At 37.3% G+C, this 72,089-nt stretch overlaps 5 protein-coding genes and 1 pseudogene across 5 annotated transcripts; 4 read left to right on the forward strand and 2 right to left on the reverse strand.

Annotated features, from left to right (window-relative positions):
• The first annotated feature begins 325 nt into the window (after nt 1-325).
• On the forward strand, nt 326-5,535 carry LOC137712609 (protein STRICTOSIDINE SYNTHASE-LIKE 10). The gene is made up of 3 exons (XM_068451715.2): nt 326-688; nt 3,904-4,167; nt 4,809-5,535. Exons 1-3 carry the CDS (start codon nt 393-395, stop codon nt 5,374-5,376), a joined length of 1,128 nt encoding a protein of 375 aa, XP_068307816.2. The 5' UTR covers nt 326-392; the 3' UTR covers nt 5,377-5,535.
• Nucleotides 5,536-7,059: 1,524 nt separating this feature from the next.
• Nucleotides 7,060-15,291, forward strand: LOC137712180 (protein STRICTOSIDINE SYNTHASE-LIKE 2-like; annotated as a pseudogene).
• Nucleotides 15,292-21,976: 6,685 nt separating this feature from the next.
• Nucleotides 21,977-27,426, forward strand: LOC137710078 (uncharacterized). The gene is made up of 6 exons (XM_088683986.1): nt 21,977-22,107; nt 22,240-22,966; nt 23,072-23,161; nt 23,255-23,758; nt 25,783-26,433; nt 26,779-27,426. Exons 1-6 carry the CDS (start codon nt 21,977-21,979, stop codon nt 27,424-27,426), a joined length of 2,751 nt encoding a protein of 916 aa, XP_088540112.1.
• Nucleotides 27,427-36,109: 8,683 nt separating this feature from the next.
• LOC137712896 (uncharacterized) lies at nt 36,110-39,187 on the forward strand. Its single transcript, XM_068452082.2, has 6 exons — nt 36,110-36,579; nt 37,107-37,213; nt 37,802-37,910; nt 37,996-38,157; nt 38,618-38,791; nt 38,958-39,187. The coding sequence occupies exons 1-6, from the start codon at nt 36,244-36,246 to the stop codon at nt 38,985-38,987; spliced, it is 918 nt and encodes a 305-aa protein (XP_068308183.2). The 5' UTR covers nt 36,110-36,243; the 3' UTR covers nt 38,988-39,187.
• Nucleotides 39,188-40,793: 1,606 nt separating this feature from the next.
• On the reverse strand, nt 40,794-45,682 carry LOC137713168 (uncharacterized). Its single transcript, XM_068452434.2, has 16 exons — nt 45,375-45,682; nt 44,777-44,976; nt 44,113-44,198; nt 43,912-44,007; nt 43,707-43,830; nt 42,964-43,025; nt 42,797-42,865; nt 42,634-42,704; nt 42,453-42,549; nt 42,222-42,296; nt 41,994-42,092; nt 41,686-41,829; nt 41,560-41,589; nt 41,412-41,474; nt 41,229-41,306; nt 40,794-41,130 (listed from the first exon to the last, which is right to left on the reverse strand). Exons 1-16 carry the CDS (start codon nt 45,491-45,493, stop codon nt 41,038-41,040), a joined length of 1,506 nt encoding a protein of 501 aa, XP_068308535.2. The 5' UTR covers nt 45,494-45,682; the 3' UTR covers nt 40,794-41,037.
• An 8,423-nt stretch (nt 45,683-54,105) lies between these two features.
• Nucleotides 54,106-55,916, reverse strand: LOC137713907 (uncharacterized). The gene is made up of 2 exons (XM_068453261.2): nt 55,589-55,916; nt 54,106-55,013 (listed from the first exon to the last, which is right to left on the reverse strand). Exons 1-2 carry the CDS (start codon nt 55,736-55,738, stop codon nt 54,378-54,380), a joined length of 786 nt encoding a protein of 261 aa, XP_068309362.2. The 5' UTR covers nt 55,739-55,916; the 3' UTR covers nt 54,106-54,377.
• Between the last annotated feature and the right edge of the window lie 16,173 nt (nt 55,917-72,089).

Raw genomic sequence — 72,089 nt, forward strand, 5'->3', positions numbered from 1 at the left:
AATGCCTACAGTGATGTTGAAAACCTTGGTAGAATTTTTCAATACCCACACAGATTGAATTTGCAACATTGGCAGATGAATGAAAACATTGGCAGTGTTAATATGTGGACTTGGAAATGAAGGAGATTATTTTATAAAATGTGTGTTGTAAATTTCAAACTGTAATAATACGGAGTTGGTCTATAAATAGAACACTGCTACTGCTATCAACCGATATAGAAAATAGAAAGAAATGAAAGATCTATAACATTAGTACCTATTTTTTTTATTTGTCATTTTCTTGTGCTATAATTACAATATAATATTTTACACATACTTCGCTCTCGTTAGTGAAAAAGGTTATGACCTATTTATAAGACTGGTCAAATTGTTTTGTTGTTTACTCGGAAGAGATGAACCCAAAGTTAAGGTTGATTGCAGGGGTACTTGCGGTGGTGGCCGCAGCGTTGGCCGTCAACCCACCTGACTACTGGAAGCTCTTTGGGCTTGGAGTAGCTCCGATTCCGGGCTCCATTGACCTCCTCCACACTGCACAAATCATCCCTGTTCCTGGAGCCTTGGGACCCGAGAGTCTCGCCTTCGACCCCACCGGAGATGGGCCCTACACCGGCGTCGCCGACGGCCGTGTTCTCAAGTGGGATCGGAACAATCGCCGGTGGACTGATTTTGCAGTCACCACTTCCCAAAGGTAACCAAAACTGAACCCAATCTTTATATTATCAAATCATTATTTATTGATTTTTTTTTTTTTTTTTTGCTATATTTAGTTTGCATGTTGCGGGTGTTTGCGCTTTTGCCAGCATGATTTGCATTAGCTGCTTATAATTTTTATTTATTTCTTTGACAGTCAGTTCAATTAATTAGCCGGCCACTCAAGAAATTTGATTGGGTTCCTCCATTTCTTGCCAAAATTTACAAATGTTTGATGATTTAGCAATTTGAGCAAATGGATTGTAAAGATAATTTCAATAGGATTTTACCTAGTTCTTGTGTCATGTGTCGTTATCCTATCGTGCACTGGAATTACAATCGTTGGATCGTGTGAATGATCAAATTCGAGTGCATCGATGGTGGCACACCTAACACCTTGTGGCAAGAAGAACCACACTTGTGAGTTATAAAGAGGAGAACAAATTTGAGAAAATCTTACTTGGCGTTTGTGTGGAAGAAATTTGTGTTCTTTTTGTCTGATGAATTAATGCAAACAGATTTTCTTTAGATTAAGAGGATTCTGGTCTGGTCAATTTTTAACTAGTCACCTAGAAATTATAAATTCAGTTGAAGTAGAGTTCAAGCTTACCATCTAAATGGGATCTACTTGAATGGAAAATGCATGATTGAACTTGCAGAGGACTCGAACCTTAAGGTGGAAGCTAGCTACTTGCTTGTTAAAGGTGCTTGCCCACGGATATTTGTAGATCTCCCAATAGATATTGTGTCACTTTCAATCCTTGGTGTTAATAGCAAATATTAGGTGAGAGAGCGCCTATCTCATAGCTGTTATTGTGCTTTGAAGATTCTTTTCCAGGGTTTAACAAGCCAGCTAGGCACCTAGCGCTTAAAAGCAAGTAGCTTTTATTTGGAAATGGGCTGCAAGTAGTATGAGTTGAAGGGAAGAGCAATAGTAAGTAATAATAAGTAGACCAGAAGACTGTTGGCTGAACAAAAGAAGTATGGCTTGAGAAAGTAAGATCTCCGATCAGTTGTCAGGAAAAGGAGGTCCTATGATATTTTGGAATAAGAATAATGGAGACTAACAGGTAAATGCAAATATGGTCCTTTTATCCAAATACAGGCTTTTGAATTTGTAGCTAGGCAGCTACTGTCTAGCTTCCAGCTTTTCTTCCGGACTTGAAGCCAAGCATAGGCCTTGCTGTTGCTTTAAAGCTTGGACTTAGCCGGGGAACCTCAGTTAAACAAACGAGTAATCTAAAGAGTCATCTAATCCCACCACCCGCCCCGCCCCCCCCCCCCCCCCCCCGGGGGGGGGCAGGTAGGGAGTTGGCAGCATTTCAAGGTAGAAGTTAAACTAGAGATGGTAGTTCCAGTATGAAATAGAAAGGAACAGATTAAAGGCTTTGTCCTACTATAATACAAGGAGTTGCCAACGCTACCTTGTAACCTTGAAGTAAGGATCTGGAAGCTCAGGAGCAAGAGTAAGAGTAACTCATCTAATCCCACCACCTCCCCCCCTCCGGCAGGCAGGTAAGGAGTTGGCAGCATTTCGAGGTAGAAGTTAAACTAGAGATAATAGTTCCAGTATGAAATAGAAAGGATAGATTAAAGGCTTTGTCCTACTATAATACAAGGAGTAGCCAACGCTACCTTATAACCCTGAAGTAAGGATCTGGAAGCTCAGGAGCAAGAGTAAGAGTAACTCTAGTTGTGAACAGTTCTAGTTCTATACAAGACAGATAGTAACTGTAGCTAACAAGTGTTCCCTGAGTGCAATCCTACTTATGCTCTTTCTACTATATTGGCAGAACAGGGGCCAAGTTATATAGGTATGGGCATGAAGCTACAGGTTCTATTTGCAGTTGTGAGACAGAGTTCAGAGGCAACTTGTTATAAAGGTATCTGTGCGTGTTAATAGATCTTCTATGCAGGTAGTAGCATTAATGGGTGACTCACTTTCTTAGGTAAGGTTTAGTTTCTTTATTAGAAGAATAAGCACGGCGTTACCTCTTTGTCGCAACATTCCACCGGTGTAGGCTATTGACTTTCTTGTTAGAAGTAGTTAACGAACATAAATAAGGCTATTTGATGTCTATAATTTAAGATTGGGTGAATGCCCACTCCTTGGGTATGCTTTCAAAAGGGTCTTTTTCATACGTGCCGGTGTTCCTGGTCTGATGGTTTTCGGTTCTCATGGGGGAAGGTGGGATTGGCATATATACAAGTTGAAAGTGTTCCTGGGCATGTGTGCTCACCAGAACTACTAATAACGGGATTTGCCTGCAATACATGTAAGGGGAATGGAACTCTTGTTTGAAAAGTTTAGCTGCGTTACCTAGCTCAGCTTCTTCTATGGCTTTTTGGATTATGGAAGTAGGGTAATGTGCAGACAAAGAAGGCCAAATAGTCTTTCTGCATGCAAAATGATTTAATCCCATGTACTTCTTTGCAACTTGTTCTAGGAGTTCAGAATTTATAGCCTCTGTAGTAATTTCCTGGAGCACATGCTTTAAGGAGCAACTCAACTTCTTCCTCTGGCACGATGTAGCAGAGGATGTCAGGAACATATGAAATTTGTGCTTAACCCCATACTATTTGAGTAAAGAAACCCTGCTCCCTGAAACAAAGTTCAATTCATGGAGCATTTACCTTAAAGCACAATCATGCTGTGAGACCCAGTATCACTTAATACCAATGTTTTAAAAGGTAGAGGCGTGGGCAAGGCGTCTTACGGATAGCCCCGGCCTCCCAGGCGCCCCTGACGAAGCCTAGGTGAGTTTTCGCCCACTCCCACAAAACAGAGGCGACTTTCCTCACGCCCCACCTCCAAGGCTGCCTAGGCGCGCCTTGGGGCGAGTTTTTTAAAACACTGCTTAATACCCAGTTTAGAGTTATACCAACATGGAGTTTTAATCGTGACAGGGTAAAAAAAAGATGAATAATATGGCTGCATGGTTATGCTATGCCAAAAGGTTTGCTTTTAAATATTCTGTTTATTTTATGTTCTTGCTGAGTTTCTGTCAATTTATACATGGCAAGGAGTCACATAGTTATCTGAAGTTCAGCTGAAATGGGGGATAGTTTGCATAATTCATAATGGTTATTGATTGCCCTCCAAACCCTGTTAAATTTAGTTCAGGCATAAAAAACTTGCTGAGAGCATTCAACTCATAGCAATGCTTTTTTACTTTGTTAAGCTTTGATTAATTGAATGCTATTGTTTTCAAGGGAGGAATGTGTTCGCCCCTTCGCACCAGAAATGGAGCATGTCTGTGGAAGGCCTTTAGGATTAAAATTTGATAAGAAAAATGGAGATCTTTATATCGCTGATGCGTATCTTGGCCTTCAAGTAGTAGGTCCTGCTGGAGGGTTGGCATCTCAAGTGGTCAGAGAAGTTGAAGGTCAACCACTTCGCTTCACCAATGACTTGGACATTGATGAGCATAAGGATGTAATTTACTTCACAGATTCAAGCACAATCTTCCAGAGAAGGTAATTTAAGTACAAAGACTTACATTATCTCCTTATGCATATGATATGATGAGGGTCTTACTTTCTGCATCCCCCTCAGTTTTTGTCAAGGAACTATCTGATGGCGGATGTTCAGTGGTATGACATGTCAAAAGTTCAACGGTTTAATCTTCAAATTACCTTTTCAATTTTCATGTGAATAGTGCATTCCAGATGAACTTCTTGTGCTAATTTGGCATCTAAGCTCTTTTGATCAAACCCCAGATCACGTTTAGTCTGCTTCACTTCCATGGTCACACATTATTCCTCCACATGTATCAAAACATGAAAAATCTTGTGTAAACTATAGATGAGTTGTCTGTAGAATGCACCTAGTAGAAAGATCAAAGCAAAAGATATATTTCAGTGTCATGGTACAGTTTAGCATTCTGTATGCGTCGAGTGTCCAATTGATTGGATACTAAGCTAATTGTGCCAGATTGAGAAAAACAAAGTCTTAGCTCTTTTTTTGTTCTCATCGCCATCATTATCCTTTATTTTTTGTAATCAAGATCTGTTTTCATTTCTATTTTTTTACTCCATTGCTAAATGTAGGAATTGTTTTGAATTATTTGTTGAAACAACTTCCGAGTTTAGAATTTTGTGCTTCTGTGAGTTTGCAGGCAGTTCATGTCATCAGTCTTTAACGGAGACAGGACTGGCAGATTACTAAAGTACAACAAATCAAGCAAAGAAGTAACTGTTTTACTACGAGGTCTTGCCTTTGCCAATGGTGTTGCTCTGAGCAAAGACCGCTCTTTTGTGCTAGTAGCTGAAAGCACTACTTGCAGGATCTTGAGGGTTTGGCTTGATGGTCCAAATGCTGGAAATACTGATGTTTTTGCTGAGCTTCCAGGATTCCCAGACAACGTAAGAAGGAACTCGAATGGAGAGTTTTGGGTTGCATTGCATGCAAAGAGTGGATTTGTATCCAAGTTTATTACCTCGAACACATGGGTTGGAAAGTCGATGTTAAAGCTTCCTCTCGGCTTTAAGCGGCTGCATTCCCTACTAGTAGGAGGCAAGGCCCATGCAACTGCCGTGAAGTTGAGCGAGAATGGAGAAGTTTTGCAAGTTTTGGAAGATTGTGAGGGAAAGACTATGAAGTTCATTAGTGAAGTGGAAGAGAAGGATGGGGAGCTCTGGATGGGGTCAGTTTTAATGCCTTTCATAGGCATTTATAAACTATAGAAAGTATGAAGCAAGTAGCTTTTGATGTAATTTCAATAAAACATGTACTTTAACATGCATAGCAGAATCTGTTTGAATCGTTTTCTCTCCTTGTTGTACAAACCTTATCAACATTTCTGTTCCACTAAATAAAAATTACTGTTAGAAATGTTTCAACAATTGTTAGCTTCTGATCATGTCTTTGTCGCTCATTAAAACACTCCACCACAAAGGAATGTAACCAATAAGGGAGACTTGCATGACCAGGTGTATCGCTATTGTTGCGTCCCAAGTCACTATTATTGGGCTATGTGAAGAGTCTTACACAAAACCTTGTCGTATTTGTGATCTTGGAAGCCAAAGTAGGGATGGACCCATTTGTGTTAGTAGTTTGGGCGCCATTATAACGATAAATTTGTTTTATATAAGTTCTGATAACAAAGATATACGTGATAAGAATACTGAAAAACATCAAACCCATGCATTAAAATACCCAAAAAACGGAGCTAAAAAAAATCTTCATAGAAATAGGTGGCAAAGAAGTACTTCAGAAATTTATGGGTTAAAAATGAATAAAAAAATTATGGACTAAAAAATTCCTTATTGGTAAGACTTATTATTATGGTACGACATTAAAATATATGATTTAGATTTATAAATATCTTTCACTTAATAATTAATAGGATTGATTGAGAGGTAACCTAGCAATACATAAAGACTTGTCCATGCTCTTATAGTACACGCCTTATTCTAGTGTTGAACCATATTCAATACCAAGACACTTCAATTGCCGAGAGTAGAAGACGATTCTAAGTTCTTCGACATCAACCTAGTTTTCTTCTATAGATAAGTAATTTACTTTGATTTATTACATATGTAATCTTAATGTCTTGTTGTCGAGCTTTCATGATAATATCTTACACAAATTTGGTTCAAGTGCAAATTTCAATTTTCATTTAAGAAACTATTGTCATGCACATGCATTGTCTGTGGCCGTAATATTAGTGAGGCCGTTGGGCCCTTATATGTAGGGTGGCGATATTCACATATCATTTTTTATCTTCCACACACCCTCTATTAATTTCTATTCTTGGTCATGTTCTAATTATTAAGTACTGAATTCTTAGTTTCAAAACTATTTCATTGTTGGGGAGACTAAATTTCTAAACTAAATTTTGTAAACTAAATGATGTGATTGTTGATGATTGGATTATTAGCTAAGTGTTGATTAACATGCTTACTTTCTAGTATTGACACATCATTTAGTTTGCAAATTTAATTTAAAATTTTAGTTTCCATAGCATTATCCTTTTCCAATTGAAGAGAAGTTAGGTTTTCTCAACATCTTTGTCTTCAGGGAAGTTAAATGCATCTTGCACAATTTTTTTAACACTAAAAAGGTGCATGATTTGAATTAAGTCAAACGATGAACAAATCCTAACAAATTAATATCGAACTCGTCATTCACATAAAGAAGTAAATAGGTAAAACGTCCGTCACCTGCAACTTTTCTTCCCAGTTCCCACACACCACCTGGCTGGCTCCGGCAGTGGGAGCGCACTTTAAGGTACTATTGCGTCCTCGATAAGTCCTGTAAATTAATTACTTACATGCACTACCATTTGACGTGTTTTGTATGTATGCATATAGCATTAGTATTACTGCATCTGCTGCCGCTGCTTAATCTCTCCAGTTTCCACAAGCATGAAGCCAAAGCTGATGTTCTTGGCAGCAACCATAGGCGTTGTGGTGTTGTCAGTCTTGATTTCCCACAACGCCGTCGCGTCGGGTTTCCCTCTATCAGTAATACTAAAAACCGAGCAGCAGCAGCAGTAAATCTTTCAAATGGCCATAATTTTGAAGTTGTTCCCATTGTAGTGGGAAGTAGTAATAGTAGCAATGCTGCTTCTGCTGTTGGTCCTGAAAGCTTCGTCTTCGACGCTCTGAGGTCCCTATACTGGAGTATTGGATGGCCGTATCGTCAAATGGGATCAGCATAAACACCGGTGGATCAATTTCGCTCTAACTTCTCCAAATAGGTACATATCTCCTCTATAATTCTCTGCTTTTTTAATGTTTTTCTCTGTGTTCTTTCTTTGTTTTTTTGTATCCTTAAAAACAAGTTTTTAATAACATGAAATTATTATTTTTATATACACAAATGATATTTAATTAAAGAGATCCAACATAAGACCTCGGGTTCAGGAGTGAATGTTTTAATGAACCCAGATCCCTTCTGGATCTAAAAAAACTGAGTCTAAGGATCAAATGATCCAAACTGTTGAAATTTGATCCAACAGCTACAATTGTTATAACTTTTAGAGGAGCCCCCTTTTTGTAGCCGTTGAATCAAATTTCAACAACTTGGATCATTTGACCCTTAGGGTCAAGTTTTTTAGATCCAAAGAGGATCTGGGTTCTGTTTTCATACCTAGGTTCATGGTTTAGTTTTAGGCGGTGTTTAAAATACCGGTATTGATAAAAATATCGATATGCAAATTTGCGGAAATATTGACGGATATAACGAATATAGATATCAGTTGCTTTTGATGGAAATGATGAAAATTTAAAATGAAACTTTAGGGATTTTCAAATATTAGTTTGGACAAAATATAAGAGTTTCTCGAATATTGAATAGATATGTCAGAAATATCGACGATATATGTTGATTTTAGCCTAAACTTAAAAATTTATCCGATATGAGGTGAAGTTTGGACTTCACCCCAATTTCCATATATTTCTCTGATTTTTTGGATATTTACCTGGAAATATCCACTCCATCACAGAAATATTAAACACTGGTTTTAGGTAAAATTATTAGGGGTGTGATATTCACACAACCCATTTTACTTTTCACACACCCTTCTAATTTTCGGCCGTTAGATCGGATGAATTGAAGAAAATCAACGAATAGAAATTAACAAGGGGTGTGTAAAAAGTAAAATAGGGTGTGTGGATAGAACACCCCAATTATTATTATTTTGAACAAACGATATTCTCTAAGCCTCATAATGGGTTAGCAATAATGTGGTTCAAATTCATCTTTAACAAGAATCGAACATAACCTCTTATTTACAAGTGAAGAGAAAACTATTTGAAATTAAGTTGTAATATTTAATGTTACACAAATAGGGGTGACTGCATGCCCTACCATTGTGAATATGTATGGTGTAATGGACTAATGGAGGAGATAACTGGTTGCCCTAAGAGGCGAAGGTCAGCAGCTCTCACTCCCAAAGCCAGTCAGATGAGTTTGTTGGTTGCATAGTGGCCCGGTGGTCGATCGGACATACTTTTGTTTGTACGGATCCGCTGATGGTAATGGCCAATTGGCAATCGACTGTCAGTGTTGGAGAAATTTGTTTTTGCATCCGTTGCATGAAACGAGTGTACTGCATTTCTTGTATATGCTACAGACATGGAATAATTTAGCAATTTAAAATACTTGTTTTGTGCAACACGTGCAAGAATGTTTTATCCGTGGTATTGGGGCTAGCTAGCTCCTAGCTGCAGCTAGTACTTACCCCTCAGCAACCAAACTTTGTACTAAACCTGATTAAATAAGCCAAAATTTTGAATTCTAGGGTTGACAAATGAATTTCATGGATTGATTTAAAACATCTTCCGATTTTTCTGAGTATTTCTTGTTAGTTTATGTTTTCTCTTTTGCCACGGTGCAAAAATTTGGTGATATAGTAAAACTCTATAATCTGTATAGGAATAACCTCTAAATAGTTATAGAAAGTTTCGGGTCCAACTTGGGTAAGTTATATATAAGAATAAATTTTATATTGTAATAAGTATTATATTTTAGGTCCCGTCTTAAGAAATTTGTCTTCACATAATAATAATTGTCAATAAAGCCTTAATCATAAGAAAAAATGATTGCAATCTTCTATTAGAGTATGAGATTCTTATCATAAGAAGAAAAAATGAGAATATAAAGTAATGGGGATATGAAAATCAGCACTCAACTGTTTGATCAAATGGGTCAACAAATGTATAGAAAACTAACATAGTGTGTAGAAATTGCGCAGTCCTTTCTTCTACTTATTAGTGTGTAAGCAGTTTCTTATATGTAATACCTAGAAACTAAGAGCACTGCAAGGCACAAAAACTTGTGCTCGGTATATTAATTGTTACTGCTTAGGTACGTGGAAATTACTTGCTCAATTAAATCGGTTAGCAGAGATGGTTGTGAAGGGTCACATGAACACGATCAGACCGAGCACATTTGTGGCGTCCATTAGGCCCTTGTTTCAACCAAACAACTGGTGACCTTTACATTGTTGATGCTTACATGGGGCTCCTCGTTGTGAGCCCTGAAGGCGGCTTGGCTACTACGGTGGTGACACGTGTAGATGCCATTCCATTTGGATTTACCAATGGCTTAGACATTGACAGTGGCGGAGCCACATGGAGATTAGGATAGTCCAGGGTTTATCCTGAAATTTAAACTTATATTAATTGTTTACTGATTTTTGCAAGAATGAGAATGTAGTGTATTAGTTGATCAGATTTTGGACCTATCATTAGGTCCTGGGTCGACACTTGCTGATGGAAAACTAACTAGCTAGATTTTGCTAGGAGGAGAGGAAGGTTAAATTTTTGCTAAGCATTAAACACATAAAATTGCACTGTTTGTGGGCTTCAAGAAAAGGGCTTGAGTTGTTAGGTTTAAGAAAAAATAATATTAAAATATTTTAACTTAACCTAAAATGGCTAGTATTATTGTAAGCGGTAGCTAGTCAAATTAACATTTGGATCATTTGGCTAGCTACAATAACAAAAATTTAGTTAGTACTGTTGGAAATGCGCGTACTCTAAGACTATAACCATTGGTCACATGGAACAGGATAACATTGGACAAACAGATTTTAAGAGCAATGAAGGTTAAGGAGCCATGAAAATGGTCACAAACTCATTTCTCAGCATTGCCCTGAGTCCAGACGCCCGCCACGCGCACACCCATATCAATGCCTTTCAGATGATTGGAATGTCCTCGTGTCAGGACCTCTCCGGCTTCTTTGAGAATGAGGTGAGGATAAAATGATTTATCTTCTTGTTTGCAATTGAATGTTTCGATTTTTGAAATGAAGTTGAAACATGCATGTGCTTCCGTTAACTCTCAATTTGGTCTCATGTTTTTGGGGTCTCACTCTCACATTATCCCTTTTTCTGGCATTTTTCTTGGCAGTATGGTCTCTAGAGCCGACACGAATGAAGTTTATGCTGAATTTGCCAATTCCATCGACTCCCGAGAAGCCGTCGAGAATTCCCATGTGGAAAGGTGCCCTGGGAGTCTACTTTATCAACGCATTTGCTATTTCCCGGTGGCCCTTCCTTATGGTGTTTTCAGTGCTTCTTCTCTGCATAGATCTCTCCAGCTGGTTGTGCTCAATAGTCAAACGTTAGCAAACAAAATCCACATGCTCAAACTTGTTCTGGTTTGATTTCACGAATGGTGGTCGTTTGAGTATCCCCCCATCGTCTAGGGTTCAGACATGAGAAGAACGAGAGTCAGATTCTTGTGTTGGTGCTGGAATAAGGTGTTCTATCGTTGAAGTTATCAGTTATGAATCTCGGTAATAACGAATGCATGTAGAACTGGACACATATGCATGCATGCATTTTCAATGGTTGATTGCTGCTACTGCTTTCGGCTCGACTTGTACCTGCCCTTGATCCAATTTATGCCCTAATGAGCTGCTATTTTTACCCTATTCATACCATTTGATGCCGCAGTTTTTATTCTTTCAAAACCATAACTTAACATTTTTTTTATCCAATCCTCCTGTTCGATTCAGTCTCTTGCCCAATTACTCAATTCTAGCTCCGAATTCGAATCGCAGACTGGAGCTACGATGAGAGCGCATGATAAAGTGCCGGTCAATTCGAATTCGATGCACGTGACTTTGCTTCCTTTTTTTTCATGCAAAATTAGGAAGCTCGATACTTTGACGTAGAATCGGAGTAAGTAATGGTATTATTAGCATTAAAAAAATCTCAATACACTCTTCATAAATGTATATTTCTTTCTAGTTATAGAAAATTAAGAATATGAGATATTTGAAATGGGCATGAATTTCTGGCTTTACCACATGACATCGATCAAGAAGAGAGAGTAGTGTATTTCACAGATAGCAGCTCAAAATATCAGAGAAGGTACACTATCTACACACACACACACATATATATATATATATATATGTTAGGCTTAGGGTTTAGGGCCCTAAACCGTACTGCGTGTACAGAAAGCCCCAACAAGTTGTGGCTTACTCAGCTGCCTTGGTGCAAAAGTTTTCCATCCCATCAGTGCCTAATGATATAGTACTTCCTTTTCAGGATTCAAATTTCTGTGATATTGAGTGAGGATAAAACTGGAAGACTAATGAAATATGACCCGAAAACCAAACAAGTACAATTTGTTCTTGAAAACCTGTCATTCCCAAATGGGGTGGCATTGAGCAAAATGGGGGACTTCATTCTAATTGCAGAGACCACACATTGCAGGATTCTAAGGTACTGGTTGAACACCTCTAATGAAGGAACTTGTGAAACGTTTTCTCAACTTCCGGGATTTCCAGATAACATTCGAAGGAGTCCTAGAGGAGGATTTTGGGTGGGAATCCATTCGAAAGGACTATGGATATTGAAGTGGACTCTTTCATACACTTCGACAAGAAAGACTGATGTGATATTAACTAGCACACAAATTAAAACCTTATGATTGTAGTATATGAAAGTAGGGATTGTTTTAGGCCGGGGATTAGAAGGGATGCTAATCTACTCTAAACTGACTTAAAAACACTTAACTAGACTTATATGACTCAAAACAAACTAAAAAAGCTCAAAACAGCACAAAACAATCAAATAGACTCAAAGTAGACTCTAAAGGGTGATCTGGTCAAATTATAACTTAACTTTGACTCAAAACACTTAAAAACATAAATTTGGACAAATTCTAACTAAAAGACACAACCAAGTAAAGGGGGATTGGATTTTGGACAAAATTAAGGTAAAAACAAGCAGATTGTAAAGACTCTAAACAACTTGGACGAAATTGGGTGAAATATGGGTGAATGGTTAGCCAGAGGGTTCATCTCCACACATGACACATATGCATACAAATCGATTTCCAGTTATTATTCCTTTAAACCATGAATGACAATGCCCCAAGTTAATTGCATCGCACAACCAACCATCAAATTTTCTTTATTTCGTTGAATTGAATGAATACGCATTACAACTAAATTATCTTTCTCAAGTTCCCTATATGAAACGCATGATAGAGATACATATAAAAGTCATTAAATTCTATGAAAATCATAAGCATTGACAAGGCATTCATCACTATAAAATGCATGAGACTCCTACCAAGGATTCACTTAACACAATCATGATAACTTCCACTACTTGTGAATATAAGTGAATAACTATTACGTGAAACTCCCTTATATTCTAGCATCAAATTCATGCATGCAAACTAAGTAGGCCTCCTTAATCAACATACAAGAATAAGTTATTGATGAGTCAATTTCATATTATATATTTTACCCTATTCTTAGTATATTTTGGTTAATATTCTGGAAGAATTTTGATACTTTGAATTGTATTTTCAATATAGGATTTTCGACTACCTCTAGAGAAAAACAGGACCAAATGGACGAATTTTGGAGTAATTCCAGTTGGAGGACGACCGTGAGTCACTTAGCTTGATTGTATCTCCTAGTTTAATTAGGGTTTTATTATCTAAGATATTTTATTATTATTTAGTTTCCTAGTTGGAATAAGAGACCTATGTTTTAGGGTTTGTGTGATGGCTTAGCAAATATATTGCTTGGCCATTCTTAATCTCTAGATACGCTTTATTTTATGCTTCTTTGGAGACAGAGAACTTGGCTAGGGTTCTTGGAGATTTTCTATTTTAAGGTGTTTTCATTCCTTTTATTCTTAATAATATTTTCTATGATTTTCATTATGAATATGTGTAACTAATTTTTTTTGCTAGGGTGAAGCCTTAAGCCTTAGCATGAATATGTGATTTTTATTTAATTGCTTATGATTGATTGCATGCATACTTTGAATTATTGATCACCGTGATTAAAACTATCTAATTGTCTTAATGCCTGATCACCATTAGGATCTTTAGAAAAGTAATTTGATGCAATTTTGGTCAGAAGGTTCCCTGAAATTGACGCTGGCTTCTTGTGATTAATAATTGTAATTTCACTTAAGATGAACACCACGTTTTAAGGGTTGCATGGTTTTTCAAAGGGTTTTCATAAAGCATAATGAGTCTTTCATGTTCAGATTCTATCCGAACGTCCGGACGGGTTGCATGTTAGATATACGTTCTATGTTGGAGGTTCCAAGTAGAATATAAATTAAGAAAACCTAACCTTCAAAGTGGCATGTGTAGATCATAAGTAATTGGTAAAAATACATAGGATTGCTAGCTGATGGTGGAACACAAGTGCTTTTATAAATTGGTATTTAAAACTCTTTTCTTTTGTCATATTAGTTTTTAATTGAAATTCGTTTTTAATATTACCCAATTTCAGAATCTCTTTTCTCAATTTTTAATTTTAAGTATTTAATTAAGAATTGTTTCTACATAAATTATCCAAATAGTCTTTGAAGAGAACCACCTTGCATGAGCATCTATACTACAATAGCCTTGTATTCTTGCAAGTATTTCATGTGTTTTTATCCCTACTTTTGTAGATGGTAAAAATCATATCAGTTATCAATCAAGCAGTTAAGCAAATTGCATTCACGATTTATGAAACAATAATTGGATGAAATCAATTCATATCACATATATGTTCATGGCTTTGAATTCACCTCTAACTAAAACGAATTTAGTTCCTCATGTTCGCAAAACAAAGATAATTAAATTTAAACATTGAAAACAAAGAATAGAATACACCTAGAAACATTCCAACAATCCAACGTTTTGAATGGCAAGCATGGCTCTAGGTGTGGTGGATGGTGTGGTGTGAAATTGTGGTAAAGGGTGGTGATTGAATTATGCGGCATAGACATATATTTATAGGCTTAGGTGCGGCACAAAAGTAGCTTAGGAAAAGGATTTTAACACTTCAAATCCTTAAGGAAAAGGTCAGCTATATGGCAGAAACCAAAGACGAAAAGGAGAGAGAGGGGCGGTAGATTCCTAGGGGAAAGGGTTACTTGTTTGCATGATTTTAGGACTCCTTAAATTAGATAGGAAGTGGTTTAATGTGATAAGGAATCCCCCTTGCAGCTGGAGATAAGGTAAGATAGGATTAGGATAAGATAAGATAAGGTTGGATAAGGTTTGGATAAGATAAAGTAATTTGGACAATGTTCCTTCTTTGTAGCTGATTCCTTATCTTCAATGCTTCCAAATTTGTTTCTCCATATATTAATCATATTCCTAGTCTCTCTTGATCTTCAAATTTGTCCATCCACCTTGTTTCATACTTATGCTATCCATTCCAAGCCCAAAACTGCTCTAAAATGCTCCAAATTGCACTTTCTTGCCAACTTTGTCATTTGAACCTAAAAACACACGAAAATAGTCTACAACACTCTAATAAGTAGAAACTAACTTGCTAAATGCAAAGAAACAAGCTAATAAAGTCACATAAATATGCTCCTATCAAAGACACTGCTTCAGCTCATTCCCCTTGACATTACGAAAGCTTATTCATACATGGCAAAGTGGACTGCTGGGAGTGGCTTTGCAATCAGGTTGAGTAAGCAAGCTGCTGTGCTGGAATTGCTTGAGGATACAAGTGGAAATAGTCTAATAGATGAAAGTCTATTAGTGAAGTGGAGGAGAAAAATCAAACTCTTTGGATTAGATCAGTAAATATGTCATTTGCATGCAAGTATAGAATCGAAGTTTTATATTTTCTTTATAGTTTTGTTTTTTCATGTAGACTTTAAATTAGTATGATATTTTGGAAACACTTAGAATTCATGAATGCTTAAATTGTTTTCTTCTCACTGGAAGGAAATAAAATAAATATATATATATATGCATATATATAGTTGTTCGACTCTAATCACAATTAATCTAGGAAACTTACTAAGGAAAGGAATCCTCAATACAATTAAATCACAATATTTACCTTCCTATTCTAACACTTCCCCTCAAGTTGGTGCAAAATATCGAACATGCTCAATTTGCCCAAAAGTTGTGCAAATATCCTATTTGACATTGCTTTTGTTAAGACATCTGCAAGCTAATATTCCGACTTGACTCTTGGTATCTTAATAATTTTTCAGCCTAGCTTCTCCTTGATGAAGAACCAATCTACTTCCACATGCTTCATTATCACGATGAAATGGACTGGCACCTCACACGGCTTAACTATCACAATACAACTTTATGGCCTTAGCATTTTAGTAATTCCCAAAGCAACTCTTTTATAATCTGCTTCAGCACCTGAGCGAGCAAAACATTTTGTTTCTTACTTCTCCATGTAACCAAATTACCTCCCACAAATGTAAAATAACCTAATGTTGACCGCATGTCATCAATCAATCATGCCCAATTGGCATCTACATATATTTCAACCTCCAAATGACCATTCTTTGAGATCAAGACCCCTTTACCTGGAGCTAACTTCACATGTCGTAAAATTCACATTAAAGCATCCATATGTTGCTTCTTAAGATTATGCATAAATTGACTTATCACACGTAAAGCATGAGCCAAGTATGGCAGCATATGAGTTAGATACATCAATCTTCCTACTAACCGTTGATATCTTTTCTTATAACACGGTGATTGATCCGAATGAAACCACTACTTTGAACATTCTTCTAATGGCATATCAACTGGTTGACAGGCTGACATTCCTTTGTGACAGAAATATACCATCCTTCGAATGGGCCACTTTAATACCAAAAATATTTCAGTGGACCAAGGTCGTTCACCACAAATTCTTGGGTCAAATGACTTTGCAATGCGTGCCACTCCTCAGGATCATCACCAGTCACCACCATATCATCCACATAAACAATGAGTACAATAATCTTTACCTTTCTTCTTCTTCTTATTCTTCTTTTTCTTCTTCTTTAATAACAAAGTATGATCATAATTACTTTTTTTGTAACCGAAAGATCTCATAGAGTTTGTGAATCAACGCAACCATGCCTTCAGTGACTGTTTGAGACAATACAATGATCTCTTTAATCAACATACTTTATTCTGATGTTTGGCCGGCTTGTTCAAACCAAGGGGAGCTCTATGTATACTTGTTCAGTTAATTCACCATGCAAAAACACATTCTTCACATCAAATTGGTGCAAGTCAATCAAGGTTTGTTGCTAGTGCAAGAAATAAAGTTGAATTTCACTACTGGAGCAAATGTCTCATAATCAATTCCATACGTCTGAGTGTATCCCTTTTCCACAATCCTTACTTTGTATCTTTGGATCGATCCATCAAAAGTTATACTTCACCGTCTAAACCTATTAGCACCCTACATGTTTTTTATCTGGCGGCAATTCAACAATCTCTCATGCCTCATTCTTTATCAAGGACTCCATCTCTTCTTCCATTGATACTTTCCACCTTAGATCGGCAAAAGTTTTCAGCATATTGTTAGGAATAGATACTAAGGATAATTGATTCACAAGTATTAAATATGACTCTGATTACCTATGGGTTGACACATAATTGCCCATGGAATATTTTACTTTGCTAGTAAGGTCCAGCTCATATATGACTTTCATGATACCTCTCATGCTACAAGGAAGAAGTTCTATTCAAGGTATATTAGACAACGATTGGTTCGAGAGTTCCGTAGATTGATGAATATTGGGCTATTGAACGGTAAAATTTAGCATAGACATGTCAGGATTGAGCAATAGGTTGTGGGTCATCAGGCGACCAATCTGTTGGAAATGTGCCCTAAAGTCAATCATATGATGATACTTTACGTACATTTTACATGTTAAACTAATCTAATTTAATATAAGGGCAAAGATTATTGTTTAAAGACGCCTCATATAAACGTTATATGCTTGAACAATAAGTCCAAAGAACATGTAATTGAGAGAATGTGATCTAAAGAAATTAGATTTATGAGAACATTCTCTTTCGTACACATATCATAAATGTTCCTTATCATAAGATTGTCGATTGGGCATTGACAGTCCGATCAGTATGTCTTATGTCTTTAGAATGACTGGTCTCGAGTCATTGGTATGATTGACACTAAGACAAGCATGTAGGTGTTCAATAGAGAATGAGTCCATTAAACACGATCAACAAGGAGTACTCATACTCATGTCACATGAGAACTCAAGGTTGGGATAATGCAAAGTAATCATTTGACATTAGGCATCATAATTGTCTTGTGGTTAGGTCCTTAATCTTTGACTGTGTCAAAGGCACTCCATTAGAGAGTGTCCACGACATAGTTGGGGTTAAGCCACTTAACTATAGAGGCAGGTGAATGCATAACAAGGGATCTATAACCTTTAAATCGTTGAGGGAGAATACTCTACGATATGATTAAGAATCTCTAGCCAATGTATGAATGAGATTTAGGAAGTCGTTTCAAATCACATTCAAGGTAATCATTTAAGTAAGAGAATCACATTGGATAGTAGATATGAATAAACTTTCAAACCAAACAATGTGATAAAGAGTATTGTATTAGAGAAAGACAGTAGTGCATTTGTAATCCCAAACTGAATAGGTTCTCCAACCTCTTCTGATTAGCTTGGGTAGCCATGACATACTGCTAGGTATCACTCATGACTTGTGGTGTATAATCACTAAAGGGAGAATTGAAAATAAGTTTCAATTCATACTCGATTAGTAAGAGTTCTAATCGCCCACTGTCTTGCTAAAATAAACCTAATGGGTCGTACACCGTGTAAGGTAATGATTGAAGAAAATAATGAAGATGAGTAAGAACAATTAAATAGATTAATTGTATATGGCAAGGATTAAATAAAAGTTAATTAATCAAGAACGAAATGTTTGTTTTAGGCCCCAAGTTAGTTTTGGGTTTTGAGGCCCAAAAGGTTTTGGTCCATAAGGCCCATTAAGTTTAAGTTGTAAGACAACTAAAACAAAAATGAGCAAATAGCCCACTAAACATAGCATGGCCAATCATAGAGAGAAGGGATGGTGTTGGCCATAGAGAGAATGGATGGTGTTGGTAGACTTATTACAAGTTTGCCGCTCATTTGGAATGAGTATAAAAGCAACTTTATAGCCTCATCCCCTATTAGGGTTTTCTTTGAGGAAATATGACAGAACTTTTGCTCTCTTTCTCTCTAAGAGGCCAACCACCCTAGGAGAGTTTACTAGCATCAAACTCCTCCAATGTCACTCATCTTCTTCCTTCACTTTCTTTGGTTTTGAAAATTAGAGGTCTCCTACCTTGGGGACTTTTGGAGAACCAATTCTTCCATCCATATCCATGAAGCCAATGAGTAAGGAGACAAAGGAAATAAGGTCCTCACATGGGTGATTAACCTTTGCTAAGCAAAGAGGTGCTTTAAATGTATAAAGAAATCTTAACTCTTTCTCTTAGATTTTGAGTTGAGTCTTGGTTCACCACAACTACTAGGTTTTGAATTTCATGATTTAAGTTTTTTTTTTAAAGTGCATAGAAACATGCTTCCACCATTTAATTGTTAAATACATGTATTATGTTGCTTAATGAATTTAGTTTTTCACAAAGTTTCCTTCACAGCCGTGGGAATGGTCTGCTCTTATAATAGCTCTTCAAGATTGGCCGATCGGTCGTGGGTCTTTAGGTGACCGGTTGCTGGAATACTATGTTCTTTGATCTATTTGCTGGTCTCAATGACAGGTTAGTGAGCTCTTCTTGACATGTAGGTGTTGTTTCAATAACTAGTTCATCTACTTCAGTCAGTTGACATTCCCCATCTAAGTCCAAATTTTCACCACTTGTTTCCAAGTAAATAATTGAGTTTTGTGGAACATCGTTTGTAGGAGTAAATCCATAACCAAGCGTCTATACTTCACTTTTTTTCTCCCCCTAAAGTGCAAACTCATCAGCAAAATACATTGTGGATGCATGAAATACCACATCCATGGTCACATACATTTTTTTGTCAAGGATTATAACACCGGTAACCTTTCTAATTAGTGGCATATCCCACGAATATACACCGAAGATATTAATATTCAAGTTTGTTTCGTTGATGCGGATAAAGATGAACAAATATAGTATGGCCAAACATATGTGGAGGAAGATTGGTTGAGGTTGACGCTTGAACAAGATGGATGAAGACCACATGAGGGATGTGAACATACTAGAGGGAACTTGGTTGATCAAGTAGACAGCAATCGCAAGGGCTTCCCCCTATTACTTCAATTGTGCATGACTCTCCAAGAGGGAAGCTCGAACAACCTCAAGAAATGTTGATTCTTCCATTGGGCCACCCCATTCTGCTAGGATATGTAAGGACATATAGTCAAGTGAACAATACCACAATCGGTTAAGTATTTTTAAAAATTCACACTCAAATATTCACCTCCATTATCACTACAAAACACCTGTATTTAAGCCTGTGTTGGCACTGAACCAACTTATGAAAAGTTGGAACAATTCATTCACTTCACCTTTGGATTTCATAAGACAAATCCATGTCACTCGAGTACAATCATCGATAAATATAACAAACCAAATAGCCCATCCCAAAGTAGTGTTCTTGGAATGACCTTATATGTCAGAATGAATGATCATAAAAAGAACTAAACTTCTATTCGAACTTGAAGAATATGAAATACAGTGGCTTTTAGCCAATTCACCAGTACCAAACTAAAATTGGAACACCAAACTTCGAAAATAAATTCGAAAATAACTTTTTCAAATAACCAAAAGAAGCATTGCCCTAGACGATGATGCCACAACTAAATTTTTTTTTCTTCTCTCTTGGATGCATACATGAACAGGGGTTGAGTAAACTATCTTGTGCTATTAGATACAAAATCTAAGTAGTAAAGCTTCCCTCCTCTAACCCCATAAGCAATTATCTTTCTTTCCCGAATATCCTTTAAACACACAATAGTGCGGCCAGAAAATCACAATACAATGTAGGTAAAGGGTTATACAAGAAAAAAATAACAAATTCTAATTCAGAGATGGGACAACTAGAACAGAATCCAAATTAAGATTATCAGTAAGTGCAAATTAACCCTTGCCAATAACCAAGGCAGCGATTCCATCATCGGTGGTTACATTAATTTTGGTGGAGGGTTCTAATTTTTTGGACCAATCTAAAATCAATAGTTGTATGATATATAGCACCAGAATCAATTATCCATATACTATTCGAAACAAGTGTAGAGTTTGGAGAAACGGATTGATTGATGACCTGATTGGTGACCTGATTTCATTTTCTGGGATCCCTACCATGATCTTACCATTGTGGATAATCCACAATCTCATAACAACGAGATTTGGAGTGGCCAAGTTGGCCATAATGATCACAACAACTTCGAGTTGTTAATGCAGCAACATTGGTTTTATTTCAGCGGATTTCTTCTCCTTAGCCATGGTGACAAATTCTTGAAGGAGTTCGATTAAGGTATGTGGAATTCGAGAGTAGAGGAGGTGCGAAAGATGGCCATGGATTTGATTTGGAGTTTAGTACCTAAATTAAGTTCTCAGGTTTTCTTTGGTTCGATGAAAGTTAGCTGGACCGCAACATCCATCTTTGGTGGGCCGCCGCAAAGGGCATTATGTGGTTCAATGGAAAGGGACTAAATGGGCCACTTTTACTTTGGTGGAAGTTGGCTGGGTCGACGACTTCTTGCTTTGGTCGGACGCTGTTATGCTGACAGTATCGACAGAAAGTTTTATTTTCGTGACTTCTGACCTAGGTTCGTGATGCCAACTTATAATTCATGAATACGTCAATTGTATTCTTCTCACTAGAAGGAATTATATACATACATACATACATACATACATACATACATACATGCATACATGCATACATACATACATCCATACATACATAATCTACAAAACCTATTAAGGAAGGGAATCCTCAATACAATTAAATAACAATATTTATCTTCCTATTCTAACAGAAACTATATATAGTTTTAAAATTTGATGGAATAAAAAATGTAAGAGGATAACATAATTTAGCACATGGCTTGGAGCTCAGTTAGAGCATTAAAGGTCTATTCTCGCAAACACACACTCTATATATAATCAAAGGTCTATTGTTAATTTGAGCATTAAAGTCTGACATAGCTTCTTTGAACATGTATTTGCCAATTTGAACGTGTATATATAATAAGCCTCTACTCTCGCAAACACTCGCTCTATCTTAAATCAAAGGTCTATTGCTAATTTGAGCATTAAAGTTTTGTCATAGAGGAGAATGACTGCTATAGAATGATTGTTTCATCATCTTCGATCTCTACAGGGACATGTGCACTATTTTTATTTTTATTTTGGGTTAAACTCTATTTACTGCCCTGAAGTTTCGTGGTTTTCAACATTTAGTACATGAAGTTTTTTTCGTCCCAGAGTCATACCTAAAGTGTAGGGTTTAGGGTTTAGGGTTTAGGAGAGGGATGAGAAAAGGGGATTGGGTGGAGGAGAGGTTAGACAGGGTCATGGCGAATGAGAAGTGGCAGCAACTCTGGCCGAACTCCCAAGTTATGCATGACACGGTTTTATCATCGAACCACTGCCCAGTTATTCTTATTTCCAATATTGAAGGGCAGAAAGGAAGGAAGATGTTCAGGTTTGAGGCGTATTGGGTCTCGGAGGAAGAGTGTAAGAATTTGGTGGAAAAGTGCTAGGATCGGCGGCATAATGGCAGCCCTGTGTATAGGTGGGTGAGATCTTTAAACGATTGCCGCTATCGTTTAAGCAGGTGGAATCACACTAAGTTTATGAGGCGAGGTAGCAGGATCCATGATCTTCTTTCCCAGTTAGATTTGCTCCAGCGGGACTGGGGTCCAAACTATGATGAGATAAGGGAAATATCTCGGCGGATTGATGAGTTAAGACTCCAAGAGGAGAGTTATTGGTGCCAGCGATCGAGGGTAAAATGGTTGAGGGAGGGGGATGCTAACACTCAGTTTTTTCACTCTTCAACCCTTCAGAGGCGGAGGAGAAATAAGATAGTGAAGCTTAGGGATGAGAATGGGAACTGGGTGGAGAGTCCGGCTCAGGTGCGTCAATTGGTGGATAATCACTTCACTTCAGTTTTTAGCTCGGCAGAGGATCGTAACTGGGGGTCGCTCCTAGATTGCATTAATCCATCGGTCTCGCCAGAAATGAATGAGGCGCTCATTGCACCAGTCACGGAGGAGGAGATAAAGGCGGCGGCTGGGAATATGGGAGGGCTGAAGGCTCCTGGCCCCGATGGTTTCCAGGGGATATTTTATCAGACATACTGGGAGATTGTGCGGGAGGGTGTTTCTGCTTTGGTTAGAGATTTGATTCAGGATGCTGCGGGTTCGAGTTTGATAGATCAGACTCATGTGGTGCTGATTCCCAAAGTCCCGAATCCGGAAGTTGTGTCGCAATTCAGACCGATTAGCCTGTGCAACTACTCGTACAAAATTCTGTCAAAGATTCTTGCTAACCGGTTGAAGGTATTATTACCTAAAATCATCTCTCCTTCTCAGAATGCTTTTGTGACGGGTAGACAAATTCAGGATTGTATTGGCATAGCCCATGAGATGTTTCATTATCTGAAGGGAAGGAAAGCTCGGAATAGATTTGAAATGGGGATTAAACTTGATATGCAGAAGGCGTATGATAGGGTTGAATGGGATTTTTTGGATGCGGTAATAGAAAGAATGGGTTTTTGTAGTAGATGGAGATCGTTAATTAGTGGTTGTGTTTCGTCTGTGAAGTTCGCTGTTCTCCTAAATGGGCAGGCTGGAAAGTCCTTTGCTCCCTCGCGGGGTCTCCGTCAGGGGGATCCTCTTTCTCCTTATTTATTTATTTTGGTGGGGGAAGTTCTATCCAAACTGATTCAGGGTGCGGTTGACCAAAGGAGGTTAGAGGGTGTCAAGATAGGTGGATCCGGACCCGTGATTTCTCACCTCTTCTTTGCAGATGATACCCTTCTATTTTTGCGGGCTGATATGAAAAACTGCGGGAATTTAAGACATCTGCTGGACAATTTTTGTGTGGCGTCGGGGCAGAAGGTAAATTTGGAGAAATCCAGTGTATTTTTTGGGGCTAACGTTCCGAAGGTGAATGCTGAGCAGATGGGGAACGCCCTTGATATGAAGGTAGTAATCAATCCGGGAACATATTTGGGGGTCCCTACCATATGGGGTCGGTCGAAAAAGCGTGGTCTTGCTTATGTAAAAGGAAGAGTAATGGAAAAGCTACAAGGGTGGAAACAAAATACTCTTTCCCGTGCCGGTAAAGAGGTTTTAATTAAGGCTGTTATCCAAGCTATCCCGGCATACCCAATGTGCATTTTCAAATTCCCAGCCGCTGTTTGTAAGGAATTGGATGCGTTGGTGGCTGGGTTTTGGTGGGGATGCAAGGACGTGATAGGAGCATATTCATTCGACTTAAATGGCTTGTTCTCGTGCATTTACGTTATGTTTCTTTAGTTATTTTAGTACTTTAAGCTATTTTCGTGTGTTTATAGGTCCAAAGGGCTAAAGGAGCAAAAAGATGCATTTTGGAGACTTTTGGAGCACTTTTGGGCTAAGGATGGATAGCTTATGCTTGGCGCCAAAGTGTTGGACGAAATTGAAGACCTAATTGAAGACCAAAGTGTTGGAACCTTGTTCTCTTTAGTTTTAGGACATTTAAAACCTTTCCTAATCCCAATCATGCCATGCATAACACACATCCATTCTAACACATTGTCATTGCACATGCATTTCCTTCATTAGTTAATTCACATGCTCCATACTTATCATCACCACTCATTACTTATCACATATCATCACCACTTATCACTTATCATAACCACATATCATTCACCACTTATCATATCATACATTCATTTATCACTTATCATAATCATTCACTTATCACTTAACATATCATACACTTATCACTTATCACTCATAATCATCTACACATTTCAACCATTTAAACACATGTACTTCACCTACAACATCCACCTACTTCACCTACAACATCCACCTACTTCACCTACAACCTCCACTTACTTCACCAACCTCACACACTTACTTCACCTACAAATGACATAGCCATATGTTCCCTCCACTACTCCTATAAATACCCTTGCATTCATTCATTCATGGATCTCTCCATTTCTCACACCACAACTAACACAAACACTTCCCCTTAGAATCCAAAACCGTGAGTCCCCATTCCACCACTCCTCATCCATTTCCATAATTCCCCAAACCTCACCTTAGACCTTGTGCTACAACAACGAGGAAGATAAGAGGGCCTAAACGTTCATACAATTCAAGTTTGAGTTGTTGGAATGTTTAGGTGTTTCTTTGATTTCAAAGTTATGAGGAACTAAACCCCCTTTAGCTAGGGGGTGATTCGAAACTATGTTTAAATTTGCAATATGAATTGATTAACTTTCGTTGGAATTTCATAAGTTGTGGATTCAATTTGTTTAACCGTTTGATTGATAACTTATTTATGAATGTTTATTAAGAATGCGCGCTTAATTTTCATGCATAAATATGACGCTAGAATATAAGTGAATTTCACCTAATCGTTATGAACTTATATTCACAAGTAGTGGAGGTTGCTTATAAACAATCGCGTTAAATGAATTCTTGGCACGAGTTTCATGCTCATCATAGTAACGAATGCCTCGTCAACACTTATAGTTTTCATAATGCTTAATGATCTTTGATTGTATCTTTATTGTGCTGTTCACGTAAAGGACTTTTGGAGAATGTGGTGAATTGCGTTGCGCTAACCCATCCAATTCATTAACTTAAGGAAAACTTGACGGTTAATTTAAGCGGACCTAATTAACCCGGGGCGTTGAGTTTCATAATTTATCGAAAGACCAACTGAGAATCAATCTTGTATGCAAGTGTAACATGTGTGGAGAAGAACCCCTTGGCTATTCCATCATCCATATTTTATTCACATTCATATTTACATTCTGTTTTAATTGCAATTTGTTCATTTAGTTTAATTTTGTCAAAACCTAAATCCCCCTTTACTTTAATGTCAAATTAGTTAGAAATCAATTTAGTTTGTGTTTTTAAGAGTTTTGAGTCTTTTGAACTTGTTAGAATCTGTTTAGTTTATGTTTTAAAGTATTTTTGAATTCTTTGAGTCTAGTTTAGTGTTTTATATTGTTTTTACGTTTTTAAGTCAGTTTCCAAGAGATTAACAATCCCTCCTAATCCCCGGTCCAGAACGATCCCTACTTGCACCTATACTACAATTTGACAAAAAGAGGGTTTAATTTGTGCGCGTATAAAACTCGCATCAGGAGGGAGCCCACAAGATTCACTGGGTTTCAAAGGAGGTTTTGGGTTTGCCAAAAGACATGGGTGGTTTAGGCTTCAGAAATTTTCAGGAATTTAATGATGCTCTGCTTGCTAAACAGTGCTGGCGTTTAATCACGGAACCGGATTCGCTATGGGCTAAGGTGATTAAGGCTCGGTATTTTCCACATAGCTCGATCTGGGATGCAAAGAAGGGTGGGCGGGCCTCTTGGGCGTGGAGCAGCCTCATCTGTGGCAGGGATCTGATTAGGGAGGGCTCACATTGGCATATCTTGGGTGGTCAGGAGGTGCGGGTGTGGCAGGATAGGTGGCTTCCATCCTTGCCCCTTGGACACCCGGAGCCGGTTGGCCAGGTTGCGGTTACTCCCAGTTTAAGGGTCAGTGCACTTATCTGTCCGGAGTCGGGGCGGTGGAATATTAACTTTTTACAGCCTTTCATATCGGGGGAGGCTATGCAGGCGATTGAGGAGACGCATCTTGGAGATTTAAGTCGTAAAGATAGACTTATATGGGATACGAGTAAGAACGGCTCTTATTCGGTCAAGTCAGGATACAGATGGCTGCAAGGAAGATCGCTGGCGAGAAGGGATTTGCGTCGGCCTTCTGTTCGTGGGGTTCCCAAAGCGTTTTGGAAGGTGATCTAGAAGCTGGAGGTGCCCCCCAAGTTACGGCATTTCTTGTGGCTTACTGTTCATAATTGTCTTCCTACTCGGGAGGCACTGTTCCGACGAAGGTCCTCTCAAACCTCTTCTTGTCCTATTTGCTGCTGCCATGATGAAACCATTGAGCACATTTTCCTTTCCTGCTCTTGGGTTGAGCCAATTTGGTTTGGAGGGGCATTGGGTTATAAAATGGATCGTCTTTCTCTCCCTTCTTGGTCGGACTGGATTCAGGGGGTTTTCTCTCCAAATTTATGCAACTCTGGAGATATAATGTGGAGACAATCTTATATTGTTTTTACCTGTTGGTGCATTTGGAAGGCTTGCTGTGATTTTATTTTTAAAGGGGTGCCCATTAACCCGTTAAAGGTCCTGGCTGCTGTCTCTGCGGCGGTGAGCTCGTTTTTTAGTGCAAAGACAAATGATGGGGATAGAGGAGGGGGTGACGGAAGGAGGAACATTCAAGTTACGAGATGGTGCGCTCCGGCCTACCCTTTTGTGAAGATAAATGTGGATGCTAGCTGGTCCAAAGCATCAAAAAAGGGTTTTGTTGGATTGATTGTGAGGGACATGGAGAGTAAGTTCGTGGCTGCTGCGCGGCATCCTATTACTGCTCCTTCTGCTGCAGCAGCGGAGGCTTCTGCGTTGTTGCACGGGTGCAGGCTCGGTGCAGAGCTGGGTGTAAGGTATGTAATTCTGGAATCGGACTCCTTGGATGCGATTAAATGTCTTTCTAGCTCGCTGTCTATGGGTAGTTGGGAGGCATACCCGGTGCTGGCTCGGGTTAAACAGTTGGGGGGGGATTTCTTTGATTGCCGATGGTCTTGGGTGCCATGGTCTGCTAATGGCGTGGCTCACAAGATTGCATCGATTGGTTTTTCGGAGATGAGTGATGTTGTTTGGGTCGTTAGGCCCCCATCTTCGTTGGTCTATGTATTGAACAATGACGGATTACCTTGCCCTCATTAATGGGTTAGGGTGGTGATGGGGGTGACGCCTTTACTTGGTGGAGGGGTCGTTGTGGTTTATCCCTTGACACTGCTTGGTATTGTTATTATGTTTGCCTCTCCGTAGGCCTATTTATGATATGGTATTTGGTTTCAAAAAAAAAAAAAAAAAAGTGTTAATTTTGGGACAATCTCATACATCCGTTAGTCAAACTGTTAATTCTCCCGTTAAGTGATAACGTGGCACCCATATGGATAATGACTGAGCGCCACGTGTCATTATAAATATTAAATTAAATAATTAAATTAAAAATAAAAAATAAAAATAAAAGAAAAAAAAGAAACCCAAAACCCTATCGTCTTCCCCACCCAGACCCCCTTTAACCCGACACCCTCCACCCCTCCATCCCCTCCACCCCCTCCACCCCTCACCCACTGACTCCCTTCCCCTTTCCTGATGCCCACCCCTACCACCAAGCCTTTTCTCCTTCCCCAAAAACTCAACCCCTTCCCTTCCCCAAAAACCCCAAAATTCATTCCCTCCCTTTGCACTGCAACCAAAACCCCCAAAAAACGAAATCAATTCAATCACATTACCTCAAAACCAACCCTAGAATCCAACATTTCAAAATCCTCCAATCCGACAGCTCATAGATCTGATTTAATACGCTCAAATCTACCATCATTTACCTCAACGGCCAAAACCGAATCGACACCAATATGCTATCCCCACCCTTAGGCGCCTTAAGCATCTCCGCCAAAAGCTCCTCAGACACGAACCTGTACCGTACCATACTGCATTGAATCGGAGCGACCCACGTCCAGAGTTGTAGAACAACAAGGCGGAGGTCGAGCAGGAGCACGGAATCATTCGACCGTTGATCAATGAATAAGATGAAGAGGTCAAGAAGTAGGGACTGGATGGCTTCTGGTATGAGAAAGGCGAGCTGTTGCGGGCTCATGAGGACGAGGCCATCTAGCTGAGTCAACTCGGACAGTGACTCGGTGAGAGAGATTTGATAAAATGTAACAAATAAAAAACGAAAAAAAAAAGGAGAAGGAAGGAGAAGTAAAAGAAGAGCAAAGTGATCCGACTAAGACTGCAAGTGCGATCGAAAGCAACGAGCTCGACCAGAGAAATGGGGTTTTCGAGTTCTCGGAGTTCGTTGTATTTTAGGTTCTCGCTAGCTTGGTGGACATGGAGGTTTGGAGGGCAAAAGAGGTGAAGAAGAACCGTTGTGAGAAACAGCAGAGGCGAGAGAACCACGACACCATGGCCATGGTGATCTAGGAGGTACAGAGATGGAGGGGTGTCGGGTTGAAGGGTTTTGTTTTTTTTATTTATTATTATTTTTTTATTATTATATATTTTAATATTTTAAATTTGGATGAGAATTTTTTGTTTGAATTTTTAATTTCCACGTGGATCCCTTAATGACACGTGGCGCCTAGTCATTGTCCACATAGGCGCCTCCTCACAATTAACAAGAGACTTAACAGTTTGACTAACGGATGTATGAGACTGTCCTAAAATTTACACTTTAGCTATGACTTTGGGACAAAAAAAAAAAAACTAATGTACTAAATGTTGAAAATTACGAAATATGAGGGTAATAAACAGTCTTTTGCCCTTTTATTTTTGTTCAAACATGTGCACTATTTTAAAGTCTGACATAGCTTCTTCTTCATCTGCTTCGTACCTTATAATTTCTCCAACAGTAGGGTATTAATACTGGGTCCAGAGCTTTGGCCCACTGATATACACCGTGGCTCTATTCATGGACAACATCAATTGCAAAAAGAGTGGGCCCATTTGATCGTATGGCCACATATTTGTCCAAGCCCAACAATTAATCTCAGTCTCAAGTCTCAAATCTTAATAGTGGAGTGGTCCCAATTTTTCAACCGACCATGTTATATTTATGTGTAATTTTCAGCCACATACAATATGATAATGATCTGACATATTTCATCATGTGGCTGAAGATGAACAAAACGACTCCGAATGGGCCATTTGTGTGGATTATGTTCCTTCCTTTGAATTGAAAGCACACTTTGCTTTTCATCTGTAAGGATAAACATAATTTGGACAAGAAAACACGTAGGATATATACAATCGTCCACAATTATTAGAGTCTCACATTAATAAATAAATTTACCATCTTTGATTTGAAGGACTTTGTTGCGATATGCTCGCCTTCTAAGTCAAATCAAGATTTTTGTTTGCTGTCATATATAAGCAATTGGATTGATGGTCAACGAGTTCACAAATTCGTCAATTGTTTCACGGATTCTTAATGGCTAGATGCGATGAGTTCTTTGATAAATTTAATCGGCCTGACATAATCCTCCACCAACATCATCGACATTGTTCCAACTTAAACACCTATTACTAGTACTGAATTTTGTCATACTCGATTATATTTGTGGTGGATACTCTCATGTATTAATTATTTATTATATGACCAATGCGTGATCATATTCTTCAACATTCTACAGCGTGAGTCTTCGGTTTGTGGTGATAGTCGTGGTTTAAGGTTAAGAGTTAATTTAAGGTTTCGGTTGTGTGTTGTATGAGTTTGGCTTTAGGGTCATGCTTGTATGCGGAGAGTTTTTCTTTGTGAGAGTATTTTTGTTACCGTTAAAATCCTTGATTTTTGTCAACGTTTTTAATATATTGTTAAAATTTATCTAATGAACATAGTTTTATGTAAAAAAAAATGTCATTTCAACTAAATTGTAACAAAGTTTATTAACTGCCATTACCCTGAGAAGAGACCAAAAAGAAAGCATACAACAAAGTATATTTATTTGCGATCCAGCTGATATCACATGGTGTCACTAATAATCATTCTATTAGTGAATTGATTCAAACTTACCGTGCGAGGTTACTGTGTAATTGGGAATGTAATATTCGACATATCCATCGTCAGTTGAATTTCGTTGCTGTTAAGTTGACCAACATGAGCCCCACTCATCATTTGGGTAACGTCTATTTTGAGCAAGCTCCATCTTATTTTAAGCAATTATTTATTATCTAATATTTCTGAATCTCTTGACCTTGCAACATTATTTTGTAATTACTTTTTTGTTGGATTATTAGCCCCTTTGTTTAACAAAAAAAATTAATACCATGAGAATAGACAAAAAGAATATAACAAGGCTAGTTGGGATTTTCTCTTAGTTTGGACTTTGGAGTAGGGTGAGACGAGGTTGAAAGGTAATTAAAATATACAAGAAGAAAAACTCCGCCAAATGTTAAATTATTGATTGATCTGCACAACATTATTAGTAATTTAGAATTGCATAATACTAGTGGGTGAGTCTGTCATGATTGCATCATGTAATCTTGCAGTTTCGTGTTTAAATATAACTTCTCATGATTAAAAGAAAATGATTATATTTCTTTAACAACAGTGTAACTACTATATAAATTTCATGATCAAAATAGTTCTATCACTGTATTATCATCTAAAAATCATTTTTATAAAACTTCTTTTAATATAGAAACCGTTTAATCATCCTTATGTGTCGATTATGTGTCAATTAAATCGATAGTCGCATTAACAAATAGATCTTCTTCATGAACTATCAATTTGTTTGATTTGTATAAATAACTAAACAGTCTCCAAACAGAATTATTTCTTATGAGATGACTTATAGATAAAGATAGGTATCAAATGAACAGTTCTATGACATTTATACAAAAAAATAATGGCTTTTTAACAAAATGGTTCATGAGATTAACATAACTCCTCACTTTAGTCCCTAAGATTTAAAATTGACAGAACTGGTCCTTGAGTTTGTCCACCATCAATCATTTTAGTCATTTTGTGAAAATCTCCATTAAATAAGGAGAAAATGACAAAAATACATTTAATTTTGTCAAATCATTTTGGTTTATTGTTTATTAAATTGAGAATATTTGTTTCATTTTGGTACTTATTTAACATAGATTTGTTCACCAAAAGAATTAATAATGGATAAACTCAATGACCACTTCTATTGATTTCAAATCTCATAGACTAAAATGAGGAATTATGTCAATTTTGAAGAGCACGTTAACTAAAATGCCAAAATAATATTAAATGTCATTAAAGAATCAATAATTCATTCCATGCAAAGAGTCAAAAACGCTGTCCTAAAACAATACCATTTGGCAGCTTATCAAGCATCAAGCAAAAGCTTCATGTTAGCCATGTCATGATCAAATTACAGGACGCATCTCACCTCTGAAGAAGGAGCCAAACGATTGATGCCAAAGATAACTTAGACACGCACTGTTTCACTCATTCCATCACATTGTGATATTATCCACTGCTTCAGGCTTGCATGTAGTATTCCTCCAAATTTGAAAACATAATTTTACAAAGAGGAAAAAAAAAAAAACAAAAAATGGTTGGCAAGAATTCAAACTTGAGATCTTTTCGATTTTAGAAGAGTTGGTTTTAGGATACTAATATTCATCACAAATCTTTTTTTAACCTTTTACATGTAAATTTTTATCCACTTTTTATTTCATCTAAAATCGAAATTTGAGAGAGATGTGTGAAAGGTATAGATGCCACGTCAATAGCACCACCCATAGTTTAATTGGCATATTGCAATAATATACAAAAATTTTGAACTTAAGAAAGAGCTATAACGTTTGATTCTTATCAAATGCGCGAATTTGAACAACATTATTGGTAGACAATTATGATAATTAACTCACTCTCTCACTCTTGATGTAGATAATATTATTTGTTTAAAAAAAATAATACTTACTTTTGTGAAGAAAAATAATTTTCACATATTTTCATATTTTTTATTAATTTTAATATCAAATTAAATAAATTAAACAAAAATAACCAACATCATAAACAATGACTCCTAAAAAGATAAACATGGTGCCTGTTTGTTGTTTATCGCAACTCAACTCATACTCAGCCAGTGAAGTCATAAGAGTGGGCCCATTTTAACGATTTGGTTGAAGTCTTCAAGATCGCAATTTTGCTGATATGGATTATAACTAATTCATGCGTCTGTCACACATCAGCTATTCTATGGTCTTCTAACAATCATCTACGTGTCATGTATATGTTTGCCAGATTTGGAAGGTTTTTAGTTGAACCAAAATAAAGAGTTTTTATCACCCTCAAAAAAGAATTATCATAAATAGAAATAAGTGATTAAAATCAACGATGCTAAGCGCTAATCACATAGCAGGCTAAGATTTAGCATTGAGGCGACTATAGAAGTGTTCTCCTAAAGTTCTCAATACGAGAACCTATGAAGTCCTCTTTCATTTGAACCATTAAATTGATCTAAGGTTAAATTAACCTATAAGCTTAACGTATTCTTGTTTTACCTTAACAAAATATATACGGCAAATGACTTAAATTAACAAAAAACTAAAAATAATCTCTTTCTGCAATTCGTCTCATCTTCTTTCCAGCTGCTATCCTCCTAAAATTTGATTTCTCTTTCAAGATTTGTAATCAAATTGTGCCCTAATGGCTTCGCAATCATAAGAAGGAGAGGATGATGCACATCAACTCAACACAATCATCCTTTTGGCTATTTAAATTAGATCAAAGAGGCACAGCAAACGTGGTGGCCACTGTTTGATGTGAATTCACTGCAAAATGGATGGCAAAATACGGATTGCCTCCAATAAACTTAGGGCTTTTGATAATGTCTGCAAGACAGCTCGTTTAGGCCCGTCGGCAATGGCAGTTCGAAATCTGAAACATGTGAGGAATCTGGGGAAAGACCTCTCTGCCAACTGGAAGGAATTTTCACCCGTGAACTTTTTTTTTTTTTTTGTTCTTTATTTAATCTGTTTGATATATTGTTATGGTATAACAAAGATAATTTACGCTTATTGGTTAATTTATCATTAGATCAATTTAATGGCTCACATGAAAGAGCACCCCAATGGTTCTCAAAATGAGGACCTTAGGAGAGCAGCACTCTAGACGAATAGGTGATTAGGCGGGGCTTAGGTGGAAACCTAAGTGAACTGAGCGGATTTAAATAAATTTATTATATATGGTATAAATAAGTGTCTATTTATACCCAAGAAACACACATAATTATATTGAGACACATAGCTTGCATAATAAAATGACATATATATTATAAAGTATTAGAACATATTGAAAACATGGAGATCAAGCATATAATGAGTGTTTCATCCAAGCATTTAACAAGTCTTTTACATTTTATTGAAAAAATAAAATGCAAAATGAAAGTTACCGATTTTTTGCCTAAGTAAGAGTCACGATCTAGGCGGATTTAGGCAGGCTAGGTGGATGCTTAAACTGATCTAGGGGTACTTTCTTGATTTTCAAAAGTCTACGAACTAATCAGGGTAATAACCAACCACCTAGCGCCTAGGCGGAACTAGAGGGAGATTTTTAGAACAGTGACTAAATTTGAGAAATCTCATCTTTCTAGTTGACAAGCAATGTGTTCATCTATTTTACAATCAAAGTTCTAAAAGACGTTAGCCGCTAGTTGAGCGGTGGGCTGGGGCCTAGCCCCTAGGTGGTTAAGCTAGGTCTAGGCGAGCTCCTAGGAGGACTAGGCGGATTTAAGTAAATCCATTATATTTCGTGTAAATAAGTGTCTGTTTATACTTAAAATATATATAATTCATCATAAACTACAAAATAGAATGACACATGTATTATGAAGTATTGGAACATAATGAAAACATAGAAAACAAGCATATAGTGTGTACTCACTTAAGTATTCAACAAGTCTCTTACAATTTATTGAAAAAAATTAAATGCAAATTGAAAGTTATCTGTTTTCTGTCTAAGTGAGTTGCAACCTAGGCAGGTGCCTAGGTGGCTCTGGCGGTCTAGGCAGATGCCTAGACGGTCTAGGCGGGCGCCTCAGCTGGTCTAGGCATTAATCGAGACGATGGCCAGCCGCCTAGAACCTAGGCGGGGCTTAGGCAGTGCTAGGCGGTGATTTTTAGAACAGTTACACTAGAATAGTGCTTAGAAAATAACGATGATGAATGTTGTTGCTTCTGATAGTTACTAAATTAACTATACTTTATCAAGTTTAAGTTATTTTTTGTGTTGGCATTAAGAATCACACCCCATCATAAAAGATAGTGACTAAATGAAGTATATTTTTATAATAATCCTACTCATATGTTGTCATCTTATGCTTGTCGATACAAGAATATGCAAAGCTCACTACGGGTGCAATACAGGTGGGAATACCTGATTATGAGTGATTTTGAATTAAAAAGTTTTAAAATATTTCGTCAAATTAAAATTCGAAATCAAAAATTTTAAATTAAAAAAAAAAAAAACCACTAAACTGAATTAGATAGGAATTGAAATGTATTTGAATATTTCTCGAAATTGATACTCTTTTTTTTTTTTGCTTTTTGGATTGGAATTTGAAACGTGTATTTTCAATCCGATCTGGTAAAAATTTAGGCCTAGTGAGGACTAAGGAGAGAGAGACTTTATGTCAACATTCAATTCATTATATTCAAATACATAAGTAAATCCATTATATTTCGTGTAAATAAGTGTCTGTTTATACTTAAAATATATATAATTCATCATAAACTACAAAATAGAATGACACATGTATTATGAAGTATTGGAACATAATGAAAACTTAGAAAACAAGCATATAGCGTGTACTCACTTAAGTATTCAACAAGTCTCTTACAATTTATTAAAAAAATTAAATGCAAATTGAAAGTTATCTGTTTTCTGTCTAAGTGAGTTGCAACCTAGGCAGGTGCCTAGGTGGCTCTGGCGGCCTAGGCAGGTGCCTAGACGGTCTAGGCGGGCGCCTCAGCTGGTCTAGGCATCCTTTCTTAATTTTGAAATGCCTAGGCATTAATCGAGACGATGGCCAGCCGCCTAGAACCTAAGCGGGGCTTAGGCAGTGCTAGGCGGTGATTTTTAGAACAGTTACACTAGAATAGTGCTTAGAAAATAATGATGATGAATGTTGTTGCTTCTCATAGTTACTAAATTAACTATACTTTATCAAGTTTAAATTATTTTTTGTGTTGGCTTTCTGAATCACACCCCCTCTTAAAAGATAGTGACTAAATGAAGTATATTTTTATAGTAATCCTACTCATATGTTGTCATCTTATGCTTGTCGATACAAGTATATGCAAGCTCACTACGGGTGCAATTTAGATGGGAATACCTGATTATAAGTGATTTTGAATTAAAAAGTTTTAAAACATGTCGTCAAATTAAAATTCGAAATCAAAATTTTTAAATTAAAAAAAAAAAAAACCACTGAACTGAATTAGATAGGAATTGAAATGTATTTGAATATTTCTCGAAATTGATACTCTTTTTTTTTTTTAACTTTTTGGATTGGAATTTGAAACGTGTATTTTCAATCCGATCTGGTAAAAATTTAGGGCTAGTGAGGACTAAGGAGAGAGAGACTTTATGTCAACATGGAAGCTATATTTTGAGTAAAAATACAATATTCATAGATAAGAAAGAAAATCGTTAATACGTCTGTGACAAGCTGCCCTGTGTTGAATTCTTTCTTTCCATCCAAATAAACAGTTATTTAGACGACGGATTATCAAGTGGTAAGAGATTTGGACAACACTAGTGTCATTTTAAATTTAAAAATAAAAATAAAACAAATAAATAAATAAATAAATAAGCCATGATGGTAAAACAAGAAGCCACTCCTTCGTCCTATATAAGTAAAGGACTCCGCACATGAAGGGTACAAGCAGAATTCTTGTCAGAGCTGAGTCAGACCCAAAAGAAAAGCTGAAATCCCAACATACAAAACCAAGTGCGCAGGAGGAGACACACCCTCAAATGAAGCTTCAGCAATGGCGTTAATGGCAACCAGAACAAACTTCTTTAGGCTCCTCACAACAAAAGCACCAATTTTGGGATCTGTGTCTTACTCCAATGGCCTCAAGCGACCGGTTCGGGTTGACCGGGGCGGTGGAGCCGGGTTGACGTCGCCGTATTCCACGTCTGCGGTGGCGCAGCAGCCAGAGTCCGGGATCATTGGGTCGAGGCCACCGCACATGGGGTTGGAGATATTGGGTGTGAAAGATTACGAAGATTATAGGAGGTCTTTGTATGGTGAAATCACTCACAAGGCTTTGCTTGTTGATGCTGTTGGTACCCTTGTTGTTCCTTCCCAGCCAATGGCTCAGGTCCTCTCTCTCTCTCTCTCTCTCTCTCTCTCTCTCTCTCTAACGCTTTACATGAACACCCACATTTTCATTTCTCAATTTTTCTATCTATCTTGTAAATTGTAATGAACCTTTAGGCTTCTGAGTTTGTATGGTATGAATTGAACTTTTGGGTTTCTGGGTTTGTGTATAACTGCATAGAAGTTCTTGGATCTTGTGTCCTTTCTTATTTTTTTTCTTTCTTTCATTTTCCGTTTTGGTGTTTTGGGTTATGTTCATACATAAATGATAAAAATCCAAGAACTTTTTGTGCATATTTCAATCGTGGGAATATATTTATACATAATAGATATTGATTATTTATGCATGTATTGAGTTTCTGAGTTTTTTGTGATAGAATTGGATTCCTGTGAATTTTCCTTTCAAAATTACATTTTGGTTGCCGTTTGTAGCTTTTTTGCAGGTTTTAGGATTTCTTTTTTTCTTGCATGATTATCTGTCTCTATGACTGCTGATATATATCGATTTTTTTTTTTCTGTTTGCATAGATATATAGGAAGATAGGTGAGAAATATGGAGTGGAGTACTCAGAGGCCGAGATTTTAAACAGATACAGAAGAGCTTACGAGCAGCCTTGGGGAAGATCTCGTCTCAGGTCTCTTCCCATCTTCATTTTCAATGTTTCTATTTCCCCTTGTATACTGGGGTACATATGGTTTTTGCTAATCCATTTGCTATCGTTTTAACTGTAAGTTTTACGTCTTTAGTTTTTGATTCGTTGGCATTTTATGGGATTGAAAATGTTTACATCAATTTTTGCCTGTAATAGCTATTATTTGGCATTTTGGAAGCTGGCTAGGAAGCTAATTCATAGCCTCTGTGTTCTAAAGTTTATCGGTAGAGATTTGATGCTGCATGCAATCAACTCACTTCGTTTTTCATAACCGAGTATTGACTGGAAAAGATCTAACAATCTAATGGTCTTGTGGCTCCTTATTGTGTTTTGGGAAATATATTGACAGTCCCCTAAAGTTTAGCACAGAGCTTACCCCCGTCTAGCCATTGTGTTTTCAATGGGGTTGGTTAAGAAGAAGTGAATCCTTTCTTGCTGTTTCTTTTCAGTGTCCCCTTTAGTCTCATTCATTAAATACATAAGTTTAGCGGTAAGCCTGCCATGTTTGGAGTGAATTCTCTGATTTTCTCTTTTATCTTTAAAGTGTGTGTTTCCTCTTTTTTGTTGTAGATATGTAAACGATGGGAGACCCTTCTGGCAATATATAGTCAGTTCTTCCACTGGCTGCTCAGATTCTCGGTACTTTGAAGAGCTTTATAACTACTATACGACTGACAAGGTTGGGTAATTTTGAAGTACCATTTTCTGTATAGCAATATATAGGCATGAAGTGGGTTATAATATACTTCTGTGTTTTCTCATAGGCTTGGCACCTCTGTGATCCTGATGCTGAGAGAGTGTTTAAAGCTCTGAGGAAAGCAGGTGTCAAAGTAGCTGTTGTGTCAAATTTTGATACCCGATTAAGACCTGTTTTACATGCTCTACATTGTGAACAATGGTTTGATGCAATAGCAGTGTCAGCTGAAGTAAGTGAATTGCTTAGTATCTTTCTGCAGTATGCATGTCTCTGCGTCGTTCTCTCTCTCGCTCTCTCTCTCTCTCTCTCTCACGCATACACACATGTGCAAATTCTAGAATCTTCTGCAGTAAGCATGGTTCTTGAATTAGGTGATTGGTTGTCCATATTATCCATCGTTCAGAAACTAAGAAGTTGAGTCCAACAAAATTAGTCTTTATTTTGCAGTAATTACGAAAGAAGGTGATACTGTCCTTCTGTTTAACTCCCACCCTCCGACAGACACAAAAAGGGAATGCAAAAGCTAAATGGGATTTTTGAGAATTCCATATTTATATATATACATACAAAAAGATTTTAAAAAAATTGTTTTTTGGTTCTCCACATAATCTGTTGGTCTGATGACAAAATAGCTCTGTTGTTCGTATTGTTGTGTCATTGCTGATGCTATGATTATTTCATATGAACAGGTTGAAGCAGAGAAACCAAATCCAACAATATTTCTTAAGGCTTGTGAATTATTGGGAGTAAAACCTGAGGATGCTGTGCACGTAGGTGATGATCGTAGGAATGATATATGGGGTGCTAGAGATGCAGGCTGTGATGCTTGGCTTTGGGGAAGTGATGTTCACTCCTTCAAGGAGGTACGTCCCCGTCATATGTCTTTTTATGCAAAGGAAATTTTAGGCAAGGGTGTTATGCTGTATAATTTAGTCTCTGCATGTATTTTATGCGTATCTTTTCTAATCACCCAAAAATTGCACGTAATTCACTTTGCGTAAACTAATTACTTTTGTGCTGCTGATGCAGGTGGCTCAGAGGGTAGGGGTCCATGTTTAACATGATGTCGTATTATTATGCGACCTGAACGATGCTCGCTTTGTACAGGTTTTTATTTAGCTTCTTCAATGCGGGTGTTGTGTGTAATGTGCTTTTGTTGTAATATGTATTAGAGAGACGTGAAACCTAAGGACGAAAATAATGCTAGACATTTTTGTCTTCTTTTTCGTGGAAAATGGAAAGTTCTGGACTTTTAGTTATCCTGCAGAAGTTTCGATTTCGTGCTAATTTAAAGTTAACAAAATGGTAAGTACCAGTTGCATCAAATTCTGATGGTACTAGAGACCACACTGATTTCTGAAACTTACGGTACAAATAAACTAGGGTTATTTTTCCAGATTGGAGGCCACCACTTTTGGTGGGCCTGCACGGATGAACAGCCTAAATCTGCAGAGGGCTGGGTGCACCCCCCAGCCCCAATGTAAGCAACCAATATGTGATGAGAGAAAATTACTGATGTACTGCTAAGGTGACATGGAATTGTATGCCTGATGCTTGGAGTGGAGACGGGAGAGAGTGTCGCATTTGTTAGGGTTTACCTGGGTTTTTCGAACAGGAAATGATGAAATGAAAGACGGGACGGGGTAGTGTGGGGTGGTGGTGGTGGTGGTTGTTCCTTGTGGTTTTGTGGTGGCTTGTTTGGTGGGAAGTATTAGTTCACAAAGCGCAGAATCAGAAACTACTACTCCCAGCTCAACACCAGTGAGGTTGAAGGGTTTGACTGATATATATGCAAAGGCCCTGTTTGGCAGATCGGATAAAGGATCAGATAGGATTAGTTATACGGACTCGGGTGTTTGGCGTTCACTCGTAATAAATAAGCACCGGACTAATTTAACCGGTCGGATAGGATAACACGGTATACACCCGCTTAATAAAACCAACCAAAACGCCCGGATTATTTAGTCGGGGAAGAAGAATATGGGAGAGAAAGGGAGGGAGTTTGGGGGGTGTGGCGGAGAAAGCTGGGGAACAATTATTTGGGATTCTTCTGCAGTCGGGGAAGAAGAAGGGAGAGAGAGGGAGGGTGTTTGGGGGGTGCGGAGAGATATGGGAACAAAAAAATGATTTCACTTTTTTTCAAATTTTTTTTTTTAAGTTTAATTCCTCCTATCTAGTATAATACCAAACACAGTATAAATAATACGGTCACTAGTAAGATACTGCACCAAACACCCGACTAATTTAGTCAGTACTATCCGGTAGCTATTTATCCTATCCGACAGAAATAGTCAGTATAATTCGAGCTACCAAATGAGGCCGAAGTGTCACATGATTATCGAGAAGAGGACTTTAACTAGACTTTTGCATTGCAACTGAAATTGGATCGATAAGGGTTCTTATTGCCTTAGCAGCTTAAAAAGGTTGGAAATTATGCCACCAGCGTATTTTTTTATTCAACCAAGGGGGTTCTTTCTTCCTTTGTTTTTTTAACATTGAAAGGAGTAGGATACACTTATTTTGATCCTAACTCATTACTCCGCCTCAACTCACCACGTTAACCGACCAGGACGACTTACGTATTTCACATCTTTCGACATAAAGAAACGCATTGATCTCCTTCAATAAGTATAACTAGTTTGGGTGCAAAAACGTCAACCAAACCACTCAAAATGGAAGTGATTTTCCACACACCCCCTTTGCTTGCTTGTATTTTTAGCATTTGAGTTGAATAGAAAGGATAATCTAGGGACAAAACTAAAGATAAGTATGCAAAAGAAGAAAAATGGAGTGCAAAACCCACTCAAAATTACGAATTTCGTGTAGACCAAGAGTATAACTAGTTTCATCATAGACAAGGAAGACTGAATTTGAAACTTTCTAACATATAACTTCAAAAATTCATATTCCCTTTTAACAATACATTCATACAGGAAACAAAACCACCTCTGCTTACACCGATTATACACCCAAGGCTGTGATGGGGTATTCCAAATATCATAAAAGATTCCAAAACTGCAAGACCTCTAGAAGGCAATGCTACTTGTTCCCTAGAAGAAGCTCTAAAGTTTAGAAAGGTGAGAAAAATACTCCTCTATCGTCTTCTGGTTTAACCAGATGAAGGTCCAGCTTGGGTTCTGCTCTTCTTGTAGTAACTCCCAAATCTTTGGGCAACCGCAGCATCATATGTTGTATCCCATACCTGCAAATTCAGCCATTACATTAGCAGTCATGATACACCATTGAAAAGCTGCCTTTCAAAAAGTGCAACGATAAACAAGATACAGAAAGACAGCTCACTTCCAGTTTCCCTTTTGAGCCTCCTATGGCCAGCAAAAAAGGGTTATCTTCTGCAAATGAAATAGAAAAGACAGCTCCCTGACAACATTCAGAGCAGAGTCCAACAATCAGTCTCGCATTAAACAGAAGAAACAGAATAATAACTCGTTGCATTAAAATGATGAACTATGATCAATCACTTACTGCTTTAGGATTCCTGGATGAAATGCATGAAGGTTGGTTGTTTGACAAATCCCAAAGCTTTACCTGTAACAAATGGTAGTGGATACATTACAAAACATTCCAATCTGCCAGGTATGCGAGTGTGCAGTTAGTGAGAAACACTTCATACCATTTTATCTGTGGATCCAGTTGCAAGAAGCTGGAAAAAAAAAAAAAAAAAGGCACAAAGGTGAGATTACACATAACTCGGCGATACAAAATGTACACCAAATTGAGGAGAAAAAGAGGACTGTACATTCGGTGCTGCAGGGTTATATGAGATTGAGCATACAGCTTTGTCATGAGCATGAAGAGTAAAACTCGGTTTAGACTCGGAAGTAGGAGCAGATGTGGCAGCCCGAATATCAAAACCTTTGATTGTGCCGTCTTCTAGGCTCACCTGGATGGATTTACAAAATGTAATGATCAATAAAGGATAATTCTCATTTAGCCACAGAGCAACTGTTTCCACTTATTAACAAATAACACGAAAAGGGATAAACAAAAAGCAAACACTTTGTGATAAGTATGAAAAAAGACTGTCTTAAGAGCCAAGGCACACACCACAAATGAATGCTCAGTGTGTGGATCCCATGCTAAGCTTTCTACATCAGCTGTGACTGTCCACTTATACCCGGAATGTGATGGCACCCTCCCATCTTTCTGGAATGAATAACAATTGTAAATGCACAAGTCAAATAAATTTTCAAACAAATAAGTTTCTTACGATCGCTTAAGTTTCTAGGATAACAAATAAATGCCAACAGAGTAACTTTGTAAAACATTGAATACCAAGACTACTGTATGATCAAAAGAACCACTGAGAAGAACTTGCGGGGCAAAATGATTCCATGCAACTGCCTGAACCTGTAAAAATAGTATGAAGATGGTTAATGAAAAAATTTGAAAGGAAAAGTAACTCCTTAAAATGAAGATCTCAGGATTGCATTTGTTCTATAGCATGCCATCGAAAATTTGATTTCAGGTTAGAGCATAGAAAATCAATCCTGTCTAAATTCTTGCCTTGTCTGTATGGTGCTCCATGGTAATATTACATTTTCCAGTAGCCACATCCCAAATCTTAACTTGTTTGTCAGCACTTGCACTAGCAAGTATATTTCTGTTTATAGGAAAAGACAAGATAGTTTATGAACCTCCCACTGAAGCAACAACAGGAAGTACAAAACTCTAGAAGAGTACAAACCTGTACTCCTTATTCCAAGCAAGCCCGAGAACTGAATCTCTGTGACTGTCTTCTTTGTATTTGATTGATACCTAATACAAAGGAAGTTTCAGAATTGGTAAAGAAAGTTAAAAAGAGTTGCACGATTCAAAAGCCCAAACAATGAAAGAATTGAGCATCGAACCTTCTTTCCTTTCTTTTTTTTCTTCTCAGCAATACCACCCAATATCACGCATGGTTGCACTTCATCAATCTGAAAAACAGCAAAAAATGTTAGAAATTACAATTAACATTTCCATCAATTACCCACATAAACCTATGCAATGAGACTAGTATCCATGAACTACATACAATGTCAAGATCCCATATCTCAATGGAAGGTTCATCCATTAAACCAACCGCAATGAAGTTTCCTGTCAACGTAGAAAACATTTAGACATCAACTAAATATAAAGGTAAAGCAAAGCCAAAACTGAAATTTGAAAAAAAAATTGATAAAATTGCAATTGATATCAAGGAAAACAAGTATTCACAATGTATAAGATAATCGTCTTTAAACTTCACCATAAGAGGGAGCTCATGGTAACAGAAATTTTGAGCGGAATAAATCTAATTTTAACAAAATTGTACTTGTCATCAAAGAAAAAAAACAATGAAAAAGAACTTTATTAGAAGAAGATATTACAATTCTTCTAAAAACAGATTCTAACTATAAATATAATTCACGTATATGAGTAACCCCCAGATGTTTCAAACAAAATGCACACGTAACACATGAAAAAATTATCTAAATTGTGATTAAAATGCAATTGATATCAAGGAAAACAACTATTCATAATGCATAAGATAATCGTCATTAAACGTCACCATAAAAGAGAGCTCATGGTTACAGAAATTTGAGCGGAATAAATCTAATTTAAACAAGTTTGTACTTGCTATCACAGAAAAAAAACAGTGAAAACAGAACTTTATTAGAAGAAGATATTACAAAATTTTCTGAAAACAGAAGAAATTCTAACTATAAATATAGTTCAGGTACATGAGTAACCTCCAGAAGTTTCAAACAAAATGCATGCGTAGAACATGAATCGCACCTTTGTCTCCACCTTTGAGAGGACAATCAAGCCATGCTGTGCAAAGGGGAAATGATGAAAGGATGACATCATGGTGAACAAAAACATCTGCTTCACCATCTTTTGATTCAACATACAGCCATATCTGCTCGTACATAATTCAATTACGATCAGTGGAAAATAGACAAGAAAAAGGAAACAAATAATTTAAAAAACTATTACATGCCTCAAGCTGGCTGACTTCATCCTCATTGCGGGCACAAACTATGACTGCATCACTTGGATTAATTGTCATGTCATCACTGTCTTCAGAATCCTCGTCCTTTGAGGAAATAAAAATGAGAATGAAAAACCAAGTTGCTCTCCTAGCCTCACAAAAGGAAGGAAAACAAAAACAATGGCATAATTTACGTAGTAAAAAACTTACATCATCCTTTTCCTTCTTTAGATATGGATCCATATCGTTACTTGGGTAGTAAAGGTCCCCAACCCCACTACTAAACACATCAATGCCTGAGATCAGACATACCAAAATGCACTGTTAGCTATAAATCCTAATCAACACTCATGAGAAGAAGCATATAGTAAACTTAATCAAATTACTAGTTAGTAACTTCATCAATGCTTCAAGTTCAACATTGTATAATACATCCATTTTAATTGAAGATAGTTGACATTCCACCATAAAACCAATTGGCAATATCAGAAGTAGCTCAATTACTTATAAGCACATGCAAGGTCCCTCCTTTCCCCGATGTGGGATTGATATGTACTAACAAAACTTAATCAAATTACTAGTCAGTAACTTCAACAATGCTTCAAGCTCAACATTGCACAATACCTCCACTTTATTGACATGGTAAAACCATATGCATTAACAAAACCATCTAACTGTAAACTAAAGAAAAAGAAAATTTTACAGGTCTCACAAGACTTCAAGATTATTGACCAAAAAAAAAAACACTATCAAGTTTAACTCTGAGCAACAGTTTGATTGCCCATCCAACATCTCCAGCTTAAGCAACATTGTAAGTAACTCCCTCTTATGCTCCAAAAATAATCTCAAGAGAATAAAGAACAAAGGGAAATACCATCATCCTCGTCGTCATAATGTTCCATGTCAAGTTCCCTCAATCCATCGGCTATGTCATCAAATTTGGCCCCTGGCTCCGTAACTTTAGGAGCTCTTCCGAGTGCTTTTGCCACCTCTAATGCTTGGGAGACTTGATCACCCTGCTTGGGGATTTCAACATCCATTTCTCCATCATCGTCCTCACTTTCAGCATCTCCACTGCAAAATCAACAACCCATCAAAACCATACAAATCAGTGAGTCGAAAATGAACACCCAAACCGCCCAGAGCTTCATATCCCAATTCACAAACCACATTACACATACACTACACTGGAAATTCAACCCTTTCCCACTTGGTTCAAGAAATAAACAGCCAACCCTCCACCAAGTTTTTAACTTTTCGGAGAAAAAAAAATTACCCAATTATTCATTTCAAAGAAAGTGAACATCTTTGACACAAAATTTGAACTACCACCAAACATCAATAAGTTGAGAGCTCTGCAACAATGGCAGCTAAAGGAACATCAATGTTCCCGCAACCAGTACAGCACTCTACGACAGCAAACACAAAGACATACAAAATGAAAAATGAGAAACGAGGCGAAGAAGTTTCACCTTTTCTCCAAGGCGCCGGTTTTAATCAGCTCTTCGATTTCCTCTTTGGTGGGCGGGTCGGCGACGGAGGGAACCGGCTTCGAAACCCCTTTGGGCACCCACGAAATTGCTGATATCATTTTTTCTTCTTCTTTTCGAAACTGGGTTCAATTCAATCGCTGTGTTTTGGTGGAGGTTTAGGAGGTTTAGGAAATTTGGCGGTGTAGCAAACTGTTTTCAGCTGCCTCTCGTTCGCCTCGGTGAGGAGTAGGGTATCCAATAAAACTTCGTTTTTGTTTCTCTTTTCTGTGTAATTCCACATGCGCCCCGGTGAGTTTCAGCGGTTGTTTCATTTTGATCCCCAAACTTTGTTTTTTCTTCCCGAGTTGCTCCCTAATTTAAAGACATGCTAATTAAGTACAAATGTACAATAGTGACGAGTTTGATACTAATTTCTAATCAGACATGTTTTAAAAAACAACATATCATATATGGTGGGACCATAGGCTTCGGACCACCACATCAAGACTAGTGGAATGACGAGATCAGATCTCGAAGCTCGAAGCAACTTGTGAAACCTGAACTAGGATTATCATCATAGGGACTGTCAGAGCATGTCATCTTCAAGGAAAATGCACTTTCCAAAGCATATTTAGGGGCATTTGTGTGATCATGAATTTTATTGGACCGGAGTAAGGTGGATCAAAATATGAATACCTTAGAAGTCCTGTCATGGACTCAATGGCTCATATCGGAACAAACCCCCTAAACAGACCAATGATGCCACTACATCTTGTTGGGCTTCGAAATTATAGGAGCATGCTTACTCTGCAAAGACACGAAAATCTAATTCAATTGAGGATCAAAATGGTTTAGTATGAACGTTACATTTGTAGATCGAGTTGGAGAATGTTTGATTTATTCCAATATAAATCAACCATGAGTGGTTTACAATGTAATAGGAATGTAATATTGGAGATTAATGTTGAGATTGTGATTTTATTTCCTCTTAATCGTCTTGGAATACAGTTAAGATTGATTTTAGTCCTTACTGATTATGTAATTATGAAAACTAACCGATAGGCTAAGAAAATGGGTGTTGGGATACTTTTATAAACGAAACCCTAGTAACTTAGCCAATATAAATACTAAGGTCCCTGCAAACCCTAAATACACAATAAAATCTTCCCGTAAAGTAGTTGTATTGGGCTAGGTTTTTGTAAAAGATATCGGTATTGTTAAAGCTTTTCTTCGTTTCTGATTGACCCAATGGCTGTTGTTGGAGATATTTTCAGGCTAGTCATCTTTCTTTTAATTTTGTGTTTTAATCGTATAACCATATCAAGCTAACAAATGTGATACCTGTTGGACTTGTCCGACATAAATCAACCTAGTTATGGTCTACTACATGTAATAGGAGTGTATCATTAGAGAATAATATATATTGTGATTTGATTACCCAATAGATATCAATCTTATATATTATGAGTCTTATATAGGAAATAGGATTGATGAAATCCTTATACGATTATGATTATGATATATTACTTGGAGGCCAAGAAAGTAGATTTTATGTTTCCTTTATTGATGGAACTTAAAGTTTTTGGCATATATATATATATATATATATATAGCAGTCCCTATGAACCTAAAAAATACACGACAACAGCTTCCCATAGAGCATTGTGTTAAAGTTAGGAATTCATAGAAGGCTTGGTATTGTTTTCTCTCGGTGCGAGTTGTTTCTATGGCTGCTGCAAGCAATACATCAGGTTAGGTTTCTTTCATGTTTACATACTATTATCATGCATGCAGTGTTTTAGTTAAATAACCTAATTAAGATAATAATTGGAATCAGAGCCCTAGGTTGTACAGTTAAAACCTGCAATCACAACTATAATCAATGCTTGTATAATCTGCTGAGTGAATGGTGCATTGGTGCCTATAAAGTCTGCATGATCAATATGTATACGTTATCTGGTTAGATCATACACTCAAGCCCTAGCCGATTATCATGAAATAGCTGAATAATATAATCAAGTTACTGTTCACAATTGCATTCGAAATCATAACATGGATGCAGTTCATCTGCTTATAGGTGTTGATTTTCATGGTTAGCTTTTGAATGGCATAACATAATATATGCATTACACTAGTTGTGGTTTTTCTATCTGCTCATATGTGTTAGAAACTACCATGAAGGTAACTAATATAATGTATATGTTAGTGTTAGAAGCAGTTTAATTCATCAGCTCCTAAGTGTTGAATTAATCTTGTCTTATGAAGTTTATTGGGATGTTTAATTTTTAAAGTATGCATGTCGTACATTCAGTTATGATTGTTAAGAACACAGTTCAAACCTTAAGTGGTACAAGCTACAAAAAGTGGAAGCAAGACATAGACATATGTCTGGGGTTGATGGATCTTGACATAGCTATAAGGGAAGACTTTCCTCAAGAACCTGTTGCAATGCAACTGTTGATGTCAGGGCCAAATACGAAAGATGGTTGAAAGCAAATCGTATTGTTCTTTTGGTGATAAAAAAGTCCATGTCTGACACGGTGAGGGGAGGAATACCGGAATTTGAGACTGGAAAGGAGTACCTGACCTCGATTCATGAGAAGTTTAAGGAATCAGACAAAGCTGAGACAGGTAATCTTATGAATGAACTCATGACAAAGAAATATAATGGCATGGGATGTGTGAGAGAGCATATACTGGAGCTACTGGATATTGGTGCGAAACTGAATGCACTGGATGTTCCCATGAGTGATGCGTTTCTGGTTCATGTAGCGCTCAATTCATTGCCTAATGAATACTCACAACTAAAGAGCACATATAATGCACAGAAAGAGAAGTGGAGTCTGAACGAATTAATTGCCATATGTGTACATGAAGAACAACATATCAGGTCTCAAATTTCTAAGAAGAAGGTCAACATGGTTACTGATTTCAAGAACGATGCTCAAAAGACAGATAATGGAAAAGGCACATCAAAGCTTGGAGTGAATAAGAATTTCAAAAGTGTTAAAAGGAAGTGCTTCTTCTGCAAGAAAACTGGACACATGAAGAGAAATTGTCAGAAATATAAAAAGTGGATTGAAAATGGCAAGGGAAAAGGTAATATTTCAATTTATAAAGGTCAAGTATTAGTTTGTCTTGAGACGAATAACACTGAATTTGCTAGAGATTCATGGTGGATTGACAATGGTGCCTCAATACATGTGACTAATTCCTTGCAGGGCTTCATAGACAACAGGGTGCCAAGAAAGGATGAAATCTCAGTGATCATGGGAAATGGTGACAAAGCTGCTATCAAGTTCATTGGAACGATTAGAATAAAGCTAGAGTCTGGTTTTATTTTGGATTTGAGAGATGTTTGTTATGTACCTTCAATTAGGAATCTAGTGTAAGTTAGTCAGCTTGTTAAGAAAAATTTTGAATTATCAATAAATGATAGTGGCTTCATTATTTATCAGAATTTGCAAGTTATTGGAAATGGTTCTCATATTGGTGGCATGTTTCAACTTAACTACAAGGAATCTTGTTACATGGCTAATATGGTTGGACAAAAATGGCTTAATCTAACTGAGACATCATCCACCCTCTGGCACAAAAGATTGGGTCACATTTCAATTGAGAGATTAAATCTCTGAGCAAAACCGGTATATTACCAAAGCTAGAGTTAGATAATTCTGTCACATGTATTGAGTGCATAAAAGGAAAGATGGTTAATTCGCACAAGAAGAATGCAACAAGAAGCACCGATCTACTTGAACTTGTGCACCCTGATATATGTGGACCTTTTCCCACTCCAACATATGACGATTATAAGTATTTTATAACTTTCATAGACGACCTTTCAAGGTATTGTCATTTGTATTTGCTCTCTAAGAAGTCTAATGCACTTATGGCTTTTAAAATCTACAAGGCTGAGGTAGAGAAATAGTTGGAGAAAATGATTAAGGTGGTAAGGTCCGACAGAGATGGTGAGTACTATTGGAGATACACTGAACATGGCAGAAATCCTGGACCTTTTGCACTTTACTTAGAAAATGAAGGGATAGTGGCACAATACACGAACCCTGGTACTCCACAACAAAATAAAGTATCAGAAAGGAAGAATCGCACATTAAAAGACATGGTAAGAAGTATGATGAGTGCAACAAGCTTGCCTATGTACTTGTAGGGTGATGCCATTAAGACTACAAATTATATATCTAATAGAGTGCCTAGCAAATATGTGATTACAACACCTTTTGAATTATGGTACAAAAGAAAATCAAGTTTACAACACCTTCGAATTTGGGGTTGTAGGGCTGAGGCAAGGGTATATAACCCTTAAGAAAGGAAACTAGATCCTAAGACAGTGAGCTGCTACTATGTGGGATATCCTCAGGGAACAAAAGGTTACAGGTTTTACTGCCTTCACCGCTCTATGAGATTTGTCGAAACTGGAAAGGTGAAATTTATGGAAGAAGGATCGATGGAAGCAATAAGTAATGAAATTGAATTTGAAGAGCAAAAGGAAGAAATTGTTGCTGATTCATTGCATCATATTACACCAAGTGAAGACAACCATTTAGCCTTGGACCATGTTGCTCCAGTCACAAATGATGGTGTACACGAGATTCAAATGAATGTGAATAATGATGCAGTGAACGACCAAGTGATACATGATGATGCAAGTAATGCACTGTAGACACAAAATCAAGCTGTAGAAGGAATTATGGACCAAGTTGCACTTGCACTCAGAAAGTCAACAAGACTAAGAAAACCTGTGATCTTAGATGATTTTGTTGTGTATTTAAATGAGGCTGACATTGACATTGGGGAACCATCAACTTACAAAGAAGAAATGAACAGTGTACAACAAGTAGAATGGCTAAAGGCTATGGAATCAAAATTTGAGTCAATGCAGAAAAATGAAGTCTGGGAACTTGCAGTTTTGCCAAAAGGATCCAAGCCGATTAGATGTAAATGGGTATACAAAACAAAGAAAGACTCAAAAGGAAATATAGAGAAACTAAAAGCCAGGCTTGTAGCTAAAGGGTACACTCAGCAAGAAGGTGTGGACTATAATGAAACATTCTCACCAGTTTCCACCAAAGACTCATTCAGATTTGTAATGGCTTTAGTTACTCACTATGATTTATTTCTTCATCAAATGGATGTCAAAACAGCTTTTTTAAATGGTAAACTTGAGGAAGAGATATATATGCGAGAACCTGAAGGATTTATCAAAGAAAGAGAAAGGGAATTAGTCTGCAAACTTAAGAAATCCATATATGGATTAAAGTAGGCATCCAGACAATGGTATCTAAATTTTGATGAAGTTATGCAATCACATGGTTTTATTGAAAACTCTGAAGATGAATGCATTTATGTCAAGTCTAGTGGGAGACATTTCATCATCTTAGTACTTTATGTAGATGATATATTAATTGCAGGAACTGATTTGAGTCTGTTGCTAGAGACAAAAATCTTGTTGAGTGACAATTTTGAGATGAAAGACATGGGAGAAGCCTCATATGTCCTTGGAATTGAAATTACATGTGACAGGAAGAGAGGTCTACTTGGTCTTTCGCAAAAGGGTTACATTGACAAGATTCTGAAAAGATTCAATATGTCAAACTGCAATGGAAATGAAGTGCCAGTTACTAAGGGAGATAAATTAAGCAAAGAACAATCTCCAAAAACTGACATTGAGAAGAAAGAAATGGATGACAAGTCATAGCCTCAGTGGTAGGTAGCTTAATATATGCGCAGGTATGCACTAGACCTGATATATCTTTTGCATTAAGCTTATTAGGGAGGTATTAGTCAAATCTGGGACAAGCACATTGGATTGCAGCAAAAAAGCTGATGAGATACTTGCAGAAAACTAAAGACTATAAGCTGGTTTATGGGAAGGGCACAGACTTGAAAATAGTTAGTTATTATGACTCGGATTTTGCAGGATGTCAAGATTCATTAAAATTAACATCAAGCTACATATTCATGATGGCAGGATGTGCTATTTCTTGGAAAAACATGAAGCAAAAGAACATAGCAACGTCCACAATGATGGCTGAATACATGGCATGTTTTGAAGCTACTTCATAAGCTGTGTGGATTGGCAAATTCATAGAAGGGATGAATGTGCTGAGAATAGTTGCTAGACCAATGCAAATCCTTTGTGACAACACTGCAGCTGTTTTCTACTCCAAGAATAATAAGAGGTCTTCAGGGACCAAACACATGCATATCAAGTACATATTCATCAGAGAGAAGATCAAACAAGGTTTTGTCAAGGTTAGCTACATTGACACTGCATCAATACTTGCGGATCCCTTGAATAAAGTGTTACCAGTTGCAGCTTTTAAGCAGCATGTAAAGAACATGGGTTTGATTGCAGATCTCGATATGCTAAGTTAGTGGGAGTAGATGCTATTAGTCAGTTTTGCACTGAATAAGTGAGTTGTTTTTTCACAAGGATTCTATGGATTGTAGTTTTGTTACCAGAAGATTTTGAATTCATAAACATGTTTTCTGATTAAGTGTTCACATAAGGTAATATATATATATATATATATATATTCATGCATATAGGTAGATAATATCTGCATTATGTGATTTTACCATACATGTTTTAAATCACAGGAAGGATGCAATCACTCATTGAGTGACACATACTTGTATCGACAATTTTATAGGTTTGTTAAAGCATAAAGTGTAATCGCATGGTTACAATAAAGAGGATCTGAGATGATATAGGGAAAGACAAAATTACAGTTATGAATTCATCTCTCGATCATAATTAGATGGTGTTTTTCATGTAGGTAAAGCATTCAACATATGTGATTATGAAGATTATGAGTTATGATTACTTTACAATCTTGTTAGTTCCATGTTGAATGGATTATTTGACAGAAACTTGAATAAGGATAGGATATAATCACTGCACATGGCCATTAAAGTTATATTAGTCTCTAATCTAAGACAAAACATGAGCATTACATTTCGTAGACCAAGTGGGAGAATGTTGGACTTGTCTGACATAAATCAACCTAGATATGGTCTACTACATAGGAGTGTATCATTAAAGAATAATATATATTGTGATTTGATTACCCAATAGATATCAATCTTATATATTATGAGTCTTATATAGGAAATAGGATTGATGAAATCCTTATACGATTATGATTATGATATATTACTTGGAGGCCAAGGAAGTAGATTTTATGTTTCCTTTATGGATGGAACTTAAAGTTTTTGGCCTATATATATATATATATATATATATATATATATACTGGTCCCTATGAACCCTAAAAAATACACGACAACAGCTTCCCATAGAGTATTGTGTTAAAGTTAGGAATTCATAGAAGGCTTGGTATTGTTTTCTCTCAGTGCGAGTTGTTTCTATGGCTGCTGCAAGCAATACATCATGTTACGTTTCTTTCATGTTTACGTACTATTATCATGCATGCAGTGTTTTAGTTATATAACCTAAATAAGATAACAATACCATGCTTCTTTATTCTAATTTTTAATTAAAAATAGAAAATAAAAAAATCATGCTATATCTCACTTGAAGATTGCCAAATAATGACTTGATCATCCATTTTTCATTGAAATCTTGTTTCTTTTCACAAATGTATCATGAAATATGTAAATGGAGTAAATTTGAACTATGGCCAAGATTTTTTGAGGAACTTGGGAGTAAGGATGAGGCAGAAGTATGGGTGGGTATTAGGTTGGGTTTACTTATGAAATCAAATTTTGGGTTTAATGTCTGTCTATTTTGTATAAGATTAAAATAGGAAATTCAAGTTTCATTAACATTTGGTGAATTTAACTCAATAATTTGCCAACCATACTCTATTTTCGGTGTGGATGTCCCACCTCTGTTATTCTGAATCAGGGCGGGCCCTTGGGCAGTGCAAACAGGTGCCCGCACACGGCCCCAAATCTTGAGGGGCACCAAAATTAGTTTATAAGCATATGTATATGGCAGCAACCGTGGGAAAGAATGAACCAGAGGACAACCTGAGGAAGAAGAAGAAAAATAGTTTTTTAACCCTTGACTAAACTCTAGTATTTGACAAGGCTTGAGTTTCCAAGAGCTAAAAATTGAAGAAGAAACAAAATAAAAAATAAAAAATAAAAAATGGTGGGAATTCAGTGGAGCAATTGTCAAGGTCGACTGTTCAATACTTCACTAGCGATGAAGGAGATCTACAATAATTTGGTGGAAAGAATAGTTATTGGATCCTTTAAAAAATTAAAACAAAATAAAAAAATAGTTAATGGATTATGATACTTAGGAAAGAATAGGGCATTAGTGAGTTAAAAAGTGCCATGCGTGGTAAAGGAAGAGTGCAGCGATTTCTATAGGGTAGTGCTATCTACATACCTATTTTTATTTCTCATACAACTTTTTAATTTTCGATTATCGGATCAAATGAATTAAGATGATCAATTACTAAAAATTAATAAAGATGTGTGAGGAGTAAAAATAGATGTGTAATTAACACTTTCTTTTCTATATCTCGGTTAATTTTGGCTCACTTCGGTTAGAACTTTTAGAAGGTCTATTCTAGCAAACTTGTAAACGGGCGGGTGTGTTATAAATTTTTATCTCAAACTTGAGTCTTTCGAGGATTGTTTGGCTGCGAGTATTGCCACAACCGCGGCCGCTCGTTAACATACTCAACTAAGCACAGTTATTTGAAAAAAAATAACCACATTTGACAGCAAGAACAAAGAGAACATAACACATTCAGAAATTTAAGTGCCAATCCAATAGATCCAACAATCCAAAATCTGATGCTGTGAATGGTAAATATTTTTAAGCAACAAAGTAGATAAAAGGACAGAAACATAATATCATTTCCCTTCAAAGAACTTATTAAACATGTGACGAACAATTATTAAAACTGAAATTAAATCTTATTTCCATGCTTTCCTAATATTGTGAAAAGACAAGCTCTCCACGTCATGTGAGTAAGTAGAAATAGAACAAGCTTAACAACACTACACTTTTCCAATTCTCAAATAGACAGGAAACTTGACAGCCTTCTGACCATGGTCTCCACCTTCATTCCACGCTTGCTTAAATGCCTCAATCACATGATCACTCAAGAGCTCAACACCCCTTCCTTTTGCCGTGTGATATCCAGACCATGACCTTATGTATGTAAAAAAGCCATCCAAATCCATCAACTGCTCTGTCACGAACTCAAACGGTCCTGTGTTCTCTTCTCCGTCCACCGGCTCAAATGGAAAATCGATACTCTCATACTTGTCGTCCACCATTTTACGTGGTGGCTCCCAGTAAGGATCAGAATCAACGGTGTAAAAACGATCAAAGACGGTATCTACAATGCTGTTAACCCTAGGCACTGTATAGCACCATGCTGCAAGGACACCATTAGGTTTCTTCAGTACATGTTTCACTTGTTGGTAGAAATTGGGGAGGTCAAACCAATGGATGGCCTGAGCAACGGTCACCAGATCAACACTTGATTTTGGTGTCAACTTTTGTTCAACCTCGGCTATTGACATGACCGGAGGGGTGTGCTCGTAGCGAATATTGGGCAGCTTGGGTGCGAACTCGAGTTGTTTTTGGCTTGTATCAGTGGCTATCACATTCTTGAAGATCTTGGCCAGCTGCAATTTACTATAACATGTTACTTATTATGGTTCGAGATTCATGAAACAACGAGAAACACTTACACTAGTTTAGAAATATTTTGAATATGAAAAATTTATGACTTGAAGCTTTCTACTCTCTCAATCAATAGTGTCAAGATTTTTGAGAGATGAGCAAGCGGCTCATTACTAATCATAATAAGAATATCAACTATTGTCAATGCATGTTATATTTGAGTTTGTCAATTCTCCGATATGAGATATTCTTCAACAAACACAGAATATAGGGTATACACACCCTTTTTCACCTTCTCTACACTCCTGTCAATTTATTTTTTGCTGTCACATTGAATAAATTGAAGAGGATAAGAGCACAAAAATTAATAGAGGACGTGTGGAAAGTAAAAATGGGTGTGTGGATAACACCACCTAAAAAATATAGTCAAGGAGGTGACTCAGATAGCAAACCCAGGCAAAGAAACAATACTGAACAAAAAGGTTTCAGATGACCTTAGCTTAAATTTGTGCTACAATGGATCTATGTGTAAACCGCAAGAAGCGAACGGAAGATGTTGGAAAGAGGAGAAACTTACGGATCGGGCAGCCTGGCCATTGCCGGTGCCGACGTCCCATGCGAGGTCGTGACAAGGGGTCTTGGAGGCAATGTATTCAAACAGCTCTTTCGGGTAGCATGGCCGACCCTCGGCATATTGCTTCGATTGTTTTATGAACAGCTCCGACATTTCTCCCTGATTTCGGTACTGCAAGTCGATCGTATCAAGTTTTAGATAAGAACAGTAATATTGGTTTGTAATTCTATTGGGTTCAATGCTACCAATTTAAACTGGTTTTCGGTTTAGACTGTGTGAGTGTATTTTGACCGGGGAGAAGAGTTCTAAACGAATCTTTCTGCTGAAAAAAAGTGAAAGAAATAGAAATGAGAAACGACTGACGGGACTGGTTAATAAAAGTGGGACGTAATTAGGAGCAGATGACTTGGAACAATTCAACTTGGCAACTTCCCCCCGGCAAGTTGTCTTATCTTTATGCATCCACCCCATTTTAGGCCTATTTTATTTTCGAAACTCGTCGTGATTCTATTTCTTTTCAAAAAAGTATCGAAAAGGATCCTCTCCGGATTCCTTCCTCATAATTTACCAAATTAGAGAATCTGTGCTGTTGAAAATTAATCCAACGGTTGAAGTTATTATAACTTTTAAAGTGGACCCCTGTTTGTAGTCGTTGGATCAAATTTCAACTGCACGAATCCCTTTATTTGGTGGATTAGGAGGAAGGGATCCGGAGAGGAGCCCTTTCCAAAAGAAACTATATATGTCAGTTAAAAGGGGAGTGATTATTACATACCTATATTATATATTGCACGTCAAATTTGACTTCAATCTATTTGTTCCCGAATAACGTGTTTAACTTGCCATTTTCAAGGGGTCAAATGTCTCTGCCCCATTTTTATGCAGCTAGAAGTCGTCTGCTAAGAAGTTGGTGTTGAAATTTTGCCCACAAAGTCACTCATTTGATGTAATAGCTTTTGGAATACTTATTGTGTTAAGCTATTATATGTTTAATGAAGGGCAAAGCTTATTGTTAATCACTATTTATTGTATTATGTGTTTAAGCAATAAGGGAATCCTGTTTAAGCAATAAGGGAATCCAAGGAATGTATTTAATCTAAGAAAGAAATGATCTAAGTAAGTTAGATTAACGAGACCTTTCTCTTATGTTCATTCCTAAAACGTTCATGGTCATAGGATTGCCAATTGGGCATTGACAATCCACTAAGGTTAGTATGTGTTATGTTAATTCAAGCATGAGTATGACTAGTCTCAAGTCATTTATTGCATTGTAATTGTAACTAGATAGGTTCTCCAACCACTTCTACTTAGCTTAGGTAGCCATGACATACTGCTAGGTGTCACTCATGGTTTGTGGAAGCCCTAAAGATTAACAATCACTAATCTTCATCAAATGGAGAATTGAAATGTAGTTCAATTCACAATTGATCGTTAAGAGTAACAATCGCTTATTGCCTCGCTAATTGGAACCTAATGGATTGTACACCAAGTAAGGATGAAAGTGAAGAAATATAAATGAGATGGATAAGCAATGAAATTGTTTAATTGAGAATGGTCAAGATTAATTAATTATACGAAAGGTTCATATTGGGCTTTCAAGTTAGTTTCGGGTCTCGGAGCCCAAAAGGGTTTTGGCACAAGGCCCATTATGTTTAAATTGTATTACAACTAAAACAAAATGGGCAATTAGCCCATTAACTAAGGGATGGCCGGTCATAAGGTGAGTGGTAGTGAATTTGGCATAATTGCAAGTTTTCCACTCAAATGTGAGGTGCTATAAAAGGAACTTTATAGCTTTACCACATTAGGTTTTTCTTTTGAGGCTAAAGAGCAAAACTCTTTCTCTATTTGTCTTCCAAAGAGCCACACTTAGAGAAAAATAACTAGCAATCTTCCTTCCTCTAAGTCATCCATTTCATCTTCACACCTCATCCTTGGTGTGGAGACTTAGAGACACCAAACTTTTGATGTTCTTGGAGTTCCTCTCCTCATATCCTCAAGGAGCAAAGGAGAAGCAAAGAAGCAACCATCCAAGAAGCAAAGGAGGTGACTTGAAGGCCCTCCATTTGGGTGAATCCTTTGTGTAAACAAGGATGAGCTTCAAGGGTAATGAAACTCAAAACTATCTTCTCTTTAATTTGTTAAAAAGTCTTTTGGTTCACCATTCACTAGGTTTTGAAAGTCATTGTTTTTTAATGCATGCCTACTTTAAAGTGTTAGTAGTTTGCTTATGTGTTCAAATGTTCTCACATGTTCTTAGTTAGGACAAATTTTTCCTTCAAGTGGTATCAGAGCCTAGGTCTAGTGTATGGTGAATCCTTTTGGGTTTTGTGTTTTTCATGGTTTGTGATTTAAATGTTGTAAATGTTCCAAGCTTTGTTCTTGCCTTTTGAATATAAATTTTGCTTGAAAATTTAGCATCTCAAATGTTGTAGATGTAGTTCATTTAAGCATGAATATTGAAACTAAAATTTGGTGCCATGTATGTGGGGAAATTCGGCCAAATCCAAAGGGTGGATTTTTGGGTTCTTGTTTGTCTTATTAAAAGTGTTTTAAAGTGACATTAGGAACCCCTAAGTACCCTAGGATGTTAACCCTGTTTTGAGTAGTGTAAATTTTGAGTTTTATTGAGTGAAAACATTCATTAAGCTCTTTTGAGTTTTCATGTGTGTCCTTCAATTATGAGTTTTCATGTGTGTCCTTCAATGTTCTTACTTTGTTCTTGATGTTCATACCAAGAACAAAAGGTTTGGTGCTTTGATTCAATGTGTTTGATGTTTTTCATAAAGTTTTAGTTTGTTATTGATCAGTGATGGATGATTGGTGTTTTTTTATTGTTTGATAAATTTTACACCTTACTGACATCTTACAACTTATACCAATCAAACTATTCAACCATGCCAATCAACTATTCAACCCATATCTTTCACTTTTTCAACACTTTATAAAATTTTGAATTTTCATCAAAACCAACCCTCCCTTTACACTATCTAAAACCGGCCACCCCTTAGTGGGGGTATTTTTGGGGCTTTTATGCAATTACATAAAGTTTTGATACTTTTGTGTATTTGCATTTTGGCCTAAAAGTTTACGTTTTTATGTAAACACCCAAAATCACTAAAGGACAAATTGTTTTGCTCCTTTAATGAAGTTTTTGTAATTGTTGAAATTTTTGGGTTCTAGTTGTAATTACATAAAGTTGTGGACTTTTGTCTTTTTACAAAGTGACCCCAAAAGTTTTTATTTTTGCATTGTGGCCCAATGGTTGAGGTCATTGCATTTTCAGCCCAAATTTTGATGATAAGAAAATGGTTTTGTCTCTTTAATGAGAATTGGATTTTCATTTCATTTAGTTCCATTTAAATCAATTCTATGAATCTGAAAACCAATTGTTTAAGTTACTTTCTTAGTTAACATGATTGATTAAGAAAAATGTGATTATGAATCAAATGCCTCGATAATTGAGCTATGTGATTGGCCGCTTTACATTATAAATGTTTAGGTTAAGTAGTTTAGATTTGAATGTAATTTAATTAGTTCAAATGCTTGTAAAAGGGCATAAGTCCATCAAATTTGTTGTAAAATGGCATAAACCCCTCTCTTTATTTCAAGTATTCCTTTTTTGTTTATTTGCATGCAAATTGGAATAATTGGGTCCAACGCCCAATAGGAAATGACGGTTTAATTAGATTAAACGCGTAACTAAAATCAACAACTACCTACCTTAGACCCAAGGTCCAACACAAGGCTCGTGTTGGATCAAATCAAACGGTTCATAATCATCCTAAGACCTAAAATGACTATATAGTCCATATGAGGATGCTATGCATTTGTTAGTAGTTCCATATAGTCTTGCTTGTTTCGTCGAAATAGTGGGAGTATTATATACTACTAATTCATATAAACTTGGACCAATGGTTGCGATAGGTGATAGAGATTTTACCACACGCAAACAGGTTTAAAACTCCTATATTACTTGCAAAAATGACAAGGTTGTTGTAGTATAAAATGGTTCTCGCAAGGTCGTTCTCCACAAGGATTATTAAATAATTCAAAACAAACCTAATTCCAATTAATTATTGTAAAGCAGAAAGTTGAGATGATTGGTTTTATAACCTACTTAAATTAAAACGAATTTAATTAATAAAAATAAACTAATCTGCAATATTAAAGATGAAAGGGAAAAAAAACTGTTTTGGAAAAATCAAATTAAGAAAGCACTAGGGTTTCACCATCACCTAGCAATCTTATGTATTTTTACCAATTACTTATGATTTACACATGCCACTTTGAAGGTTAGGATTTCCTGAATTATATTTTACTTGGAACCTCCAACATAGAACGTATATCTAACATGCAACCTATCCGAACGTTCGGATCAAATCTGAACATGAAAGACTCATTATGCTTTATGAAAACCCTTTGAAAAACCATGCAACCCTTAAGACGTGGTGTTCATCTTAAGTGAAATTACAATTATTAATCACAAGAAGCCAGCGGCAATTTCAGGGAACCTTCCGACCAAAACTGCATCAAATTACTTTTTTAAGGATCCTAATGGTGATCAGGCATTAAAACAATTAAATAGTTTTAATCGCGGTGATTAGTAATTCAAAGTGCACATGCAAACAATCATAAGCAATTGAATAAAAATTACATATTCATGCTAAGGCTCAAGGTTTCGCCCTAGCAAAAGGAATTAGTTGCACATATTCATAATTGAAATCATAAAAAATATTATTAAGAATAAAAGGAATGAAAACACCTTAAAGTAGAAAATCTCCAAGAACCCTAGCAGTTACTCTCTGACTCCAAAATTGCATAAAAGAAAGCCTTTCAAAGATTAAGAACGGCCAAGCAATATGTTTGCTGAGCCATCACACAAACCCTAAAACATAGGTCTCTTATTCCAACTAGGAAACTAAATAATAATAAAATAAAATAGAAAATAAAACCCTAATTAAATTACAAGAATCTACCAAGTACCTGTCCAGCCACGTTTTAGCTTCAAATCTCCTCCAAATCTGGCCCATAATTGCTTGTTTTAAAGATTATGACGTTCTGAACACATCTCCAGAAGGCCACAAACCCATCCAAGGTCATTTTGGGCTCCAAAAACGCAATTCAAGCCCAAAACGTCAATATTCCAGTACTGCGCATGGCTCGTTTATTTTATTGCCAGAAAATCATCGCTTGGTAGAAAAAACTGATATTTTGACACGATCAAGCTAAGTGACTCACGAACATCTTCCAATTGGAATAACTCCAAAATTCATATATTTGACCATGTTTTGCTCTAGAAGAAATCGAAAGTCCTATATTTGAAATACAATTCAAAATATCAAAATTCTTCCAAATTATTAACCAAAATATACTAAGAACGGGGTAAAATATATAATATATAATATACTCATCAATAGGCCCAAGTTCTTTTAATAAGATTAAAATGAAATTGATGTGGCCTAACACTACTCCCTCAACAACACGAATATTAAGTTGAAAAGCGAGAAATGCTTTGAACATCTCTTCGTAAGCCTTCCACCGTAGTGGGCTTCAATCGTTTGTGACTCATACACCGGCTTTACCCTATTATGGGGAAGTTCAAGGTATGTGCTTACATTCAGGAGGAGTCCATATGTACATACATGATGTGGTAAGGTCGGCAACGAGGATGGCCAACATCATATCATTGTGAGGCTATTCTTGAACCCCTACATGAACTAGCATGGTGGGAATGACTTAACTAAGTGCAATGGTGTCAACATCATATCATTGTGAGGCATCATTCTTTAAAGGCCAAACTAGATGGGTAATTACAAGAGTAATGACTAAAGCGTTATTCTCTCATCATTATTGTTGCAAACCAACATCATATCATTGTGAGGTGGGTTTGGTAATGGTGAGCCTCCCATATTCCGCTAAGAGTTCAATGTAACTCTCGGATTCCATTGAGGGATGTGGAATTTGCCAAAAATAGTGGGTGGTACTATTTGATTTAAGACCCAATCAAGTAGTTTTTTAAAATCAACATTCTAATACAATTTCTATTATGTTATGTAATTAACGACATGCCTAAAATTACACCTACCATTATACTTGACAAAAAGACCCTTAGGGGCCAACATTTCCTTGCTTGGTATCATCACATTGAGAATGTCTCAAAGATGAATGACATATCGTATGTGCTCAAGCAATCCCCTCCTCATGTACCTCCTACAAAACTAGCTTCAAATGAGGAGTGTCAAAATTATGCTAGGCACTATGAGGATGACCTACAAGCCAAATGCTTAATCCTCACTTCACTTAGTGAGGAGCTTAAGAAGCTACATAAGCACATGGACATTTCTTGTGCCATGGTTGATAGTTTGCATAAGATGCATGACATTGAGACTAGTTCTCTACAATTCTCAAATATTTGTAGTTTATTGAATGCCAAAATGGCAAAGGAGACATCAATCCAAAAACATGGACAAAAGATGGAAATGATCTTTCAACATCTTGAGAGTTTAGGAACTTCCATCGATGGGAAAATGGCTCAAGACTTTTTCCTTGCATCTCTCTTGGATGATTTCACTAAGTTTATAGTAAACTATAAAGTTGATAAATTTGATCGTACTCTTTCAGAGATGATTGACCTATGCTATGAATTTGAACAAGGTTTCAAAAAGGACAATGGAAGTGAGAATGCAATCACAAGGAAAAGGTTGCATAAGAAGAAGGCAAGAAAATCCAAAGGAACATGCTTTCATTGTGGAAAGGATGAACGTTGGAAAAAGAAATACAGGGTGCGCATTGTGAGCCTTATGACACGAACTTTTGAATGCACTATTTCTGTCATAGAGAGTGCTTTTACAGTAAGCTTCAATTCCTGGATATTTGATTTAGGCCCTAGTCAACATATCTGCAATTCATTGCAGGGACTAATAGGGAGCAGGACACTGGGCAATGGGGAGATGATTGTGTAAGTTAGGAACGACACTAAGATCTCTACAAAAGTAGTAGGCACCTACATGCTTAAACTACCTATGGGGAAGTCTTGGAACTTAAAAATTGTTTATATTTTCCTTCATGTATAAAGAATTTGATTTCCATCTCTATGCTTTTACGAGATAGATACTCAGTATTGTTTGACAAAATGAGTTGCACTTTATACTTAAACGGTCGTATTATCTCTCATGGTAATATGATAGAGGAACTTTTTCACCTAGAGACAAGTAGTGGGATGCATTGTATTGAAAGCGAGAATACCTCAAAACCCAAAAGGGCTAGAGAAGAAGTTAACCAAGAAAAGATGTGGCATCTTAAACTTGGACATGTGAACCTTGATAAGATTCGCAAGATGTCGAAAGATGGATATTTCTGCCCGTTAGGTAATGACCAAATAAGTACTTGTGAATGTTGCTTGAAAGGGAAGATGACCAAATCTCTATTCACTGGGAAGGGAAAGCGTGCCACTGAAATTCTAAGGTTAATCCACACTGACGTATGTGGACCTATGTCTACTACGTCGAGATGAGACTTCTCCTACTATATCACATTACCGACGATCACTTTCGGTTTGGCTATGTGTATCTTATGAAGTACAAGTCAGAATCCTTTGAAAAGTTCAAAGAATTCCAGAATGAAGTTAAGAAGCAAACTGGGAAGCAGATAAAGATCCTAAGATCAGATCGAGGGGGAGAGTATCTAAGTAACGAGTTCCTAGATTATCTCAAAGAGTGTGGAATAATTCATAGTGGACTCCACTAGGAACACCACAACTTAGTAGAGTTTCTGAAAGGAGAAATCGAACCTTGATGAACATGGTTTATTCTATGATGAGTTCCGCCGATCTACCAGTAACATTCTGGGGATACGTTCTATATATAGCAGCTTACTTGCTTAATAAAGTACCTTCCAAGTCAGTTTCACAGACGCCTTATGAGATATGGCATGGGAGAAAGCCAAAGCTTAATCATATTAAGATTTAGGGTTCTGAAGCATATGTCAAGAAACTTGAAGCTACTAAGCTTGAAGCGAGATCAGTTAGGTGCTATTTTGTGGGATATCCTAGAGAACCTATGAGATATAAGTTTTACCATCCTAACGACTAGAAAGTCTTTGTCGCCAGAACTGCTAAGTTTCTAAAGGATGAATTTGTTCTCAAATGAACTACAAGTAAAACGATGGAAATTAATGAGATTAATGATGAACCACAAACAAGCACTCGAAAAGTTGACAACCCTGTATTTAAACCCCTAGCTCCACGTAGATCTGAACGGGTTAGCAAGCCACCTAAGAGGTATGGCTTGGATAATGACTTTGGGGAATTGCACCTTCTGGGTGACAATGACACAAAGGAAGACCCTAGAGACTACACTGAAGCAATATCCGACATTGATTCAAAGAGATGGCAAGAGGCCATGAACTTTGAGATGGATTCCATGTATCAAAATCAGGTATGGACTTTTGTAGACCCTCCAGAAGGTATAGTACTTGTTGGAAACAAATAGGCCTTCTGATGGGAACGTGAAAACTTATAAGGCTAGACTAGTAGCAAGGGTTACATGCAACGAGAATGGATTGACTATGAAGAAACCTTCTCCTGTAGCCATGATTAAGTCCATTCATATTTTGCTTGCTATAACTGTGTACCATGATTATGAGATATGGCAAATGGACGTGAAGACGGCCTTTCTAAACAGCTACCTAAAGGAAGAGCTCTATATGACTCAACCCGAAAGTTTCGTGTCATGTCTGAAAAGACTAAGGTATGCAATCTTCAGAGGTCCATTTATGGACTTAAGCAAGCCTCCAAGAACTGGAACATTTGTTTTGACACTTAAATCAAATCGTCTGGTTTTACTTAAAACGAAGACGACAATTGTGTTTATCAAAAGGTCGTTGGGGGACGCAGTTGTATTCTTAGTGTTATATGTAGATGACATATTACTATTCGGGAATGACACTGCAATACTTTTCTCTGTAAAAATGTGGTTGTCCAAAACCTTCCACATGAAAGATTTAGGAGATGCATCTTATATGCTTATGATAAAGCTTTATCGTGATAGATCTAGAAAATTAAATTGGATTATCCCAATCTATATACATAGATAAAGTGTTAAGTAGGTTCTAGATAAAACAATCTAAGAAAGGTTTTCTTCCTGTGAGACATGGAATTCACCTTTTTAAGTCCATGAGACCTAAGACTTTTAAAGAAATATGGCAGATGAGTGTTGTTCCTTATGCTTCCGCCATAGGAAGTCTCATGTATGCCATGATATGCACAAGGCGTGATATCACATATGTTGTGAGCATTACTAGTCAATATCAATCTAACCCAGTATCAAAACACTGGGCAGCTGTCAAGACGATCCTTAAGTACTTACGAATAACTAAGGACATGTTCCTTGTTTATGGATGAGCGACAAAGTTGTAAGTGGAAGCCTATATAGACACAGATTTCAAATCTGACGTCGATGATAGAACTTCCAACTCCGGATATGTGTTCACGTTGAATGGTAGGGCTGTCAACTGGAAAAGCAAGAAACAAGATGTAATTGCTGATTCCACGATGGAGGCTAAATATGTTGTTGTAACTGAAGCCGGCAGAGAAGCGTTCTGGATGAAGAAGTTCATTACTAAACTTGGAGTGGTTCCAACCATTACATCACCAGTAACTTTGTACTGTGATAATAGTGGGGGCGATAGCTCAAGCCAAGGAATCGAGGGCTTATCAAAAGAACAAGCATTTTGACAGATGCTTTAACATCATTAAAGATATGTTGCTGAGGGAAAAGTCAACATCCTCAAGGTTGCCTCAGTCGATAACATAGCAAATCCACTGACGAAGCCAATGTCTCAAATCCAACTTGACTACCATATGGAAAAGATGGGTATTAGATACATGGGAATGTGGCTTTAAGTGCAAGTGGGAGATTGTTGGAAGTATGCCCACACAGCCACTCATTTGATGTAATAGCTTTTGGAATACTTATTGTGTTAAACTATTATATGTTTAATGAAAGGCAAAGCTTATTGTTAATCACTATTTATTGTATTATGTGTTTAAGCAATAAAGGAATCCAAGGAATGTATTTCATCTCAGAGAGAAGTGATCTAAGTAAGTTAGATTAACGAGACATTTTTCTTATGTTCATTCCTAAAACGTTCCTAGCCATAAGATTGCCAATTAGGCATTGACAATCCGCTAAGGTTAGTATGTGTTATGTTAATTCAAGTGTGAGTATGACTAGTCTCAAGTCATTTAGTGTTGGACATTGAGACAAACACATAGGTGCTTAAAATGGTAATCGAGTACACTGAACTACGATAAAAAAAGAGTTCGAACATACATATCATGTAAGAACTCGTAAGTTGCAATATGCAAAGTAATCCTTTGACTTGAGGCATTATAAATGTCTAATGGTTAGGTCTTTGATCTTTGATCATGTCAAAGGCATTCTATCGAGAGTGTCCATGACATTGTTGGGGTTAAGCTATCTATTCATGTAGGCATATGAATGCACAACAAGGGATCTCTAACCTTCCATGGTGAAGGGAGAATACTCTGAGATATGATTCGGGAGTCTTTGGGCAAAGCATACGAATATGACTTAAGAAGTTTATTCCAAAACACATTCAATTGAATCATATAAAGAAATATCACATTGGATAGTAAACATGAAACAAACTATCACTCAAACAATATGATTAAGAGTATTGTATTAGAGAATGACCGTATTGCATTGTAATTGTAACTGGATAGGTTCTCCAACCACTTCTACTTAGCTTGGGTAGCCATAACATACTGCTAGGTGTCACTCATGGTTTATGGAAGCCCTGAAGATTAGCAAAAACTAACATTCATCAAAGGGAGAATTGAAATGTGGTTTCAATTCACAATCGATCGTTAAGAGCAACAATCGCCCACTGCCTCGCTAATTGGATCGCTAATTGGAACCTAATGGATCGTACACCGAGTAAGGATGAAAGTGAAGAAATATAAATGAGATGGATAAGAAATTAAATGGTTTAATTGAAAATGGTCAAGATTAATTAATTATACGAAAGGTTTGTATTGGGTTTTCAAGTTAGTTTTGGGTCTCGAGACCGAAAGAGTTTTGGTCCAGAAGGCCCATTATGTTTAAATTGTATGACAACTAAAACAAAATGGGCAATTAGCCCAATAACTAAAGGATGGCCGGCCATAGGGTGAGTAGTCATGAACTTGGGCATAATTGCAAGTTTGCCACTCAAATGTGAGGTGCTATAAAAGGAACTTTACAACTTTACTACATTAGGTTTTTCTTTTAAGGCAAAAGAGCAAAACTCTTTCTCTCTTTGTCTTCCAAAAAGGCCGGCCACACTTCGAGAAAAATAGCTAGCAATCTTTCTTCCACTAAGTCATCCATTTCATCTTCACACCTCATCCTTGGTGTGGAGACTTAGAGACACCAAACTTTTGGTGTTCTTAGAGTTCCTCTCCTCAAATCCTCAAGGAGCAAAGGAGAAGCAAAGAAGCAACCATCCAAGTTGACTTGAAGGCCCTCCATTCGGGTGAATCCCTTGTGTAAACAAGGATGAGCCTCAAGGGTAATGAAACTCAAACTTTTTCTTTTCTTCAATTTGTTAAAGAGTCTTTTGGTTCACCATTCACTAGACTTTGAAAGTCATGGGTTTTAGAATTGTTTTTTAATGCATGCCTACCTTAAAGTGTTATTAGTTTGCTTATGTGTTCAAATGTTTTCACATGTTCTTAGCTAGGACAAATTTTTCCTTCAGTTGGTAGCATGAAGGCTAGGCTTGATATGACTCAGGCAATGCTGGAGGCTAAAAAGAATGAAGTCAACAGCTACTGCCTCATATCCAAGACTTTGAGGTCTCGTTTGGCAGCTTGGATTGTACTAACTATTTTAGTCGGATAGGATAAATAGTCGTCGGATAGTACTGACTAAATTAGTCAGGTGTTTGGTGCAACATCAGACTAATCACCGTATTAATAGGATCGATTATGTTATATTTTTTTAATTACTTGTTAATAGTATTTTAGGAATGATAATTCAAATTAAAATAAATTCGACAAAAAAATAAAAAAAATCAAAAGAAACCCAGAGAAGGACGAACAAGGGAGAAGTGCCCAGAGATTCGAGATCCCTTTGAAACCCATACCAAAACGAAAATCACAAACTAATCCATCAAACAGAAAAAATCACAAACTAGAGGAAACAAGACAGAGAGAAAAAGAGAAAAACAAAGAAGAAGAAAATGGAAAATTGCAGCAAGAGGAAGACGATGAAGATGAAACGACAAATCACCCATGAGGAAGATGATGCGATCAGGTGTGAGCGGGAATGGTTCCGCTGATTTAGCTCTGAATTTCCAACAACAGACACGAGATGACGGAGCAGATGCAAGAGGGGTGCAAGGCGTTTTAAGGCCGACTAATTTATATCGAGCTTTTTTAGCGTACTAACTAGCAGGTGTGAGGCGTACTAATTAACTTGGACTGGATTCGTTAGTCCGATGGCTATTTAGTATGTAAGTCTCTAAACACCCGCTCCCGTATTATTAATCCTATCCAATGTTTAATATTGTGTGCTAAACGAGGCATGAGCATGTCAATTTGGAACTTCGGTTAACCTGTTATGTGAAGGACGTGGAACTTATCTCCATCTATAATGATTTGAACCTAAAGAAGGAGTTAGATAAACTGCAATGCGCTTGTACTGGGATGGTTGAAGAAAATGAGCAGCTAAGAAGTAAGAAGGTCGACATCGAAATCATGGTTACTCGAGGTCAGGTTAATTTCTACAAGTTAGGCTATGTAGACCATCTCCAAGGTAGACCGTCTAATTATGAGTTTTTTTTAAAAGGACTTCGAGGCGTTCTCCATTTCTCCATATGACCTGCTTAACTTTTCTTTCGAGGCTGTTGTTGGTGGAGCAGTTGATGATGGTGTCATCCAAGTTGAGGCAACCGAAGATAAAGTGTTGGATGGTGTTGTTGCTGAGAGCAGTGCGACAGCATGTTTTGGTGTGAAACCTTGCAAAGCTGTTAGCCACAGGGTTGGCAACCGAATGTCTTGCTTAAAGAAGCAGACGAATCTACATAACCATTTGGATGTAAGCTTCAAATTTTTGGAGCTTTGAACTGCTAAGCTTTGCCATGTGTTTTAGCCCTCTGACCATATGATGTTGGCTTAGAGCGCGTTGGGCTCGAGCGGAGTTGTGGCTTTGGCTACTTCTCGTGCAGCTCAGGCCGACTCGCCATGCGCTTAAGCTTGCATAGGTTGGACAGGTGTTAGGCGTTGACACCTTGGGCCTGCACCTATTGGACTAGTGCTGCTGCACCGTTGTTCTGTTGCTCTACAACTCATTCATTGTGGCATGATGGTGCACTTTTGACCACTACGGTGGTGGCTGCCGCTGCTGGCATGGTCTCAATGGCCCTGTGGTGGTAGTGTTGAACCTTTTGCTGCGATGAGCCTCGAGGAACAGCGACGTTGGGCCACGTTGACATACCCCGATCGAGATCAAGGCATGCTGGTCGTTACGTGGAAGTGACGTAACCATGTGCACAGTGCGGAAGCTAATAAAATAATAATAAAAGTAGTACGAATAAATAAAAACCGGCTTACATAAAGTAATAATGAACAAGTGCAAGCGTAAGTGTGAACACTAAGTTCAGAGCACGAAAACCTAATGCAGTCCAGGATAAAATGACACAACAAAAGCACACCCGAGGGTGGTCCTACACTGGTGTCAGTCTGTCAGAGATGCCGGAAAAAATCCTCAGGGAAGCCACCAAACGTGCTAGCCAACTAGAACCTGAAGGGGCGCAAAACAAAAGCGTGAGTGGGCAAAAAAAACAAAGCTTTTCAAAAACCATTTCATAAACAAGTTCTAACCCCTCGCCGTAAAACCTGTATACTTCCCAGAAAAATAATATACATATATACATATATCATGCTCAGAAATATGCTATGCCAAAACCTCGAAGTGAAGTGCAAGTACTCAAGTAATATCACATCAATATCATAAAATCTGTCAGCCGGAGTCACCTAAGGTGACCTGTACGGCTGTATCTAGAGCTCAAATCTCCCTCTCATTAACTATACCTGCACACGAGTCGAAACGACCTAAAATGGTTTGTACGACAAGCCTGGGTGTAATATAAGTACGCTCAAGTGCTACGATCATGTGAAGGCTGGGCGAATAATCGCGGGTCACCTACGAGTCGGAACCACCTAAAGTGGTCTGTACGATAGGACTGTGCACCTAACTTGGATCCAAGATGAGCGTGTGGTGCGGGAGGTGAACATGACGTGAAGGACTGTGCCCAACTCTGGGCGGGAGCACTAACACCGGGGGTGCAGGTTATGAGCTCTCTATATGCATCTCAAACACTACTGAACATAACATAAATCATACTCACCTGGCACTTACCTGTGCGTCCGCAGCACCAACATACATACATATATATATATATATATATATATGTGCAACTAAGAATGTATAAACAAACGGCAATATAATGCATGGCGAATAAACGCTTCAAATCAATTTCTGGGAAAAGTATAAGTATACAACCTTAAGAAATAACTTCTCATACAATGCTCAAATGGGGTGTATGAATACACCAATGTGATCTACTCAACCTCAGGAACATCCCCATATTTTTAGAAAAAAATTTCACCGTCGCACGCGCCCCCACACCCCGGCCACGCGCAGGCACATGCCTGGCATGCTGACGGCGTCAGTTAACGCCGTCAGGAATATTCCGTTAACTTTAACGGATTCCATCAACGGCGTTAGGAATATTCCGTCCAAACTGACGGAATATTCCGTCGTCTTCTTCGGCGCCGGAAAATCGGGAAATTTTCAAACCTTCATATCTTCTTCGTTTTTCAACCAAATTTCACAAAATTGGTACCAAAATGAAGCTTACAACGAGAGGAACAAATTCATACCACTTTCAAGTGCTAAAATCCACGAAATCTCGTTGGGAAAACACCACCAACTCCAGCCAACCTCGAAACTCACGATCCCGACGTCCAAAACCTTCAAACGAACCACCCCGAGCCTCCTAAGGACCTCACCAAGCTTCCTACAAGCTTGAAATTCTCAAAAACATAAGAATTTACATGTGCATGAACAGTGACAAAAATCGGGTATCCCGAGTTCGACGTGAAAACGAAGGTATCCTTACCTGAAATGGGTATGGTTAAACTCCTACGGACTTCACGAGCATGAATATGTACTTTGTTTCTTCGATCTGTGAAGATTTGGGTGGTTTCTATATAGGTCCGTACAAATGGAGGGGAAAATAGGAAGGGAAATGGCACGGGACAGGTGCAGGGACAGGGAAAGGGTGAAGGAAAAGTGTAGGGAAATGTGTGTGGTCCACAACCAGCCACACTAAGCTCAAAACAACCACACAACGAAAAAAAATCACACTAGGGGCAAAATCATCCTTTCACACGTACGTTTTAAAAACTTTCGGAACGGGCTGTCACACACGTCGCGATCTCCATTGTCCAGTCTGTATCTTTGAGAGTATGGTGTTTCGCTAGTCGTGGTTTCATAATTTCTCGTCATCGTATTTCTTCTACAGGGCTATTTTAAAGAATTTATAAAAACTCTAAGAATATGAACGTGTGAAAATTTACATATAAACGAAAAAAATTAAAACGTTGAAAGCGAGAGTATTTTTCGAGTGTTTGAATCAGGCTCTTAACTAAATTTTTTTGCTAGAAAATTTCCGTCATTTTTAGTCTTGACGAAAAAGTACGTACAAAACAATCAACACCTTTGATCAGAGAGAGCAAAGCCTCACAAGCCAACTAGGAGTTTTTGGGTGGGGGGGGGGGGTTACTTACTTGATAGAGTTGATCTCCAATTAGGAATGTATTAAAGATAGAATATAGTAATTAATCTTATATATAATGCCTTTGACTTTTCCTTGTAACGAGCAGGGGAGCTTTAACCAGTCATTAGGGGTGGGCACTTGGAACCGAAAATTGAAACCAAAACACGAACCAAATCGGATCACGCATAAAGGTTTAATTTTGCTGTTTTGAAACGGTTTCGGTTTGCAACCAAAGCGCAGTGAAGGAAAACGGTTTGGTTTCGATTTTGATTATTTGATTGTTTGTTAAAGTCCATACATTTATTATGGACTCAACCATGCCAAAAATTCATCTCTCTCTTATTCTTCAACTCTCAATCACTCAAAATTCATCTCTTTCATACAACCTCCGGAGTCAACAACAATATTTTGATTTGACAGATAAATATCACAACAAAAGATGAGGTGTTTCCTCTTCCAATATGCCCGTAGATGAGATGTCCCTTTTGCTCCTTTCCAATTCAGCAAGTCTAGCGAAAAACTATATTTTCCAACACAAATTTGGTACTTACATTGCTAATTATTCATTCAGAAATCTATTTTTCTTGGTTTAATGATATTTTATGAAACGACATTGAAAGAGTGCAGGGAGTTGGCAAAGTAAATCAAGAAGAAG

The sequence above is a fragment of the Pyrus communis genome, chromosome 14 (genome assembly GCF_041283825.1).
Source record: "Pyrus communis isolate YQ-2024b chromosome 14, ASM4128382v1, whole genome shotgun sequence".
Lineage (NCBI taxonomy): Eukaryota > Viridiplantae > Streptophyta > Magnoliopsida > Rosales > Rosaceae > Pyrus > Pyrus communis.

Coding starts and splice junctions, on each gene's coding strand:
- LOC137712609 (XM_068451715.2), top strand. CDS start 393: ATGAACCCAAAGTTAAGGTTGATTGCAGGGGTACTTGCGGTGGTGGCC. Junction 689..3,903: donor GCAGTCACCACTTCCCAAAG/GTAACCAAAACT, acceptor ATTGTTTTCAAG/GGAGGAATGTGTTCGCCCCT. Junction 4,168..4,808: donor AGCACAATCTTCCAGAGAAG/GTAATTTAAGTA, acceptor GTGAGTTTGCAG/GCAGTTCATGTCATCAGTCT.
- LOC137710078 (XM_088683986.1), top strand. CDS start 21,977: ATGGCGAATGAGAAGTGGCAGCAACTCTGGCCGAACTCCCAAGTTATG. Junction 22,967..23,071: donor TTCTTGCTAACCGGTTGAAG/GTATTATTACCT, acceptor CATTATCTGAAG/GGAAGGAAAGCTCGGAATAG. Junction 26,434..26,778: donor TTCCCAAAGCGTTTTGGAAG/GTGATCTAGAAG, acceptor TGCATTTGGAAG/GCTTGCTGTGATTTTATTTT.
- LOC137712896 (XM_068452082.2), top strand. CDS start 36,244: ATGGCGTTAATGGCAACCAGAACAAACTTCTTTAGGCTCCTCACAACA. Junction 36,580..37,106: donor CTTCCCAGCCAATGGCTCAG/GTCCTCTCTCTC, acceptor CTGTTTGCATAG/ATATATAGGAAGATAGGTGA. Junction 38,158..38,617: donor CAATAGCAGTGTCAGCTGAA/GTAAGTGAATTG, acceptor TCATATGAACAG/GTTGAAGCAGAGAAACCAAA.
- LOC137713168 (XM_068452434.2), bottom strand. CDS start 45,493: ATGATATCAGCAATTTCGTGGGTGCCCAAAGGGGTTTCGAAGCCGGTT. Junction 44,199..44,776: donor TTATGACGACGAGGATGATG/GTATTTCCCTTT, acceptor GTCTGATCTCAG/GCATTGATGTGTTTAGTAGT. Junction 44,008..44,112: donor TAAAGAAGGAAAAGGATGAT/GTAAGTTTTTTA, acceptor ATTTCCTCAAAG/GACGAGGATTCTGAAGACAG.
- LOC137713907 (XM_068453261.2), bottom strand. CDS start 55,738: ATGTCGGAGCTGTTCATAAAACAATCGAAGCAATATGCCGAGGGTCGG. Junction 55,014..55,588: donor ATGGCCAGGCTGCCCGATCC/GTAAGTTTCTCC, acceptor AGTAAATTGCAG/CTGGCCAAGATCTTCAAGAA.